The 72,089-nt window shown below is 41.0% G+C and overlaps 2 protein-coding genes across 2 annotated transcripts; one reads left to right on the top strand and one right to left on the bottom strand.

Annotated features, from left to right (window-relative positions):
* Nucleotides 1-12,372: 12,372 nt before the first annotated feature.
* chst1 (carbohydrate (keratan sulfate Gal-6) sulfotransferase 1) lies at nt 12,373-20,545 on the bottom strand. The gene is made up of 5 exons (XM_041938616.1): nt 20,198-20,545; nt 17,439-17,649; nt 17,048-17,274; nt 13,861-14,078; nt 12,373-12,709 (listed from the first exon to the last, which is right to left on the bottom strand). The coding sequence occupies exons 1-5, from the start codon at nt 20,543-20,545 to the stop codon at nt 12,373-12,375; spliced, it is 1,341 nt and encodes a 446-aa protein (XP_041794550.1).
* A 7,511-nt stretch (nt 20,546-28,056) lies between these two features.
* Nucleotides 28,057-68,139, top strand: LOC121607677 (anoctamin-1-like). Its single transcript, XM_041938615.1, has 25 exons — nt 28,057-28,206; nt 34,621-35,013; nt 40,463-40,561; nt 40,948-41,099; nt 43,696-43,750; nt 44,303-44,351; nt 45,340-45,395; nt 45,647-45,688; nt 46,571-46,635; nt 48,518-48,652; nt 50,709-50,869; nt 51,438-51,520; nt 52,280-52,291; nt 54,741-54,815; nt 56,457-56,525; nt 56,658-56,859; nt 58,882-58,993; nt 59,177-59,234; nt 60,339-60,439; nt 60,803-60,945; nt 62,207-62,359; nt 62,531-62,583; nt 64,406-64,590; nt 66,599-66,704; nt 67,529-68,139. Exons 1-25 carry the CDS (start codon nt 28,057-28,059, stop codon nt 67,790-67,792), a joined length of 2,973 nt encoding a protein of 990 aa, XP_041794549.1. The 3' UTR covers nt 67,793-68,139.
* Nucleotides 68,140-72,089: the final 3,950 nt, after the last annotated feature.

Raw genomic sequence — 72,089 nt, 5'->3', positions numbered from 1 at the left:
TAAACCATCTGGCCTTAATCCCTTTCCCTTCCATCAGAGTGACACCAGTTGGTTTGGTGGGTGGGCTTCGTATGATCTGCGGTCAGTAGATCAGGAGTAGAAAGTAATAGATGTCCACAAACACGCACACTCACTCTGATGGGGAAGATCCTTAATCCCGGTGGCATACTTTGGCAGCGCAGTATAAAGCAGGATTACACTGAACACAATCAGTCAGCAAGTCAACCAGGCAGTCAGCCCGAGAACCAGGAGACACACCTCACAATTTAAAACCTTACTTCAATATCATGAAGAGTCTACACTGATCTACGTAACATTGGATCAACAATATATACCAACAAAGATACAGGCACAGGGTGTCTTCAGGTCTCAAGGATTTAGGATTTAAAGACCTCAGACCAGTTAGACCTGTTATCATTATGCCGTCGTGTTTGATTTTTATGTCTAAAACTGGGACAAAGCTGAGCGCAACCCTGAAGCTGGAACGATGAAATATGAGCACAGCGTGCTTGTGTAGTCAGCTCTGCATTTTCAACAGCAAGCAATGCAAACAGAGCTGACGCAATACTTTGCAGGGACCCATTAGGTTCAGGTCGGATTCTTGGCCCGTTTTCTCACATGGAACCAACAAAGTGTCTCTTCATTAATCATGCAGTCACTCCATTTTGTGTTGTTCATGATATCAGATGCAGTAATGCAGTGGGACATTCTGCAGCTGCGTATGGAGACAGTTCCACTCCAACACCTCTCACACACAGTTAATATCTCACAGGTTATCCAATCTCTGAGCTTCCCTATATTCTTCAATGTGTTCTTAAACCACAGCTATCATACTAAATGATCTAGATTGATAACCTTCAGTGTCCCCAGAGTCTGCTCCAACAGCGTGCTGAATGTCATTTGGAAGCATGTCATTTAAATGCCACATTTACAAAATGTTTCATGAACAATTTAACTGTTTAACCAGGCATGTCAAACCTATTCCACAAACAGCCATGAGGCTGCAGGTTTTCGTTCCACATGCAGCCAGGCTGGACTCATTTAATCAGCTGATCTCAGTCTTCAGCTGATAATTAAGTGATCCCTCGGTTGGTTGGAACAAAAATCCACCCTGAATGGAATAGGTCTGACATGCCTGGTTTAAATGATCAGACCCGAAAAATTTGACTCAATGCTGGGATACACAGCAAAACTGCTGGATATAAAACTGATTTTAATCTTAATCAGTAACTGAAATGTCTGAGGTATTCTCATTAGCATGGTATAAAAACTACAGAAAAAAAGAACTCTGATCTCAACAAGATTCACGATGGATGACTCTGCAAATTACTATCTAACAGGGATCCAGAAGGCTGACATTTCTGAGATTGATCTGCCTGCTCTGGCACAACACAGCAAATTAGATTGGATTAGATTGCACTTGACTGCCAAATTGTAGTGCCGGTCTACAGTCTGAGTACACAAAAGCAAATACTAATTACTGAGAAAGGATTTTGATAAATATATGGACCCCATTCCGCCGACAAGCTTTCCTGCATCTCATTAAAACACACAAAGATACAATTTGTATGAAATGTCCTTATGAATAAAATTTAAACCAATTTAGCTTTCATTTGGTTTAAAGTCAGAATTTTCAGTTTCTTTTTAGATATATTTCTTTACAGTTTGATTGCTTCATCAACTAATTTGTAATTGTATGAAGTAGTATGTACCTCTCGAAGCCCAACTTTCAAGTTCCAGATGTGCGTTGCAACATAAATACAGACGCACTCTAACTTACTTGTGTTTCAGGACAAGAAGAACAGCAATAAAAGAAACACAAGAAAAGATGAAATGTAACTTTAACGCTGTTAATGCAAATTTGAGTTGGGTGGAGCTGCAGAAGTATCACCCCCCCATTCCATACAGGGATGGAAGCACCTGAAGCACGATCGGGTTTGGGTTGACTTCAAGCCTTTAAGTTGAGGTTGGGTTTGGTTTTTTTCCAAGATACTTTACTGAGACATTATTTTTCTTTCTCTCTCTGACTCTACTAATCATCTGCATGTATGCATCACGTGCTGCAGGTAGAGGTGAAATTCTCAGTGGGAGGAGAAAAAGACGGGATGATCAGTGGAATCCCAAATTCTGCAGCTCCAATCGAGTTCAACAGACAGGTACTTTGCACAAGTTACAATATAACATAAGCTGTAACCCCACAGGAGCTGGTAGAGCTTCTGGTGGAGAGAGAGATCTCTGTGTCCCTCCAGGAGAGGAGAGCAAGGGATTTTATTCCCACTATGTTCTCACACAAAAGAAAACCAGCAGGATATGGAAAATTGTGATTGGAATGCATGCATCACAGCAATTGGTTAACCTCCATCGACCTGAGAGACGAGCATTTCCACATCCCCATCATTCCCTGGCACAGAAGAACAAATATGGCTGTCCCCTTGGAACTTTTCCACATGAGGAAAGTCCAGAGGTGGTTCGGCTGTCTGCGCCTCAGTCCCGTTTGGCAGAAGAGACAAATGCTGCTCACGCCTCTTCACTGCAGTAAGACTTGCCAGACTGGAAATCTCTGCGTGTTCTGTTATTGGGGTTCAGAAAGCGCCGTCACACACTGATAGTAGGAAACATCCATTCCTCCGCATAAACTGTCTGGAGCTGTCCGAGGTACTGAAAGTGCTGAAACACTTTGCTCTGCTGCTTACAAACACACGTGTTGTAGTAAGGACCGACAACATCAGAGCAGCAAGCCAGGAGCCTCCTGCTGAGGTCAGACAGTCACCGGTTTCCCATGTGAGTGGTGTACATCCTGGGTGTAGAGAACTGCACTGGCTCGTGAGGGTCCCTCTACCAGCAAGTGGAGGCTGAACTCCACACTTGTTCAGGCATTGTGGTACAGATTTGAGAAGGTGACGGTGGATCTGTTCACCACATGAGAGAATTCACAATGTGCACCATGGTTCTCCACGAATGCATTCTAGTGGCACCAGAGGGCACAAGCTCGTCTTGGTTCCTCACCATGCCGTGGGGAAAACATGTCACCAATGGACAGTACAATCCTTCAGCTCCCAGTGACGAGATGATGGCTGTGGGTCTGGCCGCTGAACAGTGCTTGGAAAGGTTCGGACTGCTCCTTCAGTGGTGCCCACTGTCCAGGGCACAAGAGCCCCTCGAGTACTGTGTGTTATGTAGATGTAGATGGTCCACTTTTCAGCGCTGGTGTGTGGAGAGAGGCTCAGATCCCACATTGTGCCCTTAGCCTCTCATCTTAACCTACCTTCACACATTGGTTGATAATGATTTGGTTCCATCTACAATTCCTAGATGAAGCAACTAATCTAAACTAAAATCAGCGGCTAAATTGACTAAGAGAGTGGGAGGCCAATTTGTGTTGTCTCTCACTGTCCTGCATTTCTATTGCAAGTCGGTGCAGGGTTCTACCCACCTCTCAGGTAGGAGGCAGAAGAACCATCCCACTGTCTCTGGCCAGTGGACATCTGTCCCAGTATGGTTTGCACACAGCAAACTTCAGGCAGACACAGCAGCTGTTTGCCCATTACAGAGGGCACTCATAGGACTTCTGACTCCTCATCCTAATCTGGAGTTAGGATACGTATCTAACAGTGTTGGTCAAGTTACTTTCAAAATGTAAGTTACTGCACATTACTAGTTACTTTCATGTGGAAGTAATAACTTATTTTACAATATTGTGGAGTAGTGCATTACAGATTACACTACTTTTGCATAAATTATTACCCTCCAAAAATGCAGAAGTACAACGAGCTGTTTGTGCTATGGTCATATCGTGGTTTGCAATGATAATGCTATTGCTACTATTGGCATAACCTTGTCTCTATGACAGCATCTGCTAGTCATGACACTAGTGAAGCTAAAAAAAATAAAAACCTTTATTGGTAAACAAAACTCACTGACTGTGATAAGAAATGAACAACTATAGTCATACATAATGTGTGTTCTGAATATCAGTTTGCATTGTTACTCAACATCTGTGATTCCTGCCATCCTCCAAGTGAAATAAGCAGTTAATGAGGCTGTCTGTAGGGAGTGAGGAGAGTGGAGGAGGAGCAGCCGGCTCTCCTTCCCTCCTCACTGCTACTCTGCGGATACAGAAATAGACGAGGTTCGTGCTTTGTCAGAAAGAAAATCCTCCTTTAATCAGATGTGTGTGTGTCAGACATTGATGGACATTCACATGGTTTTAAAACAAAACCAACATGAGCAACATCAAATCTCTCTTACATGAACATCCATCAGGACACACACTAAAACTCATGCCAGACCACAGACAACATGTACAGCACATGCGTGCAGTAAGTCACCCACACCCTTTACTTCCTCCTTCCTCCTCCCTTCTTCCTTTCTATCTCAGTTTCAATTATACTTCCTGCCTGCTTTTCTTGTCTGCATTATAAATCAGGCCGAACACAAATAGCACTTTCTCTCATACCGCTCGACCACCTCTTCTCTGCTGCAGCCTGTCGTCTTGTCAGCATGTTTAACTCGTAATTTATGGATTCACTGGAGAGCTCAGTGACTCAGTGGAAAACAGTAATACACTCTGCATCCATTGCAGAAATTAGTTTCGAGCGTTCCTCAAGATAATCTATGACTTTTGAGAGGCATGACCTCTTTTTTCTCTTCTGGCATTAGGCTCGAAATAAGCTTGGAATCGGATACACAACATATACACACATGAAGCGAGCTTGACGTAATCAGGGTGGCTTCAAACAAGCGAACAACATCGATGCTGGATAACTGGTCTGACAAAGCTGCTTACCAACTGAGTGATTACCATTGTTTAATTTCAGCTATTAATGTGTTCACATGAAAGAGGCAACAGCTTTAATGACCAATCGCATCCAGTTTCAACAAATCTAGACAACTTAAAATTAGATCAAATAAGAGCATCCGTCTGTACAGAAAAATGGTTTTGTTTTTAAAAAGTATTAATAGAATGAAAAATTGAATAAGCACACAACTAAAATATGAGCAGTGGAGGTAATACAACATAAACACTAAAAATGAGAGGCTATACTTTGATATTGACCCAAATAGTTGATTGTGTATTGGTGACAATGGTTATGATCAATGGACCAATCTATTCAATTCGATTCTATGTTTACATCTACGTGCTCATACTACTTTAGTAGCACTTTGCCAAAATACATCTGTGGTCAAGAAGTGTAAGAATCACCTTTAAAAGCATAAACCGGAACAGAAATTACAATTACCAACACAAACCGCGGTGTTGTGAACAAACACATTACGAACACTCACAAAAAGTAACATTTGCATTGTGTAACATAGGAAACTACTCAGTCCAGTACGTACTGCTAATAGTACTGCAGCGCAAGGTATTCCTGCTGTTGTTGTCAGCTGTGTTCATGCTCCCTTAGCCTTGCATAGTCAGACCTTTCTCCTCACTTTGTTTTAGAGCCAGATATTCCCCCGCTGCTAACACAAGGCGACAGTGGAGCTGGTAGCTGAGGATGCTAATGTTATATTGGAGCTCCAGTGTTTATCTAAAGAGAACAGAGAACAGTTGCAGACTGGACACATTATTCCAACACTATGTGGACATTCCCACTAGAAGGGACGACATCTTGGATTTGTGCTACGGTGACAAAACCAAAGCATTTTTGTGCCTATGCTTTTCCCTTAAAACTTTATTAACAACACAGTGATGTTCAAACAGGAACGTAAACATCACAGGCCACAATCCTGCAGCGAGGATGCCATCACACAACTCCAAGGCTCCCTGTCATGTTTACATTTTGTTCTCATTTGATGCAGCTGCATTGTTTTATACTAGAATTCTAATTTCGGATCAATTTGTTGCTGCATTTAAAAGGTTCATATTTTAATTGCTGCTTATTTCGAATGGATTTGTTAAGAAATTAATAACAACTCAGTAAATTTATATCTATGCATTTATTTGTTAGATTTTACAATAGTAGGGAAGTAATGTAGAAGTCAAGCCTGACGTTGCCTTACACATGAAAGAATGTTTCCAGTCTCTTCCACACAGCGAGGACATTAAACACTGGTTTTGCACTGGTACTTGGTATATCCAAATTAATTCAAAGTATCTGGATCGGATCGGAAATGAAAAAAGTGGATCAGTGCATGCCTAATACACACATGTAAGGCTTCATTATGCTGTCAGCATTTTAATCACAGCAGCATACCCCGTAAAATGTGCAGCTCAGTACAGGCTAGTAAATAAATATGAGCACTGTATGGCACCAGAACAACAGAACCAGCTCCTCTTAAACAAGACCAGTTACCGGTTACAAGCTCTGTCACACTATCTGCCACTATTTATCATCAGATGATTCTTATTCAACATCATCCCTGGCAGTTCGTGTTTTCACTGCAGTCCATGTCAGTTGGATTCCTTATTCTTTCCTATACTTTATACTCCTATACATGGAAGCAGTTGACTTAATATTTAGTACCTGTTCACATCATGAAGTGCCACTGGTTCTTGTGAATTAGTTGGCTGAGGAATCTTTTTGATGTTGTGATTCTTAAATGCGATACACAAGCAGTTCATAGTTAGTTTTTAAAAGGATTTTGGCCTGAAATTTTCTGTTTTAAATTTTGGTGTGATCGATTCCGTCATTGAATTTGGTGTGTAGGTTATTATTGGAGCGCACTATGGGGGATCACACCTTATCTCACCTGCTGAGGAGGCTTCCTCAACACATCCTTTTTTAAGACAGATGTTTGTCAGAGTACACTGGGGTTATCAGTGTAATCAGTTTTACCTCATTTTGCAACAAAAAACCAAAACATCTTTTTGTTTACTACTGAGGTTCCTTTACCTCTGATGTGATGCATGCCTCTTGCTGACCATGGGACCCATTTGATTTTAACATGTTATCATTTAGCTACCTAGAACCACAAAAAATTCTACCACAATGTCGCAATTTACACACTTAACTAATGTCATGCAGGGTTTTGTCAGGGTTTTAGTTTCTGTGATTATTAAAATGCAAAGGTTTTACTGTTGAAGAAAGAAATGTGGGAACTGCTATCAATCCCCACCACTAGTCTACATGAACATTAGGGTTTCTACATTATTCAGCTGATTAAAGTGTAGGTGAATGTACGGACTATGGGCAGGAATGGGACTGTAACAGTCCACTGTGCAGTGGCTGCACTGTGTTATAGCCACACATGCACAAACACGCTCACACCCACCCACACTTGGGTGTGGGTATATGTATGTGTGTGGGTGTGTTGAGTAAGATTACTGAGTAAATCCATACATGCTCATGGCTTCCTGATGGCATTTCATTCCAATGTTATTCACAAAAAAATGTTTTAAAGTCGGACAGCTTGACTTTTTAAACATTTACCTCACGCGTACATAAATACACAAATACACAGCATAACAGACTTATGTGTGAACTCAGCCCTAGTGTTCAGTATTCCACTCCAGTACACATGGAGGCATGTTATGTAACAGCAGGTGAGATCTGTGAGCAAGGGTCACACTTGCACATTTGATGTTACTTATATGAATCATAATTTGTCGTTACAGTGAAATACATGCAGTTTAATTTCTATTATGCAGTTAATTATTTAAACATGAACAACGAGCATGTTTCCTAGTTCAATACTTTATGCTCCTGCTCGAAAGTGCTTTTTATTGAGCTAAATCCTCATCTTCATTTAAAATTAGCAAAAACATGCTTTCTCATGAAGTATGATAAATCAGTTAATCTAAATATTTATCACTAAACTAAAATGTGTATTTGAATGATAATGATAGTTACAATAATAAGCAAATTATAAGGGAGAAATAAAATAGACATTAGTAAATAGGTTATTTACTTGCGTTATCTCCTTCTGGATCGGAGGAAGGCGGGCGGGATTTCCCTCGGCTCTCTCTCTCTCTTTCCCTTTCTGGATGCTGGAGCGTTGATGCAGATAGAGAGAGAGAGAGGGAACACGAGAGAGGGGGCGGAGGAAGGGGTGTTAGGCGTCTTGATGCAGTCTAGACAAGGTCTGAATACTTATCAGCTCTGTGTGTTTTTGTGTCTGTGTGCATGTGTGTGTGTGTGAGTGGTAACACAGTGAGAAGTACAGACTTTCCTTCATATTCTACATTTTATCAGCCACATATACACACACGCCTACAGTATGCGTAGATCCTCTGTCGTCCTCACAATTCTCACTTACGTTTAGTGGCCATAAGAGCAAAGGAAGCTGAACTATGTCCAGGTGTTAAGGGTGTCGTGACACGCGCACTATCACAAAAACACAATTTCATCACTGATGAAATGAAACACAAAAGCCTATCAGTAAAGTATATTGATTGATCGGCCATCTGTGGACAACCCACCAGCCAGTGAGGAATAAATAGCAGAATATGTGCAGAAATGGAGCTTTCTGGTTGTGGGAGGCTACGGACAGACCATGAACCCCTTAAGTCATTACCTGGTGCAACCCTTCAATATGTGTCAACAGACCGGCGATAAATGTTGTGAGTAAGCTCAACATGTTCACTGCTGTCTTGTTTTGTCACTGCCTTCATTTTGTTTTGTCTTTATTTTCCTTTATTTGGTTTCTGTTTGCCTTCTTTTCGTTGTTCATTTATTGGTTGCTTTCATTGCGATGGCTGCTGGAATTAGCTGCTCTGAAAAGGATGTTTCGCTTATCGAACGGCTCACACTAAACTAGTTGCTCTACTCCACTGCTTCATCCAGTTAGGATCTTTAGTGCACATTTTAGGCCTTATAGTTAAATTGTCGTCATTGCCATTGTATTCATTGAATGTATAGTTCGAGCACTTACTATTGCCGTCATGTGGGGTAGGCTTGCTAAAATTGTAATACTGTGGGGAGTAGTTGGCATTAGCACGGGGCATATTGCACTGCAACTGTGCTTTAATTCCTGTTTAACTCTGATGCATTCACTCCCCTAGTGTGCAATTTACAGTGAGTTGCAATTCATTTTTTGCCTGTTTGTGGTGTTTGGTGTCCCACATTGAGTTTGCAGGTCATTTGGCCCACAGTAACTTCTACTGCATTCAGCTGCAGCTGAATAGGGACTACTAAGTAGTGCCCTCATTTTAAAGATGATTTATACGTTGTGGAATGTGGTTATGATGTTTTTAAAGCACTGAACGATACAGAAAATTGTATTTTTAAAACTTAATCGTGTTACAATACATTTGTTTTTTGTGTTTGCACATGCATATTCTATTTATTTATTTGTGAGCTTACCTGTGTTTTATGGAGAACCCTTTTGTTGAGAGGTAGAGAAATGAGACAATAAATTAAATCTAACTGCAGATACTCACTGTGTATTCAGGTGAAAGTCCCATGGTGGTGTTACTGGTAAACTGGCTTGTAATAAGATTTAGTTGAGGTCTCTTTAGACCTACAACTCTACTTCATGAGGTTAGCCCACCATCAGTTGCCATTTTTGTGTCCCCTTGAGTAAAGCAGTGCAGCAATCTACCTACTGACAAATAACTACTGAACTGCTACAAGGAGTGCATCATCAGCGCACATTGTCATAACCACCAGGAATGGCCTGAAAAATAGTATAGGGCCAGTTTCAGTCTGTCTGGTTTAGGTGCCTGCCTTCAAAACGAAAGTGTTTTTTAGTTTAATTAAGGTTGCTGCTTGGCATGTGGCTTAGACACCTCCATCAGGTAGGACTACTGGACATCCCATGTGGAATCTATTGCTGCACTGAAATAACACAGAAATGAGGAAGACCATGAAACTCCAATATTACAAAAAGAAATAAACTTAAAAACATAGAAACACGTACAAACATGTAGTTATTCAGTGTACGCAATATATTTTTCTGAAGACCTAAAGAGTAAACAATGAAAGACTCTACATGTCACTTTCCAGCTAACATTTCATCTTGAAATACGGAGTGTTACCATGACAGGGAAGAGGGAGCTTGGTGTTATGTCTAAATGCAGTATGATTTATAACGCAGGAGGTGAACGGTGAAAGAAAATTGCAGCTAAATTCCACCACAAATTTTCCTCTGAGTCGCTGATTTTGGGCTTGGTAGCATTTTTGGTGGGATTTGTACATAGCAGCGGTCACCGTGGAGTTTGTGGTACATAATGTTAAGTAAAAAGCAGAAAAAGGTGAACATTTGTCACAAACTAGCTGGAAAGTTCATTCACGAACAGTTCATTCCATGCCTCACACTTAAAATCTCAGAATCTGAACTCAGTGATCGAGAGTGCGCTAGCTTGCAAGTTTCACAACTAGCGGCGCTAACGCTAAGCTAGCAAGCTGTTGGTAACAGCGGTAAGCAGCAAGCACAGCACACTCACCTGGAGATGACAATGACGAACCTCATGCTGTTGGGTTAAATAAAAATGCTCCATTTTGTTTTTCACCTCCTGGTTAAAGGCAGGCTGCCGTCCTTCTCCTCATTGTCTCCTGGATGCAGATGCTAGGTAAACTCTCTTTTAGCCTCCTCCCCCTATGGACTGCAGTTCCATCTGCTCATGGAAAGGAATGTCGCCACCTGTTGGTGAAGCCATTAACTGCACCTCATATTAGTGGATGTTTTTTTCAGGCAGCTCCCTTTGCTGTAGACTTTGGGCTTTGTAACTTTGCAGACATTTACAGGCACAAAAAAGCAATATAACGCACTAAAGGAAAGGGAAAAACCCAACAAGCATAATACAGCCTCTTTAAAAAAAGACCTACCACAAGATGAGTCCAATCAGACGCCAAAAAATATCTGAAGGTCTCTCAGGTGTTACTGATCATTGATCCATCATGACATAATTTTTTTTTGCCATAATTCAGGGTGAAATTTTCAGTTAGATATCGGGGAGTGGTCAGTGGGTGGGTCGGTGGGAGGTAGAATCAGCTGCTGATCTGGTAAAGGGAAAAGGCGCTGTGCCTTTACTCAAAGAATCTGAGTTATTCTGTTCAAGCTGCATCGGCAGGGTGGCTCAGATCCTTGTGTGGAGTGCCAGACACCATCTGGAAGACTCACAGGTCAGTCTGGTTCCCATGTGTATCCAGGTGCACACACCTGGCACATGAAATATGAAACATGCTGATAACAAGGACACTAGGTACCCTTGACATTTCCATTTTCCACACTTAAAAGTATTTTTTAATTCAGACAAAATCAGATTTATGACCAAGTAAAACATGCTGTTATTGAAAAATATAAGCAATTTTTGAAATCCATTTTGTATGTGCATGGAAAGAAACCTGGAAAAAATGAGTAATTGATAGAAATGGAAATGTACGTACACAGTAGTTGATTGGTAATCTCCACTGAGAGACTGATCTGTGATCAGGGAAACCCAATCAGGTTTAATTTGACAGCCAAAAACTATTAAAAAATAATGCTGTACAGCTAAACAACAAACCACAACATCTTACATTCTCAATTCTGCATCTTCAAGGCCTTTTTCAACAATAAAATAACCAATGAAAAATCAACAATGAAATAATCAATAATTCAATGAAACAGTATTGTGTTCTGTGGTGATAGTGGGCCAAGGGCCAGTTGCGCCAGTTCACTTCTTTGTACTGACTTATCATATTAAAAGTTAACAAATAAATGTTGTTTCAATAAATGTGATGTTGTGTAATAACCAGAAAGGTTCTAGATATAACGAGATGGAATGATATGTCGTTACAATGACAAAAGGTGCTTGTTACAACAGGATATATTGTCATGTAGTACTTGTTACACAAAAACATGAAACCGAGCTTGTTAAGAGATCTTGATTTTGAGATTTTGTTTTTTCATCATACTGAGAAACTGAGAAAATACTGTTTTGTCGTGGTGGCAGCGATACACTTGCATGTCAAAAGGTCCACATGGCGAAACACGGTGCTATAATAAATGATGAAGCTTCAATCTGAATCTGTGTACTGTAGCTTAAAGCTAGATAAATTAGAATAAGAATATAGTGTCCTCTTAAATGACTGTACTGCATTTATTACTGTAATGTGTAAAATGGTACTTCAGATGAGAAAGGACTGGAACTGAGGTAGATAGACAGACAGCCAGAGAGAAAGAAAGAAAGAAAGAAAGATAGATAGATAGATAGATAGATAGATAGATAGATAGATAGATAGATAGATAGATAGATAGATAGATAGATAGATAGGTCTGGTAACAGGTAATCAGGCCAGTGGACATGATTTCAGAGTGTTTTATAGAACTTGTGTTTTAAACAGATGGATGAACACAGCTTTTTTGCACCACAGACATAATGAAGATATCCCGATCATTCGATGATCAAACAGCTTTGACTACGTAATCTCTGCTCCAAGAGCTACAGAACTGTCTTGTTTTCTGGATTCTTAAACCCACACTGGATGTGTGTATTTCATCAGTTGTTTAAAAAAATGGGAGGAACGTCCTGTCCTCCACCAAAGAGTGCGAGAGGTTTCTCAGTTCTCTGGGGTGGAAGACTGTCTTGTATCCGAGGAGCTCAAGAAGCGGTTGGCAGGCAGTCTGAGTGTAAACCACCATGTCGAAGGACAGCTTCACCCTCCAGTTCTCCGCGTTAGCAGCAGAGTCCCGAACGGTGGTGAATTTCTGCCGGGATGACAGATCACTGCTGCCCCGGGTGTTGTTGATGATCCAGTCCTCCACACTGTGGTCCATATCCAGACCAAGGAAGCTGTAGAGCTCCCTGGCCTTCTGGAGTGGAAATCTGGCCAAGTCTTCATACCTAACCAAGGACAGGAAAGGGAGAAACGATCAGCCAAAAAAATGAAAAAAAAGAACCAAAAAGAGAAAATAAGTCATTTAGTACCTATGACTGACTGTAACACAAAATGACACACACTGATTTCTGATGTGCCCCCGCTATGGTTAAGGTTTAGTTCATTATAGGCAACTAAAATTACACGATGAACGCAGCGAATAGAAAACAACACTGACTGCTGCTTGAACACTGGACTCAAATAGCAGTTTAATAATAACAAAGTCAGTCTACTTTCACTTTTTACCGCAGCCCATAGAAACTTATATTAAAAACATAAACAAGTTTGAAAATGAAAATGTAAATCCACAATAACACCATAATTTTCCACGTTTGTTATTTGACTAAAAATGTAAATAAAAACACAATAATCCAATTTGCATTTTCATCTTCACATACTACGTGAAAATGAAAAATGAAAATGGAAAAGCTGTTTGTCAACGCCCCCTGTCTATTGTACAAAATGTAAATGCAATTTTCTAACAATTGGAAAAATTGAATAGAAATGACATTTTTGTGGTGACATAAATCAGGTATTACCGCAACAATTGAGAGCAGGTTAAGTCTTTGAAAATGAAATGGCAACTGCCTTTTCCATTTTTAGTGGACTATGATAAAAAAAAAATGCTAAAAATGCTTGCACAAGTCAATTAATTTGTCAGCAAAAGGGCATGGCGAGACGTGAATGTAATCGCAATAAACTGGGGGCGCTGTTTTCGCTTATTTAATCTGAATATTGTTCACTATGTGAAAATTAAAATGCTAAATGTATTATTGCATTTTCTTTTCTTTTTTTTAAATAACACATACATATGTGCTATAATGCTTTTATATAGCCTCAGGCATGCCAAGAAAACAGTATGGGATGTAAAAAAAAACAAATAATGATTCTTTTAGTGCTAATCCAAATATTTATCAATATCCATATCCAATTTGCACTTATTCACTGGCCCCACATTCAACAAAACTTTGCTGTTTGAGTCACCCTGCTGACTGATAGGCAAACAGCCTCTCTGCTGAAGGTGAATGAATCAGAGTAGTTCATCAGAACTGAGCACTAACACTGACACTATGAACAAGAACTGCATGTCCACAAATACTCTCCTGGTCCTTCTTACCTGAGCAGAATATACCGCCCTCTGAGCCAGGCAGGTTTTGCCAGGCCTGCAGACACAGACCTGAGGAAGTCCTCACACACTGTGTTGATCTGTCCCAGGTCCAGGTTGTGGGGTCGACGTCCCGTTGCTCTCCACAGGCGCCACAGCCGGTAAGTGTCTCGAAATGTCTCAATACGGGATGCCAGGATGCCACGTGGATCTCGAACAAGCTGGACCACCTGATGATGATGAAGAAACACTGTGGTTACCATGTCAGCACCAGTACAGACGTCTCTGACTGACTCCATGCACCTGCATGTGTTTAAAGGTTTCCAGGTGAGCTCCCTGGAACAGCAGTACTACACTAGTAGTGGAAGCAGTGGCAGAGGAAGCAGTAAAAGTGACAGCAGCAGTAATACCTGCAGTAATACTACAGTGGTAGAAGAGTACAATTAACATTTCATACATGTGGCACCCCACCACCCACAGAGCTAATTCAGAGATGGCAAGCTTAATAAATTATTTTTAAACATCTGAAACGAGCAAATCAATTAGTTTTTACTTTTTAAGTATTTGATATAACTTGATATAAAGTTTAAAATTGGGTCTAATAGTTGCCATTGGCAGCTACACGGGTCCAGTCCAGCAGATGGCGACAGTGGAAGAAAAAGGAGCGGTCAATAGCAACATGGTATGCTAAACGTTTATGGTGTATTTGCATTGCTGCAACTATCACAGAAAATATGACAACAAATTCAAGACAATATTTTTATTATGTTTTTGAAATACAGGAATAAATGTTCATTCAGCATGAATGTTGAATTTAAATGCACTTTTTTTCCAATTCCAAGGTTTGTCTGGAGGACGCTTCTATAAGTGACAAAAGAGACAGTTAAGGACATAGCTGTTGAACGGAGTGTGTTGCGTTTTTCTGATTCAATTTGTGTTTGAGTACATGCAACAGTTTTCCATAGCTGAAGTCAAAGTCTACAGCATTTTAAGAATACGCTGTATGTATACTATTTCTAATATAACGTTGACGTGATGTGCACATGAGTATGGTATGATCCCAACTACTGATTCAATAATTGGGCATTTTGCTCTCAGGCATATTTTCAGTTACTCGATTCACAGACAATGTGTGACACATACAAAGCGTGGTAACATTCTCACCTTTACCTGAGGAAGACGTATTTGTGGTCAAACCCTCTTCATGTCTGTGTAGTGTTAAAGAAGTACTGGAGACAAAGCAGCAGTGTGTGGGTGTGTTTTTGTCTCTTTGTTCATGAGTTCTTTTAAATAATTTTTTGATTTCATTTCTGCTTTTACTGGACAGTGACAGGTGAGGAAGGACACTGGAAATGGGGGAGACCGAGGGGTATGACATGCAACAGAGGTTTCCTGCTGGAACTGAACACCATTGGCCTCTGGTGTAACAACACTAACCCTCTGGTAAACACTACACCTGTAGTCATGACTCCCTTTTAATATTTTGTTCCAGAGGTGGTTTGTTTTTAGCAGCGCAGATGCTACTGAATGATCACAGAAATATTATGGGAATACTACAGGCAGCAGTGTCTCTATGATCCTCTCACTCTTCCATGACAACACATTGCTATAAGACACATTGATCTTAAAGGTCACGCTGCTCTATAAAGTATATGAGCCACAATATAGTCCAGAGTTGGTGTTTTATAGTATTTACTGTAGTTTAAAGAATATTATAGATCCAAGAATACTTTGACCGAAGGGCAGGACTAATAGAAAAAAGTACAATTACAAATCCATCTGCTACTTCAGCCTTACTGACAGCGCCATGGATCCATCAATACACAGCACATTGGACGCTACTGATATTTCAGAGTCATGGTCGGGGCCACAGATTCCGTACAAACCTCAGTCAGATAAAGGATCAATGAGTCAAGCAAACTAGAAGAACCCCTCTGCCCCTGCACTCTCTCTGCTACTATGGGATGGAGAGGGGGGCTGGCAGCTTAACGAGGGGGTTGCAATTTGGTCATTTTGCTAAGCTGGTCAAATTGCCCGCTGCTGCAGACAACACAGAGAGAAAGGTTATTAGAAACATTACTTGTGCGACATCCAGAACACTGACCACAAAATTGCGATTTTTTTCTGCACTTAACGTAAACTTTAAAAAATGGCAGCCCACAAAACCACCCCGTGGCCAAATGACAAAGTGCAGACGTTCCTTTGTTTGGTTGACGATGAAAGGATCTCAAAAGGAAAAGGTTATCCTCCATTGTTCCTGTGTGACGTGACGGCAGTTTCACCCGGTGTCACAATGACCATCAACTAAGAATCCTGCCTACATTGCGGGAGTACCAGCTGCAGTGGAAACGAAATTGAGAAACGTTGCTGTTACCAAAAGCAAGTCAAGTTTATCAGAGCTGAACCCTAACACAGCCGTGGAAACATGGCAGAAGACTCTCGCTCTCAATCTCCTGCTGTGTCTCAATAAGCACCAGACATTGTTCTGTTCCTGGCTGCCTGCTCGTCTGTCACCCTCCTGCCTGTCTGCACTTTGTTCCTGTAAAGCTGTCTGTGATCTGCAAGACAACACATATATAATAGCTGCGTTCCTTTTTCCAATTCAAAATGTTTTTTTAAAGGGTTATGTGCTTTGTGTACAGCACATGTACACGATACTCAGCCAGCCAGGCCAACGCAGCCACACTCATTACATCAGAGAGAGTTTAATAAAGGATACTGGCACAAAACTACCACGGCTCTGTCAGCCTGCACTGGGTGTAATATGTGTCCATGTGTCTGTACATGTGAGTATTTCTGAGGGACTGCGGTCGTTGTCGCTACATGTTCAATCAATACCAATTTAGAACTGCATTGATTAGTCATCTAACCTCCCATCAGCGAGTCCACCGTGCACTCAGCCAGTGAGGAGCTGTTAAATCCTCCTGACTGAGTAGTGCCACACTGGCCAGGAAAAACAATCAGCTGCTTCATTTTTCACTGCTTTTTACACAAATTGCAAATCCCTTTTTCGTAAACATTTGCATGCTGATGGAAGAAATCAAGAAAAGTTTTTCTTGATTGTTCTGCACTAAATTAACTTAAGTAAAAGCCACAAGTTTCAAGACTACAGCTTTGATCTGAATGGACAAAAACTGCAAAACTGACATAATTTTTGTGTTATATATGACAATAATAATTGTGGTAATTATTTCTCTACCTTCAGGTTTAGTCTTGGGTCCTCAATCAGCGCTCTGAGGTCGCTGATTTGCGGAATCCGGACCGTCTTGATGGCTGCGTGGCGCTTTGCTCTGCAGACATCAGCAGCCAGCGACACATTGAGCGGCCCACACCTCCTCACACACTCCCCCTCATCAGCCAGCACCAGGGTCTGCCCCTCTCGGCCCAGAGGAGCCTCACACACAGGGGGGGTGCACAGAGACCGGCCTGAAGACAGGACACATACAATATAAGAGACTGTAGCATGCAGTGCACAATGCACTGCAACACACATAAACGTTACTGCAGCATCAGTGTTATCATGTGAATGAAAGCAGGACAAGTGGACTGAGAGACTCAGACAGTATTGAGTGCTGACATGTGTCCCTTACTAGCTCCTCGTCTGAACAGCTTGTCAGTGGAGTGATTGGCGGGACGGGGTCGTATGTAATTCTCCAGACTGTTGAGGTGACAGTGGTACAGGGACCTCAGCAGGTCTCTGGCTGCTCCCAGCATCACCCTCCTCTCAGCCAGGTTCCTCTGCGCCAGCCGAGGAAGCAGCGCCAGCTGGACATGATACAGAGGTTCAAACAGGTAGAAGACCTGGGATATGAAAAAATATCAAAGACAACATATGAGAGTTACAGTGCGTTTCCACATATAAACTGTGTCACAGAATGAAGTTTCTAGGTGCAAAGTTCAGCACCTCTCTGAACAAAATAACTGTCATGTTTCAGCAGGGTGTTACCACATGTCTCAAGGATCATGTGCCTCAATGGTTGCTGAGCTGACAAAACAGGCAGTGCCACCCCAGCTCTGTGTATCTGCAAGAAATGCTCCAATCCCCAAAGCCCCCTAAATACTGACCATGCACTCTGCAATTCAGATTCTGCAAAAACCCAACTGAATATTAACGCAGAACTTGAAAGACAGAGAAATTCTGAATCTGAAAAACATCAATACTGATGCAGAGCTGGTGTAATATTTGTTTGTAACCAACCTGTGATGTAGCTAACATGATCCAGATGGTGCCTCATTTTTGCTTAATTACAGATATTGTCTAAAATTCTACCATCTGTGTGGATCTGATGAGCTCATTTAGAGGGGTGTATATTGTTTCCATGAAGTAAGCTGAGTCCCATTTCACACTGATTGTCCTTTAGCATTGGTGCTATCTGGGCTGTAGGAGGCTTACTGTGGGCCGTGATGGGCCCAGATTACAGTATCAGTTGAGTACAAATGCATTTTTCCTGACAGCAACAGTAACAGTAACATCTCCCTCTGTAAAGTGAGACTTTCTAAATGAGAGAAATTACAACATTTTTCATGAGGTCAGCGATGGAAAAAATACCATGACGACCAAGCCAGCATCTTTCTATTTCTGTCTCTGTACATATAGTGCAGCCATCTGGTGACTTGTACAGGTTGGAGCATGTTCTCACATAAGTGATCGATCGCAAAGGCCTCACTGTTTGACTGCTACAAAGACGGCTACTCTTCTATAGGTTTATCAATTTCTCTATCGAAATTTGTTCTCTTTTCCTGATTCTGTGGATGATTTGACATCCCACCTGTTTTGACCATGTGATTTTCTGGCATTTAAAATTATGTCCAAAACCTGTAAACGCTTTCACAGCTTTCAAACCTGATTTCATTTTCACCAAATTTCAAACATAAAAAGACACAAAAAAGTTATTGCATTTTATGTTTGTGCTCTATTCCATTTACCAGCTCTTCATTTTTAAAACTGAGTTGCTATCGCCCATTTTACATAAACTCTCATAATCTTGATTCAAACCATCATAAACAAATTTGGTCACAGATAGTTCAGATGCTAGCTCTTAGCTTCTCAGCGCAGTCTTGAGACATTCTGCATCCAAGGAATGCCAAAAGCTCCAAACGTTCAGATCTCATGTTTGACTTTGGGAATCTTCTCTTAAATCAAGATGACATTATTTATGGTCATGTCCCAGTGGGCTGGGTTTATAAGCTAGTACTCAAAAATTGTTACAATAATGCACTGAACGGCAAGGAATTGTCAAAAATCACCAGATGGTCACTCTGGTCACACAATGCTGCACAATGAATTAACTCCAAAAACTCGTAAAGGACCAAAGCTGATTCACAGTTTCATTAGATTCTTGGGCTGAAACTGATTGAGAATTTATAATGTAACAGTTTATGTGGAAATTAGAAATCTTGGTTAATATTTCATCTTTCCACTATATCCATTCTCATAGACATCTGTGTATTCATTATTGAGCTGGTGAAAACAAAAGAGCCAGTTCAGGAGAGGCCCTGGTAGTCTGGGGGTGAAGGTCTCATTCCCCACCTCCCTCTGCTTTCTGCTGTTTCTCACCCTTTTCCGTACTCACTATGGCTTTACAGGTAGTTAGTAACGTACTGGACTGAAGTCAATGACAGTCGATAAGCTCACTTTCTATAGAACTCAGTCAATGATTGGTGTCCATTGCTGTCAAAAAATCAATCAAATATATACCCTGTGCTGTCCTGGTGGCCTAAGACAGATACCCTGTGACTGTAAGGTCAAGGCTTTGAGTCTATCCTTGTCAGCTTGTGTGCATCCTAATGTTTCTCTCCACTGCCTGCTGTGAAAGCTCTTCCTTCACACACATGTTGATGTCAGTGCTTTAAAAGCTGTTTAATGCATTGATGTAAAAACAGTGTGCTTGGACCCTTCCTGCATCGCTTAGTGATTAGTTTGGCACTGAATCCCACTAAAGCTTGTCTTGGAGGAGGGTCCAGATTTACTCAGTGCATTTTCCTAAATAAACTTAGTTTAACCAAATTACCCGCCACAGTTCAGCCCGGGGGATAAATCTGAACATGTCTGTCAGTGGCCATTCTCCAGCTTCATTTTAGCTCTAACATTTACCTAAACAGATCCTTCTAGATCATGTCCAGTGAATTGCATTTGGCACAGGCAGAATCCAATCAAGTTTTAGACACATCCCAAACATTATCAAAAGAAACAGCATACGTATATTACTTTGGCGTGTCAAAGCAATGGTTCTTAATGCATTCTCACTACTTACTAAACGCTAGCGATTAGCAAGTAAGATTATATTGTTTGATTGCAGGTGATAATTTGATATGAAACTGGTCACATGTGTCCACATTTCACTCTAACCTCAGGATGCTGGTTGAACAGCTGACCCACAAACGAGGACCCGCTCCGCGTGGTGGCCAGGATGAGGATGTGGGTTCTCTTGCTGGCGTTAAAGGGCGGGAGGGAGACGGAGGGGGAGGAAGGTGTGGGGGAGGGGATCTCCTCACAGCCTTGGTCCGAGGCCTCCAGCGTCTCCTGGCCCAGCCGAGACAGATCTCTGAGGCTGCAGTTGACGGCGTGGCCCGTGGGTGCCAGGCCCACGGAGCACAGCAGGCTTAAAGGTTTGGTGGAAAAGGTGCGGATGGCCGTGTACTGGATGGCTATGGAGGCTAATGCTAGCAGCACCACGGACTTCCAAGAACACTGCATGGTGGCTGGGCAGATGCATCAGGAAGCCACAGCACTGTCTGCCAGACAAGACACAAGGAGGACAGGAGACAAAGAGATACTAAGACCGTTGTCTTTTGTTTTCTTTACTGTTTTGGTTCACTCTTACGGCTCTCATCAATCTTTCAAGTTTCCAGCTGCAGAAGGCTGCTGTTTTTGGATGAAGAGGGTCTGATAAACCCACTGTACACATCCTGCCTGGCACCAAACAGCAGATAAACAACATTAGACACTAGCCTGGTGAACAGGATGGAGCATTTAGCCACATATTTTTTCTGAGTGAATATTGGACTGACATTTATCAGATGGACAAAAACACGACTCCAAATGAATGCTGACGTTACTCCGTGGCTGCTGGATGTGTAAATAGGCAGCTTTTAAAGATCTGTCTACTTTATAAGATAAAATATCAATGTTGCATGTTTTTTTTAGCTTGTTTTGGCTGAATGGAAGACAAAAATAATCAGTTTTGCAGCTTTGAGTCACTCGTCTTTACTGATAAGATCAATGCAAATAAAATAGGACTATTATGATAATTAGTACCCACAAACCTGAATCCCTGAAATGAACATGTGTCAGGGTTTTATTTAACACACAGTATTGCTTGTATTTAGCTCAAGTTATTGACTTTTTGTCTTGTCTGTTTTAGTCCTTCAGTCACCTCAATGTTGTTTTGTTATGTTTTTTTGTTTTATTTCCAGAGAAATAAAGGCTAAATCTGAGCAGCAAGACTGGAGGTGTATTCACATTATGTTGGAAAAGCAGCTTTTGCTTGCGCCCGCTCCATGATTGTGTATGTGGTGTGTTCCGGATGTCCGTTTTGCACCAAGCAGCTCAGTGACGATTCTGTGTGCAATCAATCACTGCTGACCACTGCTTGACCTAAAAGATGGATGAAAAGCCGATTACAATGAAGTGTGTTTCTGAATTTCCTGAACATCAACAAACAATTCAACAATAAACATAATTTTGTTTCAATGTCAGACATCAGTGTTGATTCAATACTTATGCCTGACAATATTTAACTGTTTATTCAATCATATTTTGCTGAGTCAACTCTGAAAATCCTGATTCTATACGTATAAAATTGCATAAAATGCCAGTAAAGGACAGGCTCTGACCAGAACTGTACCAGAACAAATCGGCCTCATTTTGAAACCAGGTTTGTTACTCAGAACTGTTTGAGTCTCTCAGTTGTTGTGATCTACCGCTGGCACCGCTGGCAATAACCAGACATATGTCACACACACAAGAAGACACCTGGACACATGTAAATACAACAGGTGTTGTACTGCAAAACAACAAACCCCATTATGCAATCTGCACTTACACCATCGCTGAACAACAGAGCACCAAATGTGTTTAACTCCATAGATGACATGACTGAAAATAGCACAACACCTTCCACTATTTGTACATGTTAAAACCTTTTTCCAAAAAAATAAGCCCTTGATGAGGCATTTTTCAACATTTTCATATCTATTCTGTGCCAAATCACTGCCGTGTTCACTCCTCCGCTGAGACTGTAGTAAACTGATGTCTGAGCGATCACTGCGCCTCATCACTAACAGGTGTTGTGTTGCTGCAACTACGCCACTGGGCCTGTGGCACATCCATCAAGTCTGTGAAGTGTAATTGTAATCACAGCCCCTCTGTCTGTCTGTCTGTCTGTCTGTCTCTGAGTCTATCATCCCTCTAGAATAATGCAGTGATAACACTCCACATTAGCACTGCAGCAGCTAACCCAGCCTGCCATCAGCCCATCAGAGACCCCCGCCAGCTCGTCTCTCCTCACCATGAAGCTGAATATTAACCAGCACTGACATCACGGGAGGTCGTGTCGATATCCCCCGCATCCGCAGGCCCGCTCCATCCCCGAACCCCCTCCACCCGGGGCCTGGCGCCCGCGTTAGTTACCTCTCGTCGGCGTGTTCGCCGTCAGTGTGACGGCTGCTTGTGGCGGAGACATGGTGGTGTTGCTGCGTGGCCGCACCGCTGGAGCGAACGCCGGTCCGCGTCTGTCTGCGAGCCGCGCCGGTACGACGAGGGGGACATGACGCTGCGGACAGAGGGGGGCGATCCGGATCCAGATGATCAGCAGGCGGCTGGACGGTGAGGCTGATGAAAGGTGCGGGTCTCTTTGCTGTTCTGTATCTGTCTCTGCTGCTGCTACATCACCTCTCTCTCTCTCTCTCTCTCTCTCTCTCTCTCCACCCGCCCCCCATTCACATGCGTTCACTGAAAGCGTTATCTGTAGTTCTTGACATTATTTTCATGGATCTGTCAGCTGAATCTACACGAGGCTTCAGCTTCTGGACTCTCTGAATTAGTCAGAGCCCTCATTTCCAGCTGTGAAGCCACAGTAACACAAAGACTAAAAAACTGACTATACACTTGTTTTATGTAACATGGACAAGATCAGCAACTGGTAACATTCCCAATGGGCGTGAGAGTATTATTCACAGTTTTATTTCATGAGTTATTTTATTTGTACATGACAGTCCCCCCCCCACCTGACAGCTATAGGTCACTGACAGCTGGATGTAAACTCACATGCAGGAAGAGCAGCAGACAGTATAAAAACTCTATCGATGGAATTTGATGGAGGCGGTAAGAGGTGGGGGTGGGATCAGAGAAAGAAAAAAGACCCTACCTGGAGAAACTGAATTGCATTACCAAGTAACGGTAGTTGGGCAAACTAAACTCGACAAACAACATATTTGAGTCAGACTTGGCAGCCCATGACCGGATTACAGGGCCTGAAGCACTAAGTTACCTCTATTTTCATACTTGGATGTTGTGAACTAACGTTAACTTGTTTTCGGACTGAGTGCACACACTTTGCACAAGCTTGGAAAGTTACAAAAGCAAGATTGCAGTGCAAGATGTGCTAATACGCAAGCCGGCAAGCTGTGAGAGCAAAGTCAAACTTGCAAAGAAAACCGTAGTGCTCCCTTTTTTTGGCCCAATTATTTAAACCACACACAACAAAACAAGAGTAGGCTGTATTTACAAGGTTTTATGTGTCACATCACAAGTTCCGCTTGGTCAAATGTTCTGTGTGGTCAGAATCGTCTTCAGTAATTGATTGAATAATTTTTTTTTTATAATTATTGTGTATCTGATGCCATAGCTACGTATTTGAGATGAAGTTGGTGTAACCTTTATGTGTTTCCTGCATACAGGCCAGCAGGTCACTACAGGTACCTACCAGACCCCCCACAGAGACACACATCAAAAGTACAGGTTTGTAGCCTCATATATTTGAACTACTTTGCCATGTTTTACAGATCATCTGTAACCCGATGAAGCTCAGGTGTTCCTGGGCCCATCAGAGGAGGAAGGATGGCGGGCGCCATGCCTCGGCCAAGCAGCTACCTGAAGGCGTCAGGAAAGTCTTGGTATCCACAGGAAGATGCGTCAGGATGAACACTGTGACCTAAGAAACACCACCTTCTCTCACAAAGGTTTTTTTAAAACTTGCATTCCTGAAGGTCAGAAAATCTAATGGTTTAACACCAACAAAGATGTAAAAGAGTTTTAGAAATAATCTTTTTCGACATTGCATTTATGAAATATCTTACTGTAACATGTACACAATTACATCTGCATTTAATGTCGCACTTCTAAACAAAACCATTGCCAATTTCATAATAACTCACATGCTTCTTGGACTTTTATTGCACGTATGTTAAAGTCAGCAGTGTGTTGTACTGCTTCAGTCTCGAGGGCCTGCTATAACTTCTCTATACCAGCAGATGTCGCTGTGCTGCGTTTCAGGGCCTGAAGCTGTGAATCTTTTTCAGCACAAATAAAGAGACATCCCCAAAGGTTCATAAAGCTTCATGGGCCCATCACTAATCGTCTACTAGCCTAACATTATGTGACAGAGAGATATAAATAAAACCATCAACCAACCATCAGGGCCATTAACGCCCACATGTAACCCAGCTGCTATATTATTAGAGCAGGAGTAGACAGAGGATGTTAATTTTATTCACCTATCAACATATTATACCACAGATTTGAATTGATTTCTGTCTTACCAGCAGCTTTCCATAGCACCGAGGCCTCCAGATTTGATTGGACCAGGGAAAGCACTGAGGAGTTGAAATGAAATGTGTAAAATAAAGGATAATAGATTATATATTAATTCAAAAAATCATCACATCACAACATCATCACATCACAACAACCATTCAGTTCAGGATAGAAATGATGAGACAAACTTCACGTCCTACAGCAGATCCATACCTGACTTCCTGCCAGCTTTGACCCAACATCCGTCAAGAATAGAGAAGGTGCATATTCTCCATGGAGTGGACAGGAGAGCTGCTTCTGCAGCACGCTGTGGTGCATCAGGTGGAATCACAAGCGGTGTCTGGAATGACTGCGATCAGCTCTGGCAGCTGCGTTGCAGCCGGGCTGTGCTTGGCTGGAATTTCTGGGTAAGACTTTGACAACCAAAATTGGACCAGTATAGCTCTGCTATTTTTGTTTGGGTGATACATGACTAATAATAATCTAATAATCAAATAGAAAACATTCTTCTGTATTGAGTACTTTTACTTTTAATAGTTAAAGTACAGTTTCCTATTTATACTTACATGCTTTACTTCAGTGACATTTTCAGTGGAAGATCTTTCCTTGTAGTGTAGTGTTTTTACAGTGTAGTATTGCTACTTTTAGCAAAGTAAAGGATCTGAACACTTCCTCCACCAGTAATTAATGATTCATTGATTATCAGGTCGTAGTTGATATGTTTCTCAGGCATTCCTTCGTAAACACTCGCAGCTCTTTGTACCACACTGTAAAGTGTTACCCAGTTTTCTAGTGATGCAGCCTGTGTGATTATTGAGGCTGTGAGGTTCTTCTGAACAAACACCACACACCAGAACACTGAAGAGGTCCCAACACTGACATGTAAAGTCCAGATTTGTCAAAACTTAATTTGACTGGTGTACACAAAATTTTGGCCATTGTTGTTGGAAAAGCTGAGTTACAGTATGTGAACACAAACACCACTTCCTTCTGTTTCCTGTGAGAACTGACCTTTGACCCCTACATCTTGCTCCCAGCATCGAGTCAGACACATGATGTCCCTCGGGAGCTTGACGGCATGTGCTCTACAAGGTCTCTGCTTTCCTTTGCTTGATTCTCTGTGTATTTTTTAACTCTTAAAATCTAAAAATACAGCCGAGTGCGGATGTTGCTGCTGTGTTACATAAGCTTGTGGGACTGAAGTGTCAGGAATAAGAGGTTGTACAGAAAGTTTCTGGATCTTAGTTCTCACAAAGTAAACAATCATGTAAGAAAGGACAGTTTCCTGGAACAGCTTCACAGAGGAAAATCTACGCAGAATTCACTTCGAGCTTCATGTTTTGGTCACTTTTTAATGTACTTGAGGAAAATTGTCACAGGTTTCCTGGGCTCAGCTGTAAAACCCGACAGTAATGAAGTCAATTACTCAAACTGTATTTAGTCTATATTCCAGATTTTTATGTACCATAGCAGTGTTATTATTCCCTCGATAAAAAGAAGGTCCCTTCATCCTCAGAAATGTCTCCTGGATACTGTCACTGTCCACCTTTCTGTCATTTCCTTCATCTGTAGAGTTAACGACAGCATGATTAGCATTTGTATTATAATGAATATATAGATACATAATTTTTTCTGGTCAAAGGAAAGTTATAGTATTGTATTAGTCTGAGGAGCAACAAAAAGACTGGGAAAGTAGTGGAACGCTCCAAAAACACCTGTTTGGAACATTCCACAGGTAAACAGGTTGATTGGTAACAGGTGATAGTATCATGATTGGGCATGAAAGGAGCATCCTGGAAAGGCTCAGTTGCTCACAAGCAAGGATGGAGCGAGGTTCACCACTTTGTGAAAAACTGCAAGGGCAAACATGGTAAACACAGTTTGTTGCTGCATCCACAAATGCAAGTTAAGACTCTACCAGAAACCAGAATCCAGATATTCTGCTGAGATCTCAGGGCTCATCTGAGATGGACGGACACAAAGTGGAAAAGTGTGCTGCGCTCTGGCAAGTGCACATTTTAAATTGTTTTTGGAAGTCATTGACGTTGTGTCCTCTGGGCTGAAGAGGAAAAGACCATCCAGATTGTTACCAGTGCAAAGTTCAAAAGCCAGCATCTGATAGTATGATGGTGTGTTAGTGTGGCGTGTGTAACGTCTGTGAAGGCACCAGTAATGCTAAAAGATACAAACAGGTTTTGGAGCAACACATGCACATATATACACTTTAAAATCTTTAAAAACATAGGATTTTGTCCAGTGCAGATGTGTTTTTTTATTTATTATTCCAGCTCTAGCCACATGAGGCACTGTTGGCATATAAAAGTAAGCACAGCAGGGCAGAGATGTTATCCCAAACACATTCAGTGATGTTAAATGTAGATACAATTGGAAATAAGGTCGATAACCTCAGCATGATGAAATATCTACTCATTTATATTTAAGTGTTTAGGGAAACTGTGGAGCCTGAGATACGGGACAAATATTGTTCATGGCTCAAAACTCCACTTTTCTTTTTTTTTCTTTTGAAAACAGTGGAAGCTGTGTGAGTACTAGATCTGCTGACATAGGTTCATTCTGTTGACATGATCCCGTTGGGCCGTAGTGCTTTCGATGACAAAAACATGAATACATTTTTTTATTTTCATTCATACAGTGAATGATGTGGGCAACAGACATGCTCAGCTTCCTCGAAAAGAGTCTCAAAGCAGCCCGGCAGCAGTGTTGTTGTGGTGTTGTGGTTGTAAATGGAAGAAGAAGCTGTGATTTATGTACTCAGGATTTGTTCTAAGAGGCTCTAAAGCTGTCTGTTCCTCAGCTGACACACTCATTTGATGCATTTTCTGTGTTTTACATCCTGTGGCTGTACAGGTTATACAGGCCCTGTACGCTGTGTTATCTTCATTTTGTAACTGTGTTTTCTTGACAGTATTGTTTGAGCTGGAGGAAAGCATTAGCATTCCCTCTCTCCTTCTTCACTGACATCAGAGGAGAAGTGAGTTAGGAGCCATCGGCAGAGAGGAGCGAGAGAGAGGAAGAGAGGCTGTTTGGTGCGTTTTGGGGTGGTTGATCTTGCAGTGATTACAGTTGAGTAGAGACAGAAAGAGTGAGGGAGGGCACCTTGTGTTCATCAGAGTTTTATCGTTGTCTAAGTTTAGATCTTGGCTCGCAGGCGGCTTCTCAAGTAACAGGGCTGCGGGCTCACTTCAACCACTCTACGCTGAGACAGGAACAGAGCTTTAAAGGGGGACGAGCAAAGGCTCAGAAAAGTGGCAAGTCACAAGAAAATAAGAGGAGAGGCAGGAGAGGGGCTGTTAATGCCAGACGCTGTTATATAATGAGACATTTCGAACAGGAGAGGTAGAGAAGGAAGAGCACGAATCAGACTGTTCTGCTTGGAGGCAACTCTTCACCACATCAGTTTCTAACTGCTTTTTACCGACTGGGACTGGACAATGACGGAGGAAGCGGACGTGGGAGTCGATCTCTCTCCGACCTCCAGGTCTGAGGAAGCAGACGTGGGAGTCGACCTCTCTCCAACCTCCGGGTCTGAACAACAGGGTCCACATTTTTTAAAAGATGTCATCTTCCATGGCAAGTTTAAGGTGAGTTTCTCCACGAGAGACAGAGATGACAGCAGGGCAGCAAAGGGAGAGTTAAGACAGGACAAAGTCACTGAATGAAACTGGTCCAGATGTAAACAGCATGACTGTTCACAGATGCTTGTTGTAGCACTATTACAATAAGTATAGTGTGATTTGGGATGCATGTATTGCAAGAAATCTAATTATTTTAAGCTAAAAACTACAAATTACTTGCGTTCTTACAGTAGTACATAAAGTACATCAATTTGACGTAATATATTTACCCTCTTAAACCTCACTGACCTCCTGTAGTGTAAGTGAAAATAAACTCATGATGTTTGGCCACATATTATCCAAACTCCAAACTTTATTTGGAATTGTAGTGGAGATCCCAAAGTTGCCAAAGATAACAAACATGTCAAGCTGAATCTTGGGGAAATATGTACACAAGGAAACACAAGACATGGGATGGAGCTTTCCATTCGATGGAATGGTGAAGCCAGAAAACAAAACAAAACATGTCTTCTGTATTTTATTGACTGAAATATAAAACACTGGATCCTAGATGGTGTTTATGACATGTCACCTTGTACCAGCGCTGATGCCTCAACCCACGAGGAGCATCAAAACAAAGTTCATCCTTCCTTATGACAGCAGAGCTCACGCTCTTCTCCGGTGGTCTGAGGGGCAGAGAGCTCATTAAAGAAGATTAGAACAGCTGAAAATGAAGTCGGGCCTCCTTCACGAAACATGTTTACACACAGATTTGGTGCAAATTTGTCTGTACAAACAAACCAAGAACTCTTAGAGGACCCACAAAGGTTTTCTTATTTCCAAACTATTTGTAAGCTGGGACAAAACCGGAGTGGTTACGACCACTTGTCAGTCGTGCCACAAGGGTTGTTGTGAGGTGGAACATGACTTGTTGTCCATGTTGGCTCAGAGGTTGAGATTGAAAGTTAACTGTTGACCTCAGAAACAGCAGCTGACAAAGGTCTCACATGGACCTTGTGGTGAGATTGTTTAGTCAGTTTCTTATCAAAATGGTTTGTTCTTATTCGATACAAAACTGGCCTGTTGACTTACTTGACATTGGGTGATGGTGCATATTATAGAAGAAGTATTTTGGCACATTGAATACACAATTATCACTTGAGCTGCTAATTCCCTGACTGTTGTTCCTGGCATTTGCAGTGGATGTTTCTCCAGTGCTGCAGGTGTGTATGTGTGCAGTGTCTCATGCCAGCGTCTCCATGACCAGTGTCCTGTTCTTGCGACCTTAGTCCCTGACAGCTGGCAGATGTTTTTAGGATGCAACAACGCTGCTATTTTCACAACCAAACACGTGATGTACATGTGGATTGGATTCAGAAGTAAACAGGCCAGTTGCACACTGATCTATTATCCAGCCATCCACCCGTCAAAATAGTTCATGTAGATCAGCGTTGTATGAAAAACTGGCACGAAACATCTCGTCGGATTCATACATTTATTAGGTTTCTGTTTGTTCGTGCTTGTGTTCAAACATTTAACACTTTACTTTTACTAATTTATCCCTAAATATATGTTTTCCATATGTAAGGCATTAAAAACAATGTTATAGTACAAGAAGTGAAACTAAATGCAATAATCTGCCGCTCTTTGTTGTTAATCTCAAAATGCATGACTGAAGCCTCTGAAGATAACTGAAGGGTCAGAGTTTCTCTCAGAATCAAGGTCATGTAGTGAGGATTAGACCAGTGTTAAAGAGTCATAAAGTGTTCGTGGAGTCAGGTCAGACAGAGGAGACATATATGAAGAACACGGATCAAAATTGAAGCAGCACAGGCTCGACTATTAGTCCCAGGTATGGTTTGAAGTCGGAAAATGCTGGATCTCATATTTCCCTTTTTAACAAGAACCTCTCACCCTGATGAATCTCCTCATCCTTAAACAGTATGTTTGGAATAGAAGCAATCTGCTAAATGCACCGTGTGTAATTTCAATCAAAACAATAACAAACGGCATTGTGAAGCAGCATGGGATCATGGGAGTTGTTGTCTTCATTGTTGAACAAAAACCATTGCTCATGTAAATCTGACGTGACTCAGGCAGAAACATTCATGAGCGAGGTAATAAATCCAGATCTTATTCAGGTTACATTTAGTCATTCAGTGTTTGCTGACTTCCTTCCTCACTCTTTGATGTGTCATCTGGCGCATAAGACATCAACTGTTTTTTCAGGCTGAGTATCTGATGAGCATCTGATGCCCACGAAAAATTAGGTGTTATTTAAATGTTTTCCGTGTTGCTCTTCGCTCTACAAGAGAAAAGGGTCCATATGATATGTGTTAAGGTCAGAGTTTAGATAGTCCAGGTATTTTGCCAAGCGTGAACCAGATCCAACATGGAACCGGCTATCAGAATCCAGCCCTACTCTGGACTAGTAAACCGATCCTCAAGTGAAAATGGGTGGAGTGGATGCTTTCTGTGTAGTTCGAGCTAGACACCTCCCCTCAGATCTGCAGCCAGACTTTATGAATAGACTTCATAAGAAGTAATACTGTAATAGGCTCAGGTCATGACACATCTCATAATTCACACACTATTTATGAAACACCACAGGGTGCATGGCAGCTGCCACCTGTACTACAGCAACAAACTGCACCCTGACCCGCTACTACTATGAAAATCCTAATTTTCATTCAGCATGTCTCTGTGCCATCCAATTTCCCAAAATCTGTTGGAAATTCACAGGTCATGACTAAAATCCTGAAAAATAGGGCAGTGTGCCAAGCGTGAATTGCACAGCTGCTTTCACACACAGTGAGCCAGCCAGCAGCTGAGAGCCTGCCACATAGCTGCGTCTGGAGCTCGGGATCGATGTCAGAGCTCTATCTATAAAAACTTCAACTCAAACAAGTCAGTGATGGTTGTAATTTACTCTGCATCAAACCGGATTCCACAACCACAGCGATGAAATAAAGGTGCAATCTCTGTCTGCAAAGCAACTGGTGCTGCTCAGCTTGTTTAAAATGATCAGTTCATGATAATATGTGATTTAAAACATTGACATAAAAATCAACCTGATCAAACATCACAAAGAGCTGCAGTATCAGTTTAGACCTGGTGCTTGTGGACCACAGTGTCAATATTACAGCCTGGTATCCTTTGAATTATGTCCATTTTAGACCATCAACACCTCACAACTTACATATGGCACCATCACTTGGTGTCAGTGAGGGAAGCAGTGTGTAATTTATGAAGCTAGACAGAAAGGCTGGACTTCACTGCACTTGCAGACTAGTCAACTTAATGGGTGTATTTGCAGGAAGTCTTTGGTCATCCAAAGCCACAATTCATCAAGTCTCCAAGGGGCCTCAAGTAGACCTACTGCAGGCTTCCAAAGAGTTAGAAAATTACTCATAAACCATGGCTTATTTTGTGAGACATTTATTTACGTAGTGAGGTTTGATGATTCACACAAAGAATATGCACAGTCTGAGTCATTTGGATTTGTTGCGTACAAGTTTTGTCTTGTAAGGATCTGCAAAGCTGTTCACAGCTTGTTTTGACTGCTCCCAAGTGGCCAAAAAAATCATTTATTGCAGGTGCGGTCACTAATCACTTTGGTTTAAAAAATGTGCAACATGCAAAAGTGCAGAATAACAATGACCTACAATTAAAATCAAATAACGTACATAACGTACCTCCCACAGTGAAGATTACTTCTTGCAAAAAAAAAAACAGACAATATTAAATAAATTATACAAATACTTTAATAATATTGTGTTTTTGCATGCTTACCATTGACAGTGACATTCATACCACTGTCAAGTTACATAAGCCTTTGTTCAGTTTTTTGCCTGAACCTGAAAACAGGCTAACTTCAAAGGAAGCGCAGAACAACTCACTCTACTTTTCCTCTTTTTATTTTCAATCCACTCCCACCTCACTGCGCTGACCTTGTTGCAGACCAGTGTTGTTTTTAGTGAAAGTAATACGAGCACATAGTAGAGTTATTGACAGTTCTTCTATCAGGTTTTTTCAGTGTCACTGTGGTTTTTAGTTTCAACTTTACTGTTTTGGCGTGGAGACTGAGGGATTTGAGGGGAGTGTGATTTACATATCTGCATACCAATGAGAAAACATCACTCCTCTGGACTCGAGGTCCCCTCTGTAACCTCTGATCTGACCACACACCTTGCACACAGCATTGGCTTCCACAAGTTCGCTTGAAACTCCCAATCCACAAGTATGCAAAATCCAGCTCTGGCTTTAACTTGTAATGACGGTAGACGTCTTCAGAGAGTATACAACTTAAATATCTTGGTGTGTGGATTGACTGAACTGATCATGTCATGAAAAAAGTACATTTTGGTTACTATCCATTTCCCATCATATCACTTGTTTCAACATTATTTGTCTTCTTATTTTAAAACAAATTTCATATGTTTTCTTTAACACTGTCCCTGTTTATACAGTAGTTTGATCAGTTTTCTTTTTCTGTCTTCATTCACTTCACTGTGTCTATTTCAAGGTTGTGACTCATTCCTCTTATTTTTTTTCTTTTGTTATTGTCTAATTCTTCTGTCTATTGTCTAATTATCTTCGCTGTTTATTTCTTTTTTATACCTCTCATTATGATGTGTTTGCTTCAGCAATGCTGCATTTATTGCACTTTGTTATCTTCACTCTGTGTTATTAGTGTGCCGGCTGTGAAAAGCCCAGACACACTGTTGTTATTCGTCATACTTAGTAGTGTGCCTGATGTGCAGTGCACATTTCCACACCACCATTAATCCGCCACACCAATCCGCTCTTTAGTTTGTCATACAAGCGTACAGCTATATACAAAGCTGAACCGTTCAGCATGTTTAGGGGATCGGTGTTATATAACTGATATGTGTGATGGTTGATTTTCTATTAATGTTTTGATATCTTTTTTATTGAATGGTTTTCTATGAGGAATAAATGATGAATCACAAACGATCTCAAAAACTATAATGGCTACAAGTGTGAATTCAGTGGATGATGCTAAAGACACTGACAAGGCCACACCCACTTACATCATACATATTTTTTCTGTCATAATAACTTTTGGCTCCCTATTCTTCTTCAGCAAACGCATTACAAAGTGCGATTGGATGACCCCGAGCACTGCTGATATGTTTGATTTGAGATATCATGTATTGTTTTTCTGTTATTTGCTACAAATGTTTGTGGGTGTAATCAAATTACTTCAAGATATATAACTCGCAATCCTTCATCCAATTGTATCCAAATGTGGCTCAAGTGCACAGACTGAGAAACAATTAAGATGACAGAGTTTCATGCAGTTTTTTTGCTTCAGTAAAAAATAAATAAATAAAATTAAAAAATTAAAAATAATAATAATAATAAGTTAAGATTAAGTGTGAGTGCAAAATATAAATATAAATTAAAAAATTATAACGATAATGAATTGATTTGAATTCTGAAATCAGGGAGATGCTGCTTTAATGCTCAGGCCCCAGTTTTGAATTGCTGCTAAAATTTCTGCAAAACACCAGATGTCAAGCATTTCAACACCCGGGAGCTTCAGATCTGTTTTTGCAGAAGTATGAAGAAAGACCCAAAGCTCCCATGGTTTTGCCCATACTCAAACCTTATATGTTACCTCATGTTGAATCTAGAAACTCCCTCTTAACCGAAGTAAACTGATGACTGTCTTTGAAATGTTGGTTCCACAGTCCAAATGCCTCTAATGGCTAATAAAATTGTCCAGGAAGGGGGGAGTTCTACTTAAGCTCCAGGGGTAGCGTCAGGGGGGCTTGCTGGTGGCCATTGTCCTGTCCTCAGCCTCACCTCGCTGACGCCACACTGTCTGCGTGAGCAGCCAAAAACTCTTGTTTTTCATTCTGGTGCCCGTGTTAACAGGTTTGAGCAGCCACAGCCTGCAGCCTACGACTGCAGCGGCGTCATCTCTCTGAACGAGGGTGAACAAACATCACGTCATCATCATTGCTGATGGACGTTATCAAAGGCAAACTCGTTGTAGTGTGTGTGGACACCACATGTGTGTGATCCAAAAGCACAGAGGTGCCAGAGGGGGGAGAGAGAGAGGGAGGGAGAGAGGGAGGGAGAGAGAGGTCATGGTAGGTGAGATATAGTTAGCAGCTATTTGCAAAAGGCTACGTTGAGACAGAGAGGTTTTGTTGAATTGTTTGGGGGGACAACTGACATGATTTTTTTTATGATTGGTTCACAGATGTAATTCAGAAAATTTCAAGAAATTTTACAAAAACTTAAAACACACTATTTTGATCATGAATGTGTACATTGAATGTACGTCACATCCCAAACTACATGGTTGAAGGCTATTGTGGACTTTGATTTCACCTCTGCGTCCAGCTGCAGTTTCCTGCATGTATAATCATCATCCCTTCATGTCTGTCCCCATGTGCACGCTGTCAGCTGCTGAAGGCTCTAACCCCGGAGGAAAACACCCACTGCCAGCACGGCCTCTACTTCGAGGACGGTCAGCGGCGGGTCGACTACGTGCTTACCTACCCCGTGAAGAAGCCTTCTGGGGGCCGCTCCAGCAGGCAGTCGGCGCACCTGCTCCTTGAAAATGCTGTTGCCCACAGCCTACGCCACGGCCCCAGGAGCCCCAACAAGCATCTCCGACATCATCAAGTACAAAGGGCGGGAGACTCATCATCCCTGCCGTCTTCACCCGTGGCCAACGTGGAGCTGGGCTGTCCGGGTGAGACCTTCGGCGGCCACGAGGATCATAAGACGTTCAGGCGGGAGGAGTTTGAGGGGAAATTGAGAGACATGGGACTGGAGCTGGAGAAAGATGAGGACGTGAGTGCAAATCTTTATTAATTTATTCTTTCCAAAAACACCATCACCTTCACCTAAAATCTATTTCTAACAGTGTCTGCAATCTGCTTTCTGGACACAAAAGCCATTATGCGACAGGCGGGTTTCCATCCACATGCTTTTATGCGTAATTGATATTGGCGCAAAAATAAGTGGAAATGCAGAAAATATGAAAAGAAATCTTGAAATATTGCAAACTTGTTTGATCTGAGTTCTGAATACAGAGATACGTGATATCACTGCTGCACAGGTTTTGGGTAAAACATGTCATCACCACTTGTTGGCAGTGCAGGCCAAATTAAATTTTTGGATATGATGTAAAGTAGCAATAGCCAATAAAAGCAGAGAGATGGTAATTAAGTAGATATGGAGAAAAATGAAGATCAAAATAGAAAACAAAGCGAGAGAGAGATTAGGGGTACAGGTTCAACCCAGAATAGGTTTTCCAAAAGCACGAACCTCCAACCAGAAAGAACCTAATAATAGGAGAGACCAGAATACATGGTGCAACCCCAAGTCCACAAATGCTGGGACAGTGTCTAAAACATAAATAAAAACAGAATGCCAACATTTGCGAACGAACCGTAGCAATTGGCAAAAACACACAACATTTCACAATAATTTCAAAATGGCTGATTTGGGTTTCGGTCATGACACAAAGAAACATTTTTTAAGTCTTGTATGTTACACGTGCCTAGCAAATATGGTGAGTGAAATGTGAGGGCTACTTTCTTGAAAATTTGTAGGAGAAAAAGGTTGGGAACCACTGCCTTAGTATCATTTCAGTCATGTCTTCTGGAGTTATTGGCTTTTTTAAAAATGTTTACATTTGTTGGTAATGGAGGGGACATGCAGGTTACCAAAAACCTCTTAAGCTTCACTTTTGAGTTTAAGACCCCCAATTGATTCTGTTGTATCTAAATGGACACAGAGTTCTTTAAATTCTTCAGTAATTTCTACTCGGTCAGTAGTTACACTTCCAAAATCTGTAGAATTTCAGCACTTAATCTGGATCCAGCCTGATGAGCCAGGATGCTGCCAGGCTCTTCAGTTTTCCTTCTTCTCGTCTGCATGTGCACCATAGCAGATTAGTTGGCTGCGAGTACAAGCCTGCAGTGCTTCCTGTAACATTTGCTCAGAGACCTCTGGTGTATTATTAGAGAGACTGAATGTATTGAATGACTGTTTTTTCAGATGCTAATGTGTTCTGGGTGTGTGTGGGAAGTGCTAGCCGTAATGATCTGACACTACAATAGCTTCACACAGGACACATTTTGATAGCAACCTGGAATCTGGAAACCGAATGCATAAGGTATTATATTCAGTTGTGCGTGCTGTGCTGTGTGTACTGCTACTCCGCCTCCATTCATTTCTGGCTGACAAGCTGCTGGCTTGCTGGGACGTCTCCAACCTCAGGACTTGTAGCACAAGCTAATGATGGTTACCAGTAAGTGATCCCAGTCTTAATGGAGCTTTACACTACTTCCTGTCTCAACAGCACGTCTGACAGAGCTATTTGACTTTGATATGAAGCTTGAAGGTACTGATGACACACCAGAATGTATTAATCTTTTCCAAATTGTAATAATATGGAATAGTATTTTAAATAAAATGGATAGCTTGACAGATAAGTCTGTGCCCAGACAGGAGTCCCTTTGGATCAGCAGAGGAAAGATTCCTCTCCCAGGATTTCCAGACATGCAACAGTACAGTCTATACAAATTATCATGACAAAGCATGGATCCAGGTGGACACTGAGCAGCTTTGGGTGTCACCAGATAGGTTTGATATGAGGTGGTGGCATATGACCTGGAAAGAAAGACAGACTGCACAACACAGAAGAGGCAGCACAACGTTCACACATATAGGAGAGACAAACTAACACACTGAGGGACAGATAGACAGGAGTCCATGCAAAGAAAGGAGAGGCTGAACGTCCTGGGGGATGATGATCCAGATCCGAACGTCTGGATGTGACACTGACAGCCAGAAGAGAGAGAGAGAGAGGTTACAGGACAGCTGATGGTCCAACAGAGAGAAGCCTGAGCAAAGAAGAGATAAAAAAACAACAGAAAACTAAGAGAGAGAGAGAGCAGATACACACTGTTTGGCAGCTTGTGGGAAATGAAAACAACACAGGCTTAGAGAAATGCACTGGCTGTCAGACAGTTTACAGGTTTTTTTTGTTTTAGATTTTTTTTTCTTCTTGTGGGCAGGACGAACATGGACTATAAATACTCGGGTTATAACATTAATTGAGACTGAGGCGGACCTGCGGGTGAAAAGGCCTGAGGTACTGAGGAATAAGCATTAATTGAAATTCAAGGAAAAAAGGACAGAGGACAGGATATGAGTTTTAATGAGGTCAGACAGATATGAAGGGACGAGCCCATTTATAATTTCATTAGACAGGTTTGTCACGACATGTTAGACTTCCGCTGCATTAAAGAAGTTATTGGGCAGTTTGTGTTAAGTTAAATGAGAAGCACCAGACAAAAGCTTGTTGTTGTTTAATGGTAATTCTTCTGTATTAGAACTGTGGTCTGATTCTTTTGGTTTTGTCCATTAGTTATGGTAACTTCAGCAGCTGAGAGCTGGCGACACAGTGACTTCACTGAACACAAGTCTGCCGGGACAACAAACGAACAAACAACAACAGTTTTTCTCAGCCACTTCATTTACAAGGCAAATTGAAAGGAAGCAATAGCCATAATCATAGGAGGTAATAATCCCCAATGGCGAAGGTAAACTGTGTGCACACGCCAGGTCAAAGCTGAAGCAGGAAGTGAGCGTCTGTTTAAAGTGGACTGTCTTTGATGTCTTCTCTTCCAAATAAGTTTAACTGAAGTGGAGGTTTATTTAGAGCCCGTTTCATGATCCTTGACCCGTCTATTTCTATTATTATTACTGAGCATTTTGAAATTATGGTCAAAAGTACAAAAATAAGACCCAGTCGTGTCGTGCCAAGACATCTCTGATATGATCACTTTACAAAAGTCTGTCAGCCTGTCTGGAATGAAGCTGTTTTCGCAAGTAAACAGCGTTTTCAGAGAGTGTGGGTGTGGCCTCAGCTTTGATTATATTTAACTGCATGAAGTTAGAGACATCCGCTCCTCAATGTCTTCAACAATTTAGAGGGCAATTTCTGTCAAACTATTTGCAGGGTTGCAGCATAGAGATATCTGTGTATCAGCCGTGTAAAAGTGTTAACTGATATTTCGCTCGTGTATAAGATGTCCTAATGCCAGCATATAAATAGAAAATATGACTTTCCACAGCAGTGACTTAAAATGGCTGACCGGAGGCTGCAAGTACCACACATACCTATTTTTCTGAAACTGGGCAAAGGGCAAACACAAGGTCCCTGAGTGACCTACGAAGTGTTTGGATATTTCGGTGATCAGTGGCAGTGGTGCTGTTGTGCAAACAACTGGCTAATTAACACTGTGCAGAATATCAGCTCTTCAGCCAAGGAAAAAGACTGAGGGTTGGAAATTTGCTTGTTTTTTGGAAAAAAAAGTAGGAGCAGGAGGAAACACAGCTGGACATAATCCAATGAAAACGTGTGGTGTTTCTGCTTTCAGAACCTGCAGGTACGCCCTTTTTTATGTTAAATTTATTCATTTTTATCATTTTTCCCTGCTGTTGCCCAGCAGCAGCTCAAATCAATCAAATCAAATAAATTTAGAATAAATGTAGAGATAGTTGAGGGTAACAGATTGAGTTTTGGGTGCAAAGACTCACACTAGCAACACCTGAATACATTTTTGCACAAAACAAGTGCTGATTTATTAATACTCATCACCCCAAATACTAATATACATCAGCAAATCATCATAAGGAAGCAAGTGAGTTAAAAGCGAGCTTGTGTTTCATTCTCTTGTCTCACTATTTATTAATTCTACTTTTGTTTTTCACGCAGTCCTGATGATTGATAGATATGAAGCTTCCCGTTCAGTTCCTTCAATTCCTGCAGCCGTCTGAAGTCGGCAGGACAGATGTGTTGATCAAAGGGTCGATCGGCTGTGCAGCAGTGCAACAGACACAATGTGATACAATATCCCAAAAAGCACAAAAGACAATTAAAAACAACATATAATAAGAGTACTGCTAGAGTGAAAGCAAACCAGTATTTAGTGTGTGGTTGGGTGGTTGAGCTGATGTGACCTTTATTGGAGTTTTATTGGGCAGGAGCCTGAAGGCCACGTGTGAACCTTGAGGGGCAGGTGCTGTCGGACAGGATGCATTCTGCTCTCTTCAACAACTGTTTGTTAAATTAATCAGACAGACTTTTCTGTTGATTGTCCATGATGCTGCTACAGGCCTTTCTGTTTATGTTTGAGAGAGGCACACCATCAGATGAAAGAGAAAGTAAAAATAGACTCAATAAAAGATCTGTAATCAAAGAGTCGTCAGCACAGAACTTAGTCAGCTTCCTCCGACAAAAAAGCTGCTGCTGGCATTCTTTTTTTTTGCACATTATATTGGAGTTACAATCAAAGATCGGCTTATTGTGAATTATACTCCAAAGTTCTTGTGCGACTCAACGCTTTTTACATCCTGACCATTAATTTTAGTGTTGACAGGGTTGGACACGTCTGTGGTCTTTGTCACGTTTAATTCAGACTGTAGTTTCTGCGGGATCAGTTCTGAGGATACGCTCATACACTCACACTCACAAAAATCTGTGGAACGTCCCGAGGCAGGTGGAATGAAAAGCACTTCAGCGTCCTCGGTGCGTGGTCTCTCTCATACAAAAGGGTTCATTCGTATAAAATGGTACACCTCCTTCACTCTATTTACTGTGGCACAAAGGTGCACCAAACCCGTCAACCAAAAGCTCACAGTCCGAGTCTTTCTCTCCGAGCCACGTTTCTGCCGAAGCCAGAATACAGGCTTCTTTAAACGGGTGCCGGTGGTGTGAACAACATGATGCCGGTCAACCAGCAGAATAACAAACATGGTGTAAACTGAACAAACAAACACGCACCACGAGAGGCGTCACGCCACTGCTGCAGTGCAGGACCAGTCTGGTTTAAGAAGTGTCTCGCCAGAGCCCAGTCCCACTACGCATGGCTGTCCACTGTGGTTACACTGATTCAGTTACATTCACTTACCACCAGGCTCCTTCAAACAAACAACACAAACAAGAGACAGACCAAGGCTGTTTGAGGGGCAGGGATGATTATACCTTGTGTCTGTTTATTCAGATTATTGGGACTCATTAACACCATGTTTCATGACCTCCTCTCCGTTTTTCAGCCTTTCATGTTTTTTCTTGAAATGTATTTCAGTACAATCACTGCTGTATCACATTTTTGCGATGTGACAATTTACAACATGTAATAGAGTAGAATTAGGACTCACCGACATCACAACATATGTAAGTTGTGCACAACTGAGCCATACTCGTATGCTGTGTGTCTCTTAGGCCAAGATCCAGGGGGTGGGCTTTGTGAAGATTCATGCTCCCTGGAACGTTCTCTGTCGAGAGGCTGAGTTAATGAAGCTGAAGATGCCCACCAAGAAGGTCAGACTCTGCACACTCTCTCTGTATGTGTGTGGGTGAAAACCTGGAGAAAAAAACAGTCAAAAAAACTCAACATGTACCACCTGTATGTATGCGTGCTGTATTCATCCAGAACTATATACTCGTCCATGTAGTGTTCAGGAGGTGCAACATTTAGCAACACTGCCAGCTTAACTACATGTCATGATATTGACTTTTAGAGTAATTTAACCAGCCTGACACACACACACACACACACACACACACACACACATACACACACACACACATCACACTAATAAAGAGCAAAGACAACTTAGTGTGACTTCTGCACAAAGATGCATTTTTGTATATCACACAAGAAGTTACCTCGACTGAAGCGTTTGTTTCTTTGTGGGGATCTGCAGGTGTATGAAGTCAAGCAGTCAGGTGGAGTTATGGAGAAGATCAGCTCTCTGGTCAGTAAAGTTCTGGAGCCTCTCCACCCTCACGTTGAGGAACATCAGCTGAAGAACATCAAACACCTGTCACACACTTTCTCCAGAGAAAAACAGCACCTGTAAGTGTACTGTTTACATCTTGACGGAAAAAAGGTTTGATCCTTGTAGCCTGACAGGATTTACAGTGAAGGATGCCTGCAGTAGAGAAATGTTGTTCACTGTCTATAAATGAAGTGGAAAAGTATGACCAGAGGGGTGTTTTTATAAGGAATGCTCACTGTGAGCGCGACTTAATGTGGAAAAAGTGTCTTGACTGAACAAACTATAGCTGAGTTCAGGTGTTCAGGACATTTCAAACAGGATTATCGCATTCTGCTTCATCCATGTTTCACACAGCGTCCCAGCTCTTTTGGAATCAGGGTTGTTTTATTAACATCTCCAGGACACACAGACACAGGAAGAGGCCTCGAGTCCCTCAGGACCAGACCGCTCCATAAACTGTCCATTCATCTCAGCCACACGAGAACACAGATGGTCAGGTCATGTGGACACATCAGACAAACAGCTATTCATGTGTCCATAAGAGCACAATCATGAGCAACGGCAGGATATAATGGGAAGCATAGCAAAGACATATTTAAGATAATATATTTTAAACTTGGTACCAATATGGTACCCTGTAAATTAACAGATTTGTATCCGTGGAAAACTAAATTATAAGTTAACAAAGTGTTAACTGGACTTCATATTGCTGGTCATTGAATACACACAAGAGGAAATGTCCAAAACCTGACTGGAAATTTGGGGATTTCAGGAGGACTTGCAATCCAAGTGCAGCCCCCAAACAGATGGTGGAGTTGAATGAACGCTTCACCTCTTTAATTGATTCCTGTCATAAGGAGCCTTCTGAGACCAAATGAGTTCCATGTTTTAAAGTCTGTATTTTGCTGTGTTGGTGTGAATTTAGTTAGCATCAGTGGATGTCCAGTGATTTCGTTGAGTTTCCACCAAGCTGTCAGAGTCCGGCTATGAAACTATTCATATTGTTTAACATTCAGCCATGGGTGTTGTCATAGTTGGTTCTCTCGTAGCCATTTTTTGCTATATATTGTCAATGGATTGCACAGTGATATAATCTGAATTTAGTTAACGATGAGCTTTCGGTGTAAAACTAGTCTGATGTAGGTTAGACCTGGGTCATGGAAAAAAATGCAATTTATTTTTGTAGTAAGGATGCTTTTTCGGCTGCTAATCTTCCATTCAAATTAACTGATTTGTCATCAACTGAAGAAATGAAGAAATTAAGAACCTGATGACTTAACTCTCTCAGATACGAGGTAGTTGCTTTGCTTAGTTTCATACCAAAAATATGTTTTGTATCATATGACATGATTTGTGGTCTGATACCTTGTAATGATATTACATATTACTTTTGATAATGTATAGCCTAAATGATTTAATTTCTTAATACAGTCAATATTAAAAAATGAAAAACAAAAAGAACAAAAAATTAGGCTCGGCCCATGGCTGTCAGGCAGCAGATCTACACCTGAATAGGACTCAACCAACAATTAACTCACCCTGAGCAGCTTCTACCCTTTGTGCTTAAACGGGAAGATCTTGCTCCGGACCAACCACAAATTCTAATCACTTAAGATCCAACACAGGAATATCAATAAAAGCTGTTTAGGCTACTTAAAAAATGAAAATATTAAAAAACCTCCGTAGTCTACACAAAATGGTATAGTCCAAGTTCCCTCCACTATGAAGCCTACTGAAGGCTTGTTCTTCCTGTTTGGCTGTCTGGACACATGACCAGCAGGTAACATGGATTAATGCTCATACACCAAATGTAATTGCTACTTAAAGTCAAATATAGCCGATATTATTTATTCAAACCCCTAAAAACTCATCTCTGTTTATCAAAATGTTGTATTTAGAACATTTTTCCATGAAAAGAATCCCTTCATTGCCTTAAAACTGCTAAGATGTAACTCTACATCTTTGCCTTCATTTCGTATGCACAGATCTATGAATATGCAAATTGTCCCGGCCTCCATCATGTTATGCGCAATGACAATAAAGGCAATCTTGAATCTTGAATCTTATGTTAAGGCATGTTTTCTTCATGAAGAACTCCAAAGTCATGAGAACGTTTCTGCCATCATCCTCTTCAGCAGCTCAGCTGTCTGACAAAACTGTTTCCAGTAACGTTTGCTGTAACTTTCTTCACGAACATCTCTGAGCCATATAAAGTGTCCTGTCAGCGCATGAATCATCATGTAACTTGGCAGGCTATTGTTGGCCATCTGAACCTTGCTTCTCCTCTGGTTCCCCTCATTTCACTGTAGTCCCACCACGTGAACTCTTGGGATTGGCTCCATATGTGACGTAAAATCCTCGTTGTCTGTTTCTGAGACTGTCATTGGTCTCCTGCAGTTCCCCGGTAAATCTGCTCAGCAATGGTGCTGACTGCTTAGCTCGCTTATGACATGTTTTTGTAGTACAGGAAAAACATCATATGGATGTTAACAAGGTTAAAAACCTGATTTTCATTGGAGATGGGTTCTTTAAACAAGTTTGTATTGGAGAAAGATGGAAAACAAAGAAAATTTTGTGTTACTGTAGACTGTGGTTAACATTACAGTAAGTGGTCTGAACTTTACAACAGACCGTAACAAGTGTGTGTGCTTTTATTTTTGTGTGTATTAACAGGTTTGACCTTTCAGACAAAGATTACTTCTTTGACAGCAAAACCAGGAGTTCAATAGTAAGTCCCCTGAAGTTTGTCTGTGATGTGAACAGCAAACTGTCCATTTACACACGACTGTGGTTTTTAACACATTTAGGTCGATACAGTGTAGATTACATCATGAAGCAAACGCTGAGCCTGGCAGCTGCTTGTTGTCTGTGATGAGGGGAAGGGTCCATTCTGTCCCGCAGTGTTTTATTTATTACATTTCAACCAGGCTACAAATGCACGCACAGACTGCTGGGACTGATAGTTTGGTATTGTACAGGGGGGTTTATCCAGCCCCTACATATGTATGCATTTGCAGTATTTATGTAAAATATTAGCTTTTACTCTCAGTCCCACAGAGTTCAAGCGCTGTCAACATTCACAACCATTTAGCTCCTTTTGAAAATAAACAACCAGGAGTTTAATTGAGGTCATTATTGCTACTTCAGGTTAGAGCTTTACCATCATTTTATCTTTATATTGATTGCCAGAAACTTGAACACATTTTAATTGTTATGAATATTTTCTTCAGCAGCCTGATGGATTAAACTCAGTTCTTGTCTTTTTTTTATTCCCTTCAAGGTTTTTGAAATACTAAAGAGAACAAAATGCAAGGCCAAGTACAGCATGGGTAAGCCTGGATCTCCATCTGTCTCACTGCTTGACAAAACAACCTTGCACAAGATAAGATTATTATTTTTTTATTAGAAATCTGATCCTACAGTGCTTCCTAATTGTAATCCAGGTCTCTAATATCTGGTTGTCTTTGACAGTAGTGGGTAGAATATGAAAATCTTTAGACAAGTACAATAACTCCCATAAACCAACTGCACAAGTAAAAGTAAAAAGAGTCAAAACCAAGTCTCAAGTCTTTGGTCACATCAAGTTTTTTTTTTTTTTGTAACAAGTGTTTCACCTGCTGTGCATCGGGTTAGATATAGCCACCGTGCAACATGGTTATTTCTAGGGAATGCACTTTGCCTTGCATGTTTATTACCTCCAATTTAGATATTTCTGTTCATTACAATTATTTTACTTTTTTTTTTTTTTTTTTTTTTACCGACTTGAAAGTGTAAATAAGATCACATGCAGCATGGCCCTTTGCATGGCATTGTCAGTCTGTCCACTTTGGTCCTGACTGAAATATCCCAACAACTATAGAATGAATTTCCGTGACGGAGGAAAAAGAAAGAAGGTGACTGTGTGTATAATCACTGCTGTCACAATTATTTAGTTCATACAAAAAGAGAAATGATGAGGCACACTTTATTATAATTCAAGTAATGGATTTCACATGCAAATAAGTGGACAAACTAAAGCTCTATATGTAACAGCGACTCACAGTATTTACCTTTGTTTTCCTCTGTTCTCTTCTATTACTTGAACTTCATGATACTCATTGGTCGACATAAATTCCTTCACCTATTTATCTTCAATAAGCTGAAATCAATGCAATCCACAGATGTAGTGGTTGGGCACAAAACCATCGTGGGGTGCCTGCTGTTGGCATAGTTCAGATTGTTCCGGCTCTGAATGACTCTGCTGGGGTCACGCTTGCTGATCATGGGCATAAAGCTGTGGGACATTTACACCTGCCTCTGTTTGTTTTCTCTTGGCAGGTATCACCAGTCTCCTGGGTAGTGGTGTCTATACAGCAGCTTACCCTCTTCATGATGTGAGTAGTGCCTGGCACCAATAGATTATCATACTAGGTGGCTCTAGTTCCAAAGAGGGTCTATATGCTTTTGTACGGAAGTCGTAGTTACATTTTTGTAATCACTGCAAGTTGAGGTGAAAAGAAATAATGCAAATTAGGAAATTTCTGTAGCTCCACCCTTTCTTCAAATGAATCCATCTCAGATGATTAAACCCTGTTCACAATTCCCAGCTGTTATATATAGTAAGCTCTTTTCTTTTCCTTTTCAGGGTGATATCAATGAGGAGAGTGCAGAGCCCAATGACAGAAAGGTGAGAAAGTTTTTCTATTTTTCTACATTTATGGAAGCCAGTATAGCAGTCTTCAGAGTGGTGTTCATCTTTTATATTTGTACAGCTTTATATACTTAGAGACGTGTAGATCTGACACTGAGACGCACCCGAACCACAAAATAATCTGTCACCACTTCAGTTTACGTTTGGAGCACAAACAGATTTGGTCTGCTTGAATATGTTATTGTGCGTCAGTCCGTGTGATGTTTTTTTTTTTTTTTTTTTTTCCTCTTGCAATATAACCCGTACATGTGGATCACCTGCTGCTGGGGTCCAAAGTATGCTTTGAATATATTTATTTTTCGATATGTCTGGAATCCTCCATTGCCATGCCAACAAACAATGAATTGATCCTATAAACAAGTATTCTGTCATATTCAAAGCTTCATGTATATTATTCCTCTGTGCCATAGAGCTACGATGTTGTCAAAAGCTATTAAAGACACATCAATGAGCCACACCAGCCAGTTCTGAGTTACTGCAACATGCACTGTCCTGCTGCTGAAAATACTCACCAATATACACCAAATGTGTACTAATCCACTGCTGAAAATAAGGCACTATTTACAGCAGTGGAATGATACACAAAAGAGTATTTAGAATTACATTAGATGAACCATTAGAGCCAACAGTACAGTTTATAGTTTCTGCGAATTCAACTCAGACATGCACTTCACAGCTGATGTTCAGCAGTAGGGAGGTGAATGTACTGTGTGGTTTAGACATGAAGTTACAGTTCATTGTCAAGGAAATGGGAGAGGGAACTCCACACAACTATTGTATTTAAGACAGTATAAAGGCTAAAGACATGATAAAACTGTATCAATAATGTAACAACATACTGTGGATTGTCTTCCTCAGCTTTTGTATGAGGAGTGGGCAAACTACAGTGTCTTCTACAAATACCAGCCAATCGGACTTGTGCGGTAAGGACATATTTCTTTAGGTATATAATTTACTGCCATCATCCTTGTCTGCCCGCCGCTCTGATATTAAAGTACTCCTCCTATTCATCAGGCAGAGCTTTCATTTTGAAAATTCCAGCTCATCGATTTGTACATGTATACTTTTGTATCATACATTATTAAATAACGAAGCCATAATTATGTGCCAGGGTGTAATGTGTAATTCTGCCACCAGATGGCACAAGATCCAGAAATAACGTCACCATCCTTTTGAAGATTTCAGGCAAAAATCAGCACTTTTGCAGAAGACAGGTTGTTGTGCTGTGTAGAGGAGTATTTCACTCAGAAATTAAAAAGAAGTCCATATTGTAGACAGTCCTTATCGAGGCCCAACTTCTATGCCTGTTCATAAACTGAACTAGAACACATAAAACCTCAGTTAGTAGCATTGATTGATTTGGTCACAGAGATGTTCCGTTCATGAGGCCAGAGACTTTCTACCACTTTGTGTCTGCATGTAGAAACGAAATAGTCGTCCACAAGATGCAACCAAGGCCTTAAACAATGGAGGCAGTATGTCAGGATGTGAAGCTGGGTCACCAGCAGACATGTTAAGATACTATGTAATTTCAGTATCAGCTGTGGATGGGCAATAAGTGGCTCAGCCAATGGCGATGTTGCTGCTTCTGCCTCGGTAGCTGGGCAAGAGTGAGAGAGACTGGATACGTCCAGAGGGACATGTTCTCCCCTCTCTCCCTTTCATTATGTTACATCCCCATGTCAACATGTCAGCACCATAGTATTCTATTAACACGAATCGCCTGTCAACCTACCACCCATGCCTCACATGAGTAAAAAAAAAAAAAAAAAAAAATGCACACTTTATGCTGAAGCAAGCAGGCGGACTGTAAAATGCAGGAGGTGCTTTCACAGACAGAGTTCAGAGGAGCCACATAAATCCGGCTTTAAGCCATTAAGTTAGCTTAAAGTTAATAATACATTATTATTTTTTTATATAACTGTACAGTTTGTTAGCTTCGTTCTTATTGCTGCCCTGTGAATGAGGTTGCTTTGAGTGCATCTGCACAGCTCATCACCTGCATTCCCACAGCAATCCACAACTGCTGTAATTAACACGATGCAAGTTTGAGTACTGCTTGATGAACTGTCAGATTTTAAAGATAGATAAACATTCATTCTCACTGTTTGCGGAGAGTGAATGAGGGGATGAGGAGAGAGGAGGCAGAGCTGAGGGAGAAAATCTGGGTGCAACAGTGGAAACAGACACAGGAAGGAAGTAAAGACGGTACAACACACTCATCAGGATGGAGGAGATTCACAACCAGCCATTAGTCAGGTGATAGACGTGCTGTAGGTTGTAGGTGTCTACTTGTTATGTAATCTTTTGACAGTGTAATGTCGTCTTACAAGCTTTTACAAAACAACGGCATAAGTAGGCCTTCACACATTACACAATCAAAACCAGCCAATAAGGTAATTAACTCAAAGCATGAATACCACGACACCAAACACAAATAAACCTGATGATCATATTTGATGTGATGATAGAAATGATCCATATTTCAGACAGCATGTTGATATCTCATTAGGACATGGACAAAGGTGTGTTTCAGCTATCAAAAGAGCACCACAGAGCCTTCAAAAGAGGCGCTAATGATGTCTATCAACTCCAGCAATTAATTTTATATTTCTGCATCCACCAGCGTCCTCTTTTAACTCAGGCTGTTTTAAGGCATGTCTGAATCCCTGCTTACATTTTATTCAGGATTTCACAACCCTGGACCACCAAACTCAGTACAGCTCAGAGTGCCATGTACTGATACCAGCATGTTAGTTTTGTCTGACTAATAAAAATGATTTACATCTTTTTTGTGCTGTTTAGGAAGTACTTTGGTGAGAAGATTGGTCTGTACTTTGCCTGGTTGGGTCTGTATACCCAGATGCTGATTCCTGCCTCTCTCGTGGGGGTCATTGTCTTTCTGTATGGATGTGCAACAGTCGATGACAACATACCAAGGTAAAGAAAAAAAACACGTGTACACACACATGCACATTGTTTAGAAAGCTCTCAACCTTCCAGGAGTGGGTCAGAGATTCTGTAGGAAAACACCTCTAGTTTGGAAGATGAATTTTGGGTTTGCTGTACCCTGAAGATGCTGCAGGAAAATGGGGCTCTGTATGTAACGCATAGACATGAGATTGATTTTGACCTTGATCTCACTTTTGTAAAGAAATCAAAAAAGTGTAATTCACGAAAGGTTGGATTCTTCTACCAGGTAAATTAAATATTAGGACTCAACAATATGTAAAGTTAACTATTTGTGTAAAGTGTTTAAAAGTACAAGAGTTAAAAAACATCAGAGTGGATGAAGAAAAGTAAAAAAGAAGAAACGGAGAGAGAGGGGGGAGAGAAAGGAAACAGGTTGATGAATGAGCTGAGAAACGAGGGCCTCCTCCTCTTCCTCCACCTGCCTCTCGTCATCCACAGGATATTATGACACATGCTGCTGGCTCACATTTGCACTCAATGCAGACACACACACCACACACGCTCAGCACGAGTGTTAATATCAGGGTCTCGCCCTGGCCCATAACCACTCAGTAAGACAAACCAGACCCCCTGTCTGTCTGGTCCTGAATGGTCCCGGTGTGGTCAGCACTGTGCAGCTTCAGGAAGCTGACAGCTTCAATGAGACGAGCTGATAGAAATCATTCCAACAGCGGATATAGAGTTCTTATAACCATTATAAAGATGTTCATTTCGTATTTAAAATGTTCATCATTCTTTTCTATGTACTTTCACTTAAGAAATATTTGATCAGCAGTCTGTTAATTGCAACCACTAACACTGGGCATGCAGGTATTGTGTGAATACATCAAACTTGGGTGCAAACATTTTACTTCATATTAAACTATATTAATATTGTGTTTTATAGAAGTTGGCAGTTTCCAAGTGTTTGCACACGATTTCCTCGCTGAAGTCAGCAGTAAACTTAAGGAGAACAGGAAGAAAATTCTCAAGGAGAAACAGACATGTTTGCAGACACCGTATCTTACCGGGATGAGGAATCACTGAGGAAATGGACCGCACTTCTACAATAACGTAAACAGGAGTGATAGAGGAAATGAAAGAGAGAGGACACGTCGTGGACCTGGGCTCACTGGAGCAAACCAGGCAGGGATCACGGCGAAATTTAGAGAGGCTCAGAGATATTTCCAGCAAGAGCGAGTATAAACACAGTTTTAATGGAAATAAAATTGAGTCCATCAGCGTACTTTTTTCTCTTAAGTGTTTGTAAGAGTACAGATAATACTGTAAATCCCAGCACATAAACACAGTCACACTCTAAACGGGTGGGCACCCATGCAGACCTCCTCCTAATTTAACTATATTTAATTTATCCATTCCGGTTCGTATCCGATCAATAAATTACTCCAATCTGTCAAATCAAAAAGGGAAAAAAAAGTCTTTGTGGACATCAAAAAAGGAAAATGATAATATAATTCAACACGTGACACCATCCCTTCATGAAAACTAATGACAGTGATTTGTAGTTAGTATTGGCATGTTTATGCTGCCCTCTGCTGAACAACACTGAAATACAACACACCTCATCACTTTGTTTAGTGTTGTGAGTTGAACTTTCATGTTCATAGAAAGTCGATGTCACAATGAAAAACAAGTAATTCAGTTATTACAGACAAGAAGCTAAATAATTTTCTTTGAAATGTATACATAAAAAATACATGTAATAATGTGTATTGTATTTCACTTTTGTTCTTTGATTATTATCTAAGCATTTTCGGCGACTGACCTCATTAAGAAGAGTAAACCTTACTTATTTCTTTACTGGCTGAGAAGCAGTCAGCTGTAAGCTGGCTCCATCACCTGCTGAAGGAAAAACAGTCCCTGTTTCTGTTGAGCTGCATGATCAAGGGCCACAGCTTGTAGTACATTGGTAGCTGGTTATGGTTAGGGTCAGTCTTCAGGAAATAAATCTAAGTCTGAGTAAAGTCTCCAGAAGTAATGGATACACGGCTGTACATGTGTGTGTGTACGTGTTGTTTTCCAGCATGGAGATCTGCCACCCGCGGAACAACATCACCATGTGTCCGCTGTGTGACACAGCGTGCAGCTACTGGAAACTGAGCACAGCCTGTGGAACCGCCCGGGCCAGTCACCTGTTCGACAACCCTGCCACTGTTTTCTTCTCTATATTCATGGCTCTGTGGGGTGAGCGAACACACAGCGGCCAACTCAAAACACAAAACAACAACTTTACATGTTCTACCGAGCCACTCTGGAGGCTGTGGATTGTGGTGCTGTTGAGCTGACTCATCATTAAACCATGTCTTCCTCACTTATTGTTACTACATCAGTCAAGCTCTCTATTCTAATGCTGCATGTTCACTTGACAACTAACATGAATTTACACCTTGAAATGTATGTAATTTTTTTTAAAACTGGTACTTCATTTCAGACAGAAGTAGACAAAAGCAGCACTAGCTCCCTGGGTTAGTACTGCAGGTAGTGAGCTGGTTAGCTGGCGTGCTAAGAAGAGATGACACATGAGAGGTATTGATGGGTTGAAGTTAAATGTAATAATAAGGGTGATTTCAGGTGGTGCTCGGTGTTTGTGTACCTTTACCACTTGATAACCCTGTTTTTACCTGAGGCAGATAGACTGAGAATTGCCCTCTTTACCTTACTTCAAGTTATTTACCTAAACAAATAGTCGTCACCTATATCATCCAACCATGTAGCTGTTGTACTGAACACCACCAATCTCTCTCATTCAAAGCTGCCATGTTCATGGAGCACTGGAAGAGGAGGCAGATGAGACTGAACCATGAATGGGACTTGACTGGGTTTGAAGATGAGGAGGTGAGTGGTGTCCAAACCAATTTACCAAAGACTTCAGCAAACACATGTGACCACAACCATTGTACTATAAGACCTGTTACTGTTAAGATTTTCCTGATAAAATGAAATGACATTCACAATCAAATCAATTAAGTGTGGTATTGGCTACTGCTGACTTATTAAATTGTGGGCAGGTTACCAGTTGGGAGCTATATTATATGTATATACTAATTTAAGTGTAACGCTCATGTTTTAGTTTTAGAATAATAAATGTTCATATTGATGAAAAGTTCTATATTGAAAACAATATACATATAACAAAAGTGGACTTTCCTTGTCATTATGATTTTAAACACATCCAGGATGTGATGTGGAAGATAATAATAATAAAAAAAATGGTTATTTTTGATGTATGGTTGTAGCATTATCCAGGTTTCTGTACAGAAGTGTCTTGGACTCCACAGCTGCAGGTGTTCTCAGTATGAGACGTTCACTAATGGATGTAGACACTTTAACCTCAACATTGACTTCACAAGTTAATGTTGAGGTTTTTTAGCACTGTGGAGAGTAAAACAAGCACTCTGCTTGCTCTCATTTATTAACTGAAAGCACTGATTGCTGTTTGTGATCCTTTATTATTTAATATTTTAGTATTAAGAGAAATATTGAAATGTAATAATCAGTAAAATTGATGTTGTCTGTTTTAACTAACACTACAAACCCCTCCTCCTCTTTGTCCACCCTCCTCTCTCTCTTCCTCTCTGGGTTTACTTTTCACAGGAAGCTCTCAAGGTTTGGATAAATTCCTATTACCACATACACTCCTCTCTTTTCTCCTTGTAGCCTTTCTGCTGCTGCCAGCCTCTGATCACAACACATCACGCAAGACTTGTGCGTTACTGTGAATGGGACTGCAGTCTTTGTTCTTCTTAGCATTAGGAGAGCCAGGCCAAACAGTACCAGAATTTCTTCAGTCACAAAAAAATCTGTCCCTATTTTCCCACCTGCACCATATTACATCACCCTCAGGTTGCTCTAGAAAACCGTGTGAATGCTGGTCTGAAGTATGTATGAGGTCAACACATTCCCACCACACGTTTTTCACCAGTTTATATGGGAAATGGTTATGCATGGTTTTTGTACTCATGCATTGTTTATATATCTGGCTCCTTGATGGGGCATTTTAATAATATAAGCTCAGAAAGTTGATTTGAAGAATGTGTGGTGAGAATTTGTGCAGAGCGGTGGCCTGTCCAGCTTCCCCCCGTTAACTAAAATGTTAAAGCTTTTCCACACTATCGCACTCCATATGTGAGCGATCCTACCGGAGAACAAAGAGTTGCTTCATATCAGCATCACTTTGATGGCTTTATCGCTCTTGCTTCTCTCTGACAGTCACACTGAATGGATCCTGGGATGGATGCAGGAAAACCACGTACTATTACAGGAGATGGACTAAAGAAGGCAAATGGGATGACCTTAAAACACATTTCCTCCTAACAACAACACGTAAACTACAGCCTCAGAAGTAGTCATCAGGTGGAATCAGCACACACACAGAAAGAGAAATAATTGGTGCTTATTCATGGCAGAAAGTTTGCAAACATGTGATTTTTCACCCACAGCTTTGAAATATGCCAGATAAATGTTTAATGTACAAGTAATAACACTTTTTTTCAAGCTAAGAACATCCCACTTCCAGGTTCCATAAACTACAGCTGCTGTAACTGCTGTCATCTTTAACAGTACGATATTTCCTCTCTTTAAGTGTTGTGGTTATTTCCTGACCTTTCACCTCAAGCTTTTTTTCCTCTCTAGCTTTGAGTGTTCACTTCCTTGCCTTGCACAACATTTCTTTTCAAATCTGTTTTGTTATAAAACACGTGTAGTGTTTCAGGTGGTGAGCATGACTGGAATCTGCTGTTGTGCTCATTTAAAGACATTCTGCATCCCGGAAGCAGTCAGAGAAAACAGGTGCTGCCTGTTAGTGGAGGAGGGGTTAATGGGGTGTGTGGGGCAGTGGAGGGGAGGAAAGGGTTGGTGGGACAAGCCAGTTCCCTGAGGTCCAAGCACCTGACGCAACTTGGACAGCACACTGTCTCGGGGGAACCAGGGTGACAAGGCCATCCCTGAACAGGGCTTTAAATAGCTGTTTTAGTGTGCAGTTGTTTGGACTGAGATGCTCTCTTGTGGTCTAACACTGCCAAGAGCTGCTCCATCCTCAGACTGCAAGGACTGTGGAGTCTGAGTCTGTGCTATAACTCTTCTCAACTGGAAGGAGCAGACCTACACCAAAGCCGATAGTCCTTTATATGCAATTTATGTGATGAAAGAATGTCAGTCAATATTTATGCTTTTGTGTGGATTCACAAAGAAAACTGAGCACTCACATGAGTTTTATGGATCTGTCCTGGAGTGTCGGAGGAATTTTGTGGAACAATGCTGCCCTCTCTTGGTAGGAAAGGAGTAGATAGTGTGTAAAACTGTTATGAGACCATCAAATAACAGAATTTGATAACTAAAGGCAAGATTTTACTCCTTATTCAAAATAAATGCGTTCTTCAATATTAAGCAGTGAGAAAACATGAAATTATGATGAGTGAGTGAATTATTTAAAAGTGTGTAGCATCACAGGTTGATGGATTTGCACCAAATTTTAGTGTCTTAGAACATCAGTGCATTTTGAACAGAGGTGGTGCTGTGTGATTTCCTTTCACCTGTATCAGTTCATACAATAGGTCTGCTTCTCTGACAAAGTCCTGTACAAAAGCCCTATAGCTGCTCAAAGTTCCCAGCAGCTTTCAGATGTATCCAGCGGTGTTTTTGGACCGCTGCTGTGTCTTCAGAGTAGATCCACACTCTGTTGGCTGGTACCTCAACCTCCTGACTCAGAGCACCACTACCTTTAAATAATCCTCACTTGATCGGCCTGAGTTTGACGCCATGGGGTTGAACAGTCCTCGAGGGGTTCTTGTGTCATTCCTGCTGACGGAGGAGGATGCACCCACTCCATTTTCTTGAACTTTGTTGACTTGGTGTGTTTTCTTGTAGGTCACATTTGTATTATGTATTTAGTGTCTTTCATTTAAATGCCTTATTGTTACAGCTCTTGGACAGAGCAGTCTCTTTTACAACAGATACAACACATGTACTGTAGTATCACCTGGTCCCTCCACTTTACCTGTTGTTCACTGTGTTTCACTGTGTATGTCTGTCTTTTCTGTTCGTGTCACCATCACAGGACCATCCCAGGGCTGAATATGAATTCAGGGTCATGCAGAAGTCTCTGAGCAAAGATCAGAAGTCACAGCACAAGGTAATTATATGGTAGGCCCTACATATTTGCATCTTTCGCTTGTGTTCATTCATGTTTTTGTCTCCTTTCAGTTCTTTTTCAGCATGTGCTTCAAACCCTTTAGTTCATGCATAAGAAGTGTCTGTGCCTGTATGTTTACTCCTGTGGCAGTGTGTTCTTTGTGACCTTAGTTACTGAGCTGTATATAGCTGAACAGCTTTGATTTGCAATTCACATATTTTGTATTAATTTCTGGGATATGTTCCACCCCCTCATGACCCTGTAAAGGCGAAGCCTAATGAATGGATTCATACACTGTACAAATTCTGTTTCAAGTCTAGCAGTGGTTCACATTGTGCCATGTTTTTATGTTTGTATATGGTGTCTGGGATGTTTCATAGAAACGTCTTGAGTATAAAAGTCTAGTATAAAATCTTAAAAGTGTCCCACTTTTCCATTAAGGCTTGGATGGAGCTGCCTCGTTGCCTTGTTTTATTCCTGTGCAAAATAAAGTGCACGGCCCCATTCCAGTGTCTTGAACTCTGTGTCAGCAAATATCGATAAAAATTCAATCTTGCAAAGCGACAAAGCTACAAAATTACAGGCTTCCCACCTATCTTGCTGGAGTAGCTAATGTGCTAGCTAATGTTAGCTGAGCACATGATTCAATGTGAAGCTAATGTTGCCTTGCTGTCACTGTTAGACTGTGTCTAAATACACAGGCAGTGAAAAGAGTTAAAACATACCCAGGCAACAGTCAGAGTAAGACACGTTATTTGTGTGGGGAGTAGTTTGTGTTTTGCTCTTACTGGTGTGTACACCATGCTGTGTACCTGGCCTCTTCAGTTGCTATGGTTACTAGCCTGCAGGTGCATGACAGCCACTCTGTGAGGAGGGCATGTAGAGGTGGAGGGAAGGGACAAGGAAGTTAAACTTAAAAAAAAAAAAAAATCCACTCTCCTCCTTGATCTAACTGCACATATAAGGTTTGTTTCAGACAATTTTTGAGAGTTAATTATCACAATACTGTGGCCATAAAAATGCCAAAAACAACATCAAATCACAAGCTGACCTACTGTGTCATGGTTATATGCATCACAGCATAGATTTCTTTGAGTATGGTTGGAATATCACATCATTCAGTTTTAATACACACCATTCAGCCAGTCAGAAACCTGTATTTTCTGTATCCTTTGGCAAAAAAGAAATGTATGTTCGAACTTGCAAACCAGACAAACAAAAGAACCAACACAGTACTGTAGATATGTCACTGTACATGGATAGTGTGCTGTAGTTCATGTCTCCTCAGAGTCTTTGGCTATCTTCCCTCTGTCTTTAGAGGACAACAAGTCTTCATAGTTTTGTAGTCGTCACAATGGATAATGCTGGCTGAAAAGGCTGAAAAATATAAAGACTTAAAGCACTCCCTGCCTTGATAAGGGATAATATAAGGGATCATTTTTATAATTAACACTGGTGATCCAGAAGAAGGGAGATTTGTTTTTGGTGTGATTCAAAATGGGAAGCAGAGTAAATTTCAGTCCTTCCTCTGCTCAGTACTTCAGTCACACGTCAGCGTTTTCTCAACATCTACTGCACAGTTATAATGCATTTTACACAATGTGCATGCTGTGAATACAGAATGTCTTTATTCATTTGTAGGTAGAAAAGCTCACGTGTCGAGACCGCCTCCCTGCCTACATGACCAACCTCGTCATGATGCTGTTAATGGTAAGAAGAACCTGATTTTCTGCATATCCTGTACATCACCTCTGATTTACAGAAAGGTTGTGGAACTATTCTTTCTTTTCCCTCACAGTCTATGTACTCTGTCTGTAATCCCGCAAACCTTTTCATTGTCAGATCGGTGTTACATTTGCCATTGTGTTTGGAGTGATCCTCTACCGGATCTCCACCAAAGCCGCTCTTCATATGAGCACCAACCCAATCACACGGAACCACGTACAACTGACGGTGAAGACCACCGCAGCCATCATCAACCTGGTGGTCATCCTCATACTGGACGAGGTGTACGGAGCTGTGGCGCGATGGCTCACTGTGTTAGGTAAGTCTGGTCAGGTGTGGTGGCTCAGGCAGTTAACAAGATAATTTTGAGTATCTTATATAATCTGTATACTTTGAGCTTATTTACAAAACCAGTGCTGTTGTCAGAGCTGAGAATAGAAGGTAGGCCCTACCAAGGAATGATCTGGTAGTAATGCCATGGCAACTGCTCCAGCATCCTATTTGGAGGAGGGAAAAACTTCAGCCCACTTGCTGAAAATATCAATGATCACCAGATCTTTGGTAATTTTTGCCCTCACTTGGTGTCAGCGCCATGAAATCCATCACCAAATGGTCAAATGGTCTATCAGATGGCAGCGGCAACATTTTTGCTGCACAAATTAAGCATTTCCAGCCAAAATCTTGTGTGAAAAACCACACGTACCATGCTGAATTAATAGCTGTACACACCCTTCCTTTGTTCACGTGATCTCTTCCGTGTGATAGTTTTGCAAAGCAGTGGAAAAGAGCGCATGGCAAACATGGTTTGCTGTCAGGGCCAGTGCACACTGAGTCTGTGTATGTAGCGCCAGATTTAGACCAAATGGTCTGCTCTTGAGAGCAGAGACATCAGCAAATGGGTTAACTTCAGAAAAACTTCAGAGTCAAATGTAGCAGATGACACAAAACAGTGAGCAGCGAAGAGAGGAGCAGACACAGCTGCAGCGTTTCCTGTGGATATGAGGCCAGAGGTGTTAGTGTGAGCTTCACATCTGATAAGCTGATCAGAGAGGTCAGGTCTGGGAGTACGGACCTCATCCAAACTCTGCAAACAGTCATGAGGTTCACCATGAGCTGCAGCTGGGAAGAGAGTAGCTCGTTCAGAACTTTTCAACATTAAAAAGTAATGTTTGGCATGTGTAAAGGGCTGTGGGGCATCTTAAGCATTGGGACAAGTGTGTGCAACTGCCTGAGGAACCATGAGGGTTAAATCACTATCGCCTACTATGTGAGACAGCATGCAGACAAAGAGGGAGACCAGTTTGAACAACTGTAATGTGCTTGGGAGAGAGATTTGCCCTCTGCTCATTCTGAGATTTACAGAGCCATCAGGTTTACAGCACTAACCAAGTTTCATATGAAAGGACAGAGCTGCAGGGTTTGGTATTAGAGGTTTGACCCTGAGCGAGATTTAGACTGCTGCTTTTATTCTGTCTCGTACATCAAGCGGTCGGGAGGGAACTTCCTCCAAGGTCGAATGGTGTAAGGGCACAAGGCAGTTGTCTCCCCAGACATGAAACACCTGGTGAAACTAAACCGGTCGTGAATTTAACAGAAAGAGCACAATGGAAAACACAAAGTTTATCTGTTATTTTCAAGGCCACACACAGTAAAATATGGGCACATGATATTTTGACATTACGGAAACTCAAGCATGACTACCAATCACATTAAATGGCGAAATGTCACCAGTCCCACTGTCAAGCTGTCTTGTCCTCATTCTTTTCTTTTGTTCCAACTACTCTTCTATATTTTTTAGTTAATAAAGTTTATTTCAAGTTTAATGTGTCCATCTGTAAAAGCTTGGCCTCCTCTAATGAAGCTGCGTGTCCCACATAAGCAAACATGCCGTCCGAAATAAGAAACAAGACTTGACACAACTGCAACAAGACTGTGAGCCGTGCTTTGTAAAAATCACATACACAGTCATACACTCTTTATTTCCTTGCATAATGAAGCTGTTTCTGTTTAGGGTTTATTGTCCGTGCATCCAGATCCCAATCTTAACTTAACTTTACATTCTTTATGATTAATATCATTTCTTTGTCCTTTGTGACACTGTGGCTTCACAGTTCAGTTGCTGTGTGCTGAAAGGTTCTGGGCCCTGGAATTTCCGTACTGTTGGTTTAGTTTTACTTTGTCTGCTTGTCACAAAACTTTCCATTAGTCCTACCCCCGAGTCCAGGCAGGGCCTATTGTATGACCAAGCCTGAGTGAGAATGTGGTGGTACAGAACTAAAACTTTTGCCTGTTATTTGGAAAAAAGCCAAAAAGATCAAAGTAAACTGTCTCTTCGCTTTAGAGGTTCCTAAAACAGACAAGAGTTTTGAGGAACGACTCATCTTCAAGACGTTCATTCTCAAGTTCGTCAACGCTTTCAGTCCCATCATCTACATTGCTTTCTTCAGGGGAAGGTAAGAAACCTCATTATAAGTTAGTCATTTTGTAGCTTTCAGTCGCTTGGTTTCGCATGTTTTTTTTTCTGTCATCATATTTAACCACACATATAATTTCACAAACATTGAAAAAGATAAACATTTTAAGAAAAAGAACACTTTATATCTGCTCTTAACCCTGTCATTCATTTTTTCCTCTAGACTGGTAGGCAGACCAGGCAACTACCTGTATGTGTTTGAATCCTATAGAATGGAAGAGGTAAGGTTCATCATACAAATGATTAGAGCTGAGGTACTTTTTACATGCTCATAACAAAAATAAACTTTTAATCGACTTTGTTGACATTTGCATTGTTCACTCTTACCTTGGTGAACAGATGGTTGGCAAATGAAACATGAACAAGAGCTTATTTTATTTTACACATGATTATCATGTACAAATGTTTCATGAGACAGACATGTACAGTATTACTGCTAAGAATGAACGAACACACCCTTTTTACTGATGCTTTTTTGGCCTGGCCTTGCCGACACTGACAAAAGTTCTCACTTCCTTTTGCCTCGTCAGCATTTATATTTTGCCAAACTAACAACCAGTCTGGCCGATAGCTGCCGTTCTCAGATTACACACCTTACACATGCACAGGTTTTTTGAGGTTTATTCTAATTTAAAGTGAATGTGACAGTTTCAAAAACTGTTCAAATTAGATAAACAAATCTAAAATAATTAAAAATGAATAGACTTTGCCAAAACTATAATTGAACAGTGAAATTAATCGATGCATAATTTTGTGGGTTTTTTAATCCTTTTGCAGAATTGGGTTGCGGTTAGTCAAAAATGTCTCTTGGTTGGTGGTGTTCTGCTGTATTTATCATTTATTATGAATCACCAAACTACTAGATTTGTGTCTGGTTACCACACATTTCATGTACCAAAGGGAACATTTGCAAGTAAGCTAGGGGAACAACCACTGGGTCAACCGTTTGTCCCACTGTTGAACGGATCGCCCTAACAAAGGCCACTTGCTCGCCTGATATCTGCTTCAGGACCGACAGCTTCATCCAACACATCAACCCACACATCAAGTCCATGTGTGAAGAGAAAGAAAATTGAAAGATGCCATTCCCTGACAAAGACGTTTCTTAATCAAAGATCAAAGATAGAATTGTATAGAAAGTGTTATTTTTTGTTTCTGTTTTCACAAACTAGATAGAAAGTCTCAGCACATAGCTAAGTGCTGTCATTAATAAGCTGCACTGATCAGCAGCCCTTTGAACCCTTGCATATGTTGTCATTTTGCTTTAGGTACTTGTTATACTGCCTTTTTGCTGTGGTGACCTATAGTCTTGGACTGTTTTGCAGTGTGCTCATGGAGGCTGCCTGATGGAGCTGTGCATTCAGCTGAGTATCACCATGCTGGGAAAGCAGCTAATTCAGAACAACCTTTTTGAGATTGGAATACCGTAAGTATGCTTCCATCCAGCCTGCAGGCACATGGGATGATACTTATTTCTTCTCAAATTATCTGCAGTTTCAAATACTCTTAAACAGAATCAAAATGTAGCAATAATGAACATAAACAAGCCTAAAGAAACTGTATATGCTAGGCTAATCCGACTATCCCTTTTGTTACTCAGCTCTGTGGAAGAGCTTACTATAGAAAGTGTAATACATAAGCATCTCATTTTCACTGTACCTGTCCAGCATTAGCATGTAAGCATGGCTACATACCATTAGCGAAAAGAGGGAAAATGTGTGCATGCTTGTGTATTCACATTTCATGTGTATGCATGTATGCGTGCGTGTTGCGTGTGTGTCTTCCTCAGCAAGCTGAAGAAGCTGATTCGTTACATTCAGTCGAAGCAAGGGGCCTTTCAAGAAGAAGAGAGACAGAAGAAGCTTCAGAGATATGAAACCGACCACTTCCTGGAACCATTTGCAGGGTTAACACCTGAATATATGGAGATGAGTCAGTACCACACACAATATCAACACACACTCAGTACTTGGTGTCCTCAGCACCAGAGAAACACAGAAGCAGCAAAGCATGCAAACACTCACGACTATGATCTTAATACCAGGCTAACACCGAAGACCACCCAAACATCATTAGTCTGAATCATGAGGCTGGATGATAATTCATCAGGTTGAACTCCTATATTAACTAATGAAATGAAGCAGACCTCCCCACCTCCATTCATATCACTAAGTCAATTCAAGAATGTAAACACAGTGGGAAATTAAAACAATTAAAGAACGACAGTGTTGGATCATGTGTTGCAGTGATACTATCAACAAGAGAAATCCAATGCTGAGCTAAAAATCAAAGGTATCCACAGCAGGACCACTGAGTCAATTATAAATCCAACTTTATGCCTTTCTCAAGATGCGCTTCCTTTGTTATTGTTGTTGCCGTGATGTGCATCTGTCAGAGCTGATCAGCTCAAAGCTGATAAACCAATGAGATATCAGATCCAGGCTTCAAAATGTGTTGCATTTCCGTGTCATTTGTGCCAGAAAATCAGAGCTGAAAAGAGCAGCCATGCAGCTGTGACAGGGTCAGAACACAATCCTGCCATCTTTAATTTTTTTTTGTTTGACGAAATACAGCTAGAATACAGCTAAAATGTAAATACGACTGAATACAAATCTGTCACATCAGTGATAAACACTACTGACCCAGCGCCACTGAAAGCCATGCATGTCCACACCATCGCACTGCCTCCACCGTGTTTACACATGATGTGGTATGTTTCTGATCATGAGCCAGTCCAAGCCTTCTCCATACTTTTTTCCTTACGTCCTTCTGGTTCACGTTAATCTGAGTTTCATCTGTCCAAGTATTGCTGTTTCAGAACTGGGCTGGCTTTTATTTAGTCTGATCTATCGAGTCTTATCGAGGGTTTCACCTTGTGGTAAAGCCTCTGTATTTGCTTCCCTTACTATGCTTACACTTGGAGTGGTCTTCATGCAGTTGGATGTTGTGAAGGGGTTTTCTTTACCATGGGAGGGATCCTGCAATCATCCACTAACAACTAACTGACTGGCTGAATAGCTGAGTGATGCAGTCTGGTTGCACAGCTCCTCGGCCAGCTTAAGATATATTTAAATGACTTTTAGAAATAGACTTCACTTGACTTGGAAGTATATTTACGTCAGCCTAGGCTGGATGTCATCACAGATATAAGGCTGACTTTCTGATCATTTCTTCTGTCTTCTTCCGTGTCCAGTCATCCAGTTTGGTTTTGTTACGTTGTTCGTGGCGTCCTTTCCTCTGGCTCCTCTCTTTGCTCTGCTCAACAACATCATTGAAATACGACTTGATGCCAAGAAATTTGTGACTGAGTTGCGAAGACCAGTGTCAGCAAGAGCCAAAGACATCGGTGGGTTATGTTCAACATACTGTAGCTCTTATAAAAAAGGTACAAAATGCACAAAAGTACAGGAAAACAGTGAGGTGTTGCTGCTTTAAATGTTGCTGTTAACTTAACTTCAGTGTGTGAAAGGTCTGATCTCTAAAATCCAGCAGTTGATGCATGTTGTTATGTCAACAGGTATCTGGTACAACATACTCAGAGGAGTAGCAAAAGTGGCCGTCATTATTAATGTAAGTAAAAGATGAATGTGTTCATTTATGCTAAAACATGGACTGTGCGGTCTATAGGTTTTCTGTTTGGCCTTGTACTCTCACATGATGGACATGATGCAGTGATAGGCAGAACATTTAGAATTTAATTTGAGGGCATTAACGTTCACATCCATGAGCAAAGGATAAAAAGGATCGTGAATCCCTCACTGTTTATCAAACATGGATGTGAATACCCCCTGAAAGCTGAAAGCATCATATTGTCTGCACAGTTGTTTGTAACAGTGACGAAAAGACTGAAACACACCAGTCAAAAGAATGAATTAACTTTTTGTAAGTAAAATATCCAAATTAAATTCATGAAAAAATGCAACAAAAGGAAAAATAAATGGAACAGTGTAAAATCAATATATAAATCTTAATATCACATGCTTTCCACATAAAGTGGTCGAAATAACATTAAGTGCACATCTCTGCACATCACTGTATGAACTCACAAACTCACAACTGTTCTTGCTGTACTCTTCATCAGGGGTCCGTACAGTTGCTACTGATCAGTTCAGTGTACCGCAGAAAGCAGTGTGTGCTTCAGCTGGCGTTAAATCAGTGAGCATCCACACTCGTGCTGAACTCATTACAACCAGCATAGGCAGGTTAACTAATCTTTGAATCTAGCCTAACAAAACACATCCTTATGGACTAATAGAATTTAATAACGTTAAGGTTTGGAACATCCACACTCTACGTAAACCTCTATGGCTCAAAGATACAGCGCTTTAATCCAAGATCCATGTTTAAATATTCCCTGTAGCAGCAAAAAATTTAACATTTTCTGTTTTCTTGTCTGTGTTATTATTTGTTTATAATGCAATACAAGAATGAAGGAAGAAAGGAACTAAATTAAATGACAGGCGAGTGTGAAATGTGTGCTTTTCTCACTACAGGCAGCAACAGTGACTGTAAGCAGCACTTCATCATAGTGTTGACAGATCACAATTTAAAATGACACAATATTCTCTACAGTATTTTGAAAGGTATCAAACAGATAATGTGCAGCTTTGACGTTTTAATGCATAAATATGGTAATAATTGTCCGTCAGATAGTGTTTATATGCCTGTTTGAAAGGGTAATAGAGGTTATTGCTCTAATGTTGAGTGTGTGAATGTGAATAAATGATCTGATCACTGTTCACAGTAGCAGCTGAGACGTTTTTCAAGTAAGTAAGCAAGTTTGTAAGATCAGTAGATTTGATCACTTACTGTAGTCTTGTTATCGGTTAAGATGAAAAGCAAAATATAGGTGAGGGCTGCTGTAGGTGAGTGAGAAATGATTCAGTCCAGACCGAGCCAGTTCTGTTTCTCAAGACTGACACACTTTATGATCCGCTGTGCTTTTCTGTTACAATTCTTTTTACATTAAATCTCACAAAGGAAAGCTGAAATAAAACATTGATAATACAAAATAAAATAATCAAATCAAAGCCAAATAAAGTAAAGGCCTGTTAAACCTCCTGTCCCCTCCTGCTCTCTGTTATCCCTGTACTGTGTCTCAATGCAGCACAAATTCAAAATGTAGTTGAACTTTATGAGGCTTAAGGATATTTCCAACCAAACAGCGGTGGAAAAGTAATGTTTCCATGTGCTGCAACTGTATTCTGAACCCAGCTAGTCACATTGTCATGATCAGCAGGTTTTAATAACTCAGTAAAACTTCTGAGGCCTAATGTATCTTCAACTCAGCTGTTGCATTCCTCACTGTTTGTTCACATCAGTCTAACTCCCATTTCTGTCCCCAATTTCTGAATCCCACCCCTACCACCACCTCCCCAACCACAATTCCTAGGCATTTGTCATCTCCTTCACGTCAGACTTCATCCCTCGGATGGTCTACCAGTACATGTACAGTCCCGATGGCACCATGCATGGGTTTGTCAACCATACGCTGTCCTATTTTAATGTCAGCCACTTCCAGGATGGCAAAGAAACCATGGATCCATTGCACCTTGGCTACCCCGTTGAGATCTGCAGGTGGGAAATCAATCTTCGCTCACAAATCTCAATTGTATGATGAAACTGTTTAAAATGTATATTGATATAAAAATCAATATACCGCTGTCATTCTAAATGTGTTACTTTGAAAATTCTATCACATGAGACCAATGCTGAGACAATCAACAAAACAACAAGCGACTGATGTTTACCATGAGGCTCAGAGGGCGGTCAGCTTGGATGCAGTTTTCCAGGCTGCTGTTCTCAGAAAGTGGCAATATTCTGTTGTTCAAAGATCCTGTGCAGCCATGAGTGACTCCAGTCTTATTCTAATGAAAGATAATACTGGAGGTACTCAACAATAATCACCAAATTATTTTGCCTGTGCAAAAAAAAAAAAAAAATTAAGGCCACAGTAGCAACAATTAGCTTTCAGGCTTCGCAAAGGTGAGCAAAGTCACTTTAGCCCAGGCATGGGCAAACTACGGCCCGAGGGCCATATGCGGCCCGTTACAAAATTTAATCCGGCCCGCCGAACTTGAACAAATTATATCAATAAACCTTGTTAATGTTTTATTTTCCCTGCAATTCTGTCTTTTTCCCAATAGATGGCGCACTCTAGATACATTGAGCTTTGTTGAGGTGAAGCGTATTACTCCACGTTTGCGCTTTACTCTTCGACCCTCAGCCCTTCTGTAAAGATGAGCGGAGCTAAGAATGTCCAGTTTTTAATAAGGAGTGGACAACTAAATAGTTTTGACTGAACACCGATCAGGCGGTGTTTAAAGACTATGATACAGCAAGAAAACTGACTCCAGACTTTGATGCGCTGGATAAAAAGGGAGACCAACAACACTGTTCCCTCTGAAATTAAAAGTACGTTTCTCCGTTGTGTTATGTAAAAAATGCATTTGAAACTAATTTGTTCTGTTTGTTAAGGGATGCACATATGTGGTGCTCAGGTGCACGTACGTTCTCAAAACCAAGTGCGCAAATGCAGCGCGATCAAATATAACGCGCTCCACATACTGGCGTGTTGTCACTGTTCCGTCCTCAAAAAGTTGTGAAAAAGTTTGCCCACCCCTGCTTTAGCCTGTTTAATTCACACACTCGCTTCATCCTCACAAAGCCTGCAGCATTTCAGTTGCGCACTTAAAATTTCACCATTTGTTTGAATTTTGATTGAAATACTTTTCTGTCTCTATATCAGTTCTTATTTCTGCCACTGACATCATACACACTAGTTAGTATTTTTTTTTATTTATTGTAAAAATGCTAAACTGGCTGTAGTAATTATGACAGGAGCAAAGGTGGAAGTCTGGTGAGGTAGTACAAAGAGGAAGAAAGTCCACATATGGTGAGGGTAGCGTGGGTGGATGGGCACAGGACTTTCAACCAGGAGACTGCTGCTCATGTCTGGTGTGAAATCGAAAGTCAACATTGACTTATTTTAGCTCATGTAATGTACTTAGCTGTTATGTTATATTTTATGTTTTAACCCAAATTCTGATCTCTAACCCGAAATCTGATCAACTAGTCTTGTTGCCTAAACCCAAAGACACCTCAACCGTTTCACAACATCAACCAAATGACAACAAAGATCTGACAATACGACAATGTCTAGTTCAACCTAAACCAAAGCAAACTGTTTCACAGTGCTCACCATGTGAAGACGAAGGTCCAGTACGATGAAGGTCCTGTATGCATATCTCTGGTAACATGACTCTCCCAACGGTCATGTATGTAATCGACCTATTGATGTGCCTCTGCCAGCTCAAGCCACAGAAACTGTCCTGCATATGTGAAAAGAAGTGGTCCGAGCAGGTTGATGCTTACGCACTTTTGTACCAAACAGACACCAAAGATAGACTAGGGAGGAAATAGAGGCCACTGTGTTATTTTAACAAGTCAGACAGTGATTCAGTCACCAGCTTCCACTCTGCATGGCATGTGCAGCTGCAGGAGATGTTACATGGAGAAGAGAGTTGCTGGTTTATAAACACATGTCAGTGCTGAAAACCAAAAAAGTGTATTTTTGTCTCTGTAGGTATAAGGACTACAGAGAACCTCCTTGGTCAACCACTCCATATGAGATCTCCAAGGAATTCTGGGCGGTGCTGGCTGTCCGACTGGCCTTCGTCATTGTTTTCCAGGTGTGGTGAAACATACAGAAAAGTACCAAGTAGATTACTAATACTGTGCATGTGTATTTCTCAGAAATCGTACTGCATTATAACTGCACTGAATATTTAATTCTGTTCTCGGTATCTGTTTATACAGACATCACCACAAACCTCTAGAGGGTGAGATAAGTGATGATGGGTCGAACGTTAGACATGTTTATTAGGAAAGTCCAGCTCATTCTTCCTTTAAGAACTAATCTGAACTCCATCCTTTTAAGTTAACATCTCCACTGGTGTCCTACAAATGGCAGCATAACAGCACAGCTGCAGATGACACACTTTCCAACAAAGAAAAGATATTTTGGAAAAGTATGAGAAAGATCATCATCATACATCAACAATCTCAAGAGCACAGCATTTATGTAGTGCTTTGCGCAGTAATATTTGTATCGACCGGGATATCAAATAAAATCATTTTGGGGGACCAAAAATTAACAAGACATCATAGAAATGACAAATTCATCTTTTTCGAAAGATATAAAGTTGTCAGTTTTTTATGGAAATGTTTCAGTTTTAGGTTGTCCCCCGAGTTGTCTTCAGAAAATCAGAAATAAATAAGTTAAACATTGTATTTGACAATCAGATACACATTTGACAGGCACCCACAGGTAGTTATTGCTTTAAATATTTCATATATGCCTTTAAGTTTTGTGCAAAACCAATAATATCCAATATTAATATGAATTAATATTTAATTTATATATATATATATATATATCAAATGACGCACTTTTATAATTAATATGAGAAAACAAAGAAGGAAAACATGATTTCCGTCCATTTATCTTTACCAGAACGTTGTGATGCTGATGAGCGACATCGTGGACTGGCTGATTCCTGACATCCCCAAAGACATCAGCCTCCAGATCCACAAGGAGAAGATTCTATTGGTCGACCTCTTCATGAAAGAAGAGCAAGGCAAGATCCATATCCTTGAGAGCAGGCTGTCACCGGGGGGCAAGGAGAACTGCAGCAGGAGCAGCAGCAACAACAACAACAACAGCACAGTGGCTCACCCCCGCTCAGGACTGCACACCAACAACACTGCCAGCCTCTAATGTTAATAACAGCGAGCTCTTAGTTCAGTCTTAGTCAGCAAGTCGAAGCTTGCTAGCAGCCTGCTCGCTCAGGCCAACCTAAACTCTGTGTTTTTGTTCTTGTTCAGAACATTCCAACGATTGGGAGAGCAGCTGGCTGATAACGTAAAGGTGAATGTATGAGGCCAAATGTCACTGTGTGTGTGGAGAGCTGTGAAACTGTATCTAAACGTGTACGTGTGTACTCAGACACACTTTGTGAATGTGCACGCAAATCTGTAAGTGCGCACACAGATTTGCAAAGTGTACACAAATCTCTAAATGTGCATAATGATTTCTACATGTGTATAAGAATAAAAAAGAATGTACTCAGTAACTCTGCGTGAATGTCATAAATTACTATCAGGGGTCCAAAATCTTGCGTCACCACATTTTTCTTAGTTTCTAAGGATATTTACTGAGATTACAGATGTAAATGCAAAAGATATTTGTTGTGGATTTTTTTTCATTTTTCCATGTCTGTGCTTTTCTTCCATTTTACTATCTCAAACCCTTGGAGCAGTCAAAAAACCTGAAAAAGGGCCACAAATAAATCCCAGTAAATCCCAGATATTTAGCATCAAGAGCTGAAAAAGATAATTTTTCAGCTCCACCTCATATACGTCTCTCATTTGGCTGCTTCTAACATGTGACTTTTACTGCACTCCTGTCTCACCTGAGAACAGTGGATGTGTGTGGTGAGCACTCTGGAACTCAGGGTCTTTGCCCTGAGCTGAGGCTCACAGGCTCACACTGACAGTCTGACCCTTTTCATGCAGTGTAAAAAAAACCAAACAGAATACAGAATACCCACATTTTGTCTATCTGAAGACAGACTGCCAGCTCAGTAGGGTTGCTTACTTTGAAACCTGACTGCTGATATCATGAATTAGGTTTTGTGGTTGTTGCTTATGTTTCTGTATCACAGTGGATCCTCATCTACTGTTTTGAACACATGGTGTTCCCTACATAAATCCTGGAGGCAAAATGTACCGTTGTATATTTTATCCATCACCCTCAGAAAAACTAATTCCTTTTAAAATAATTTTCCCTGTATAATACAACTTTATAACTTTACTGACTGTAAAGGTTTACTCACAACATGCTGTGAATGAGGATTAGTCTGGTGAACATCTTATTAAACATAACATGCAGGCTGCTGTTTGTCTTTGCATTAGTGAAACACCCAACAGGAAACACAGTAGATGAGGATTGTGCAGATCCATCGCAATAATGTTAGCAGTTCTTCTGAATGCCCAAGAAGTTGACGCCGTGGCTGTCTTCCCTCAACACTTCCTGTGCACACTGACCTGCAGCCCATAAGCTGGAGAATCCTTAAGACTGCCTGGGGACTTTGAGGCTCCAAGTGGACTTTGGCGAGACCTGATGCTGCAGTTTGGCTACTTTTAGTGTCTGGTAGTGTTAATAATTTCTCCAGATTATTCAAATGCTATGTGTTGATGCTACTGTTGCAATATCTACAGTAATACCTACGTCTGGACCTAGGTATACCAAGGCAATATGACACTCAAACTTTAGCGTGAGACAGGTCACCACACACATTTACATCTTTCAGGTACAGCAGGAGTGCAGCAAACGTCACATGTTAAAAGACAGCCAATTATAGAGATACCTGTGGTGGGACAAAAGAACTGTTTTTTCCAGCTCTTGAAGCAAAATTCTTCACTCATTAACATTTTACATGAGTAAATGAGAACATATTTTCTGAATGCACACATGTACGTACATGTGCATATATTGACAAACCTGAATACTTATTCACAAATCTGTGTGCGCAGTTGCAGAATTGCAGCCTCGATTGTGAATCAGTTTCACAGCTTCAGCAAATTATTTAGCTCAGTATTTGCTGCACAGTATGACACGTGCAATGCAGCTGCATTTTTTTCATTTCCTCGATGATTGAATAATATCTCATTTTTGTAAGCATTGCTTCATTTGGCAGTTTTCAAACACATTGCATCATCAAGCTGTAAACTATGGCTTTATATTCTTCATTCTTGATATGACCTGGTTTGCCTGCCACTGTAGTGAGGCATTTTGAGACTTTTTCATCCAGAGATGTTTGAAGCTCTTCTGAATTTTAATTGCGATGATGTTGCTTACGATATATTATCTTGTACTGTTAGAGGAGCAATGTTGCTGCTTAATAAAATATGGAGAGGAGGACGAACATGTGAGTTTACATGTGCATTCTGAATAAATGTTGTATTTTTATATCATCAACAGGAAAGTACGATTGCTTCCCTGCTTCAATCACGCCTGCAGCTCCACCACACACAAACGATATGTTTTCTGTCACTGTATATTTTCTTTTTTCTTTTTTTTTAGTTTAGTTTAGCCTGTCAAATGGTAAAAAATCTGCACTTGTTTTTCACAAGTTCACACAGTAATTCTGCTAGTTGTTCATGGCTGTGGAAAAGTTGCAAATTGATGCATCTATGATAAATGCAGCTTCATCATAATGCTTCATTGTTGGTGGTGCATGCATTTCAAAGAATTTGCCAAAATGCAGAGAATTACAGGAAAGTTAAGTCTGATTTTGGAATGAGAACCATTGTTTCACCTACCACTGCCTTGGGATGCGGGTGACGGGCAGTGGGTCCAACGCCAAACATGTTGTTTAGTTTTAGTTTATGTGCACTCTTTTTCCTGTGTTCATCACTACACTCAACCTCTGGAGAAGTCCATCGTGCCCACATGCCTCAGCAGGTCTACTATTTTCCCTGTACCCAAGAACTCCAAAGGCCCAGCCAGCCTGAACAACCATTGCCCCATCCCCATCAGGCTGCTTAATCATTAAATCTGCTGCTTTCAATCCAACAGCAGGGTGGACCTCTGTGAATTGCTGTGTATAGACTTCAGTTCAGTTGTCAATACCATAATCCCCACCAATCTACGTATCCTGGACTTCCTGACTCCCAGAACCCAGGTGGTCACAGTAAGTCACACTTCTACCTCCTCATCCTCGGTGCAGGTGTCATTTAAGGTTGTGTAATGACTACTTGCACTCCCTTGACAACAACTGCATATGTTTTTGGGTGGTGACCAGTTGAACTGAAGGCAGTGTCTTTCCTTAGACTTATGAGAAATTAGAGAAATGAAAACAAAGCTGAATAATTAACTGTACGAATGTGTTGCTGAAATATGTTTCCGGTTTGTTATCCTGTTGATTGTTGCATGGTCCCTGCAGGGGGGTCCTGACTCACAGGCTGGGAATCACTGCAATGAGACATTTACCATCTCTGATTCATTCATTCATTGATTCAAAACTCAAACAGTGGCAGCTGAAAACTGAGCATTTAAAAATGACTGGACATGGACGTTCACCAGCGGTATTTATCACATCAGTATCCATGTATCAGTATCAGTCTTGTTCTGTTTTTAAAGATGCATTTGCTAATGTTTTATAAGTTTGCTATGCCAAAAATTGCTTTGTATAACTCAGGAAAATACAAAAAAAGATAGAGAGAGAAGATATTAACAGCCAGTTGTCATGATGTTGAAGGTTTTCTTTATGTTCTGTCATGATCCGTGCTTGTCACGCCTGTTTTATGTTGAAGATTCTCCTTTTGTGTTATCATAGTCTGTTTATGTCGCGTCAAGTTTTATTTTGAAGGTTCATGTTATGTTTCTTTGTTTGCTTTACTTCCTGTGTTTTCCTGCCTTTGTGATTGTCTGATCTGTTTCACCTGTGTGTCATTAGTTGTCCTCCCTTGTGTATTTAAGTCTGTGTCTTCCCCCTAGTCTTTGTCAGGTCGTTGTCTGAGAACACTTGCCATTGCCCCATGTCTCGTTTTATGTAATTTTATGTTTGTTTTTTATGTGTGTTCCTTGTGTTATCTTTGTTCATGTCTGTGCCACATTTCATGTGAGAGTTTTTCTTGGTGTTGTCTTTGTTCTCGTCTTTGCAACGTTCTTGTAAATGTTTCTCCAGCCATGCCATAGCCATGTCAGTGTATTTCTAGTGTTGTCTTTGTCCATTATCCATACCATGTTTGTTGTGTTTGTTCAATGTTTCCCTGTGTTGTCTTCATTCCCTGTCTTATGCCTTTTCACCTTTTGTGAGCGTTTTTCCATTGTTCCCTGACTGTAGTTAGGGTTTCCTTTTTAGTTAAATTGGTTTAACTGAACCAGCGTCCCCTTGTGTCTGCATTTGGGTTCACCCTAAGTTCCCCTGAAACCCCACTTCCTGACACCATTATTTTATTAGACATTAGTGTCTTGAGTATATGTGAGCTTTTAAAAAATTTCAGGAGAG

The sequence above is a fragment of the Chelmon rostratus genome, chromosome 6 (assembly GCF_017976325.1).
Source record: "Chelmon rostratus isolate fCheRos1 chromosome 6, fCheRos1.pri, whole genome shotgun sequence".
Classification (NCBI taxonomy): domain Eukaryota; kingdom Metazoa; phylum Chordata; class Actinopteri; order Chaetodontiformes; family Chaetodontidae; genus Chelmon; species Chelmon rostratus.
This window is presented reverse-complemented; position numbering and strand designations above follow the sequence as displayed.

What these genes read in the sequence shown, in the direction of transcription:
- chst1 (XM_041938616.1), bottom strand. Translation starts at nt 20,545, where the DNA reads ATGCAGTGTTCTTGGAAGTCCGTGGTGCTGCTAGCATTAGCCTCCATA. An exon ending in GCTGTTCAGACGAGGAGCTA is followed by an intron (nt 17,275 to 17,438) that starts GTAAGGGACACA and finishes TCCTGTCTTCAG; the next exon opens with GCCGGTCTCTGTGCACCCCC. An exon ending in GGGCGGTATATTCTGCTCAG is followed by an intron (nt 12,710 to 13,860) that starts GTAAGAAGGACC and finishes GTCCTTGGTTAG; the next exon opens with GTATGAAGACTTGGCCAGAT.
- LOC121607677 (XM_041938615.1), top strand. Translation starts at nt 28,057, where the DNA reads ATGACGGAGGAAGCGGACGTGGGAGTCGATCTCTCTCCGACCTCCAGG. An exon ending in TGAAGATGCCCACCAAGAAG is followed by an intron (nt 40,562 to 40,947) that starts GTCAGACTCTGC and finishes GGGGATCTGCAG; the next exon opens with GTGTATGAAGTCAAGCAGTC. An exon ending in CAGAGCCCAATGACAGAAAG is followed by an intron (nt 45,689 to 46,570) that starts GTGAGAAAGTTT and finishes TGTCTTCCTCAG; the next exon opens with CTTTTGTATGAGGAGTGGGC.